General features: G+C 41.5%; 2 protein-coding genes across 2 annotated transcripts; both read right to left on the bottom strand.

The window, feature by feature from the left end:
* Positions 1-2,395: 2,395 nt before the first annotated feature.
* LOC307169360 (adhesion G-protein coupled receptor G7-like) lies at positions 2,396-19,697 on the bottom strand. The gene is made up of 17 exons (XM_079889963.1): positions 19,633-19,697; positions 17,732-18,034; positions 17,527-17,640; positions 17,344-17,447; positions 17,061-17,213; positions 14,997-15,088; positions 14,749-14,879; positions 9,653-9,757; positions 9,396-9,553; positions 9,005-9,169; positions 8,534-8,646; positions 8,106-8,437; positions 5,661-5,742; positions 3,771-3,929; positions 3,517-3,676; positions 3,232-3,421; positions 2,396-2,540 (listed from the first exon to the last, which is right to left on the bottom strand). The coding sequence occupies exons 1-16, from the start codon at positions 19,664-19,666 to the stop codon at positions 3,245-3,247; spliced, it is 2,382 nt and encodes a 793-aa protein (XP_079746089.1). The 5' UTR covers positions 19,667-19,697; the 3' UTR covers positions 2,396-2,540; positions 3,232-3,244.
* Positions 19,698-35,190: 15,493 nt separating this feature from the next.
* Positions 35,191-59,129, bottom strand: LOC307169588 (adhesion G-protein coupled receptor G7-like). The gene is made up of 16 exons (XM_079890322.1): positions 58,957-59,129; positions 58,749-58,862; positions 58,566-58,669; positions 58,294-58,443; positions 56,332-56,423; positions 56,106-56,214; positions 53,025-53,190; positions 48,912-49,016; positions 48,655-48,812; positions 48,250-48,414; positions 47,775-47,887; positions 47,355-47,683; positions 41,060-41,141; positions 35,816-35,974; positions 35,562-35,721; positions 35,191-35,466 (listed from the first exon to the last, which is right to left on the bottom strand). Exons 1-16 carry the CDS (start codon positions 59,051-59,053, stop codon positions 35,290-35,292), a joined length of 2,280 nt encoding a protein of 759 aa, XP_079746448.1. The 5' UTR covers positions 59,054-59,129; the 3' UTR covers positions 35,191-35,289.
* Between the last annotated feature and the right edge of the window lie 3,388 nt (positions 59,130-62,517).

The raw sequence follows: 62,517 nt of genomic DNA, 5'->3' as shown, positions 1-62,517 counted from the left end.
TTTTGTAATTGCCCCTCCATCTTTCTCCTGTATCTGTCCCAGAGTCCTGCAATGGGTCGGGTACCCGCATAAAAGTGGCTAAAACGGGTGGATTGTGACATTCCTACACTGTAAAAAATTTCTAACCCTCCCAAATCAAAAATTTCAAGTGACCGATAACATCTAAATTTTTCAATTGGCCCAAGTGAAATTCTGTAAATTTCAATTGGCCCAAGTGAAAATCTGTAAATTTAATTTTATAATTTACAGAATTTCACTTGGGCCAATTGAAAAATTTAGATGTTATCGGTCACTTGAAATTTTTGATTTGGGAGGGTTAGAAATTTTTTACAGTGTAAAATTCACGGGCGGGGACGCGGGTGGATAATGAACTCCTTGCGGGCGGGTAGCGGATGAAAAATATGTGCAATATTTGTATGTCTAAATTACCATTACACATACGCAAATATGTGTTTTAGTCAGGCCATCCTTAAAAATATTCTTGTTTGCCGTAACCCGACCGACCCTGTCAATTTAGGACCGACCCAATTATTTTTTTCCCCCTTTTTAGTCCGACCGACTTGCCGTGTAAACTTGTGTTAAGACCGACCGATTTTTTTTTTACTCTTCCGATTTTTACTCTTCAAACAACTAATACAAATGCAATAAAATGATATTAATTATATTTTAGTAAGTATTGTGTATATAAATTGCCCATATATAGGCCTACATACAAACATATATGGTCTTTCTTTTAAATAAAAACCGGTGGCATCATCTATGATTATAAGGGCTGTAGGCTATATGCGAAATGAAACCGAAATCGCGACAGTCAGGGCCACGAACCTACAATTAAAACTTTCACAGAGATCTCAAACAGGCATTAAAAACACCAAATATTAAGAATTGGCATATCAAGCAAAATAATATTCGATAAATGATCGAAAATCGTAGCCTATCTCCCCCTCCACATGCTCACCGGCAATGCTCCGACATTAAATTTCTCTGTGTAGGCTATGTGTTGTAGCCCTGTCATTAAAAACGATTTAGTTTCATATTCATGTTTAAATAAAATAATTTAATATTTTTTTTTAATAAATGGATTTAATAAATAAGAGGTAAATATAGCAGGCAATAATCACGACACGGAGGCACGGGCGCGTGAACTTGAGTCTCGTCTCGAATGAACCGAAACTCAGCGTATAAGCTACTTGCCTCACAGACCTGAAAAATAGAAAGCATGAAATGTCTACTTTTAAACAAAACAATTCAAAATAAAAGAAAACAGACTGCTCTCTGCTTATGCAATCCGTATGAAATGTGAATTTCTCTCTGGCGTGTTCACTACACGAGTCAGTCAGCATCATCAACTTCAACTTTGACACAGAAAACACTTGTTTATTAATAAACAATTGAAATGTCTCCTTGATGTATTTGACATAGCAATAATCATTACTTTTCCCAGTTCTTTGTGACAGCTTTTAGGTGCGTTATTGGCAGCGCACCCTATGAACGCGTCCCCACCGCTCAATAGATTTTAGCTTGTGTGGGATTTATCGCGGGCACGGGTCGGGTAACGGGCCAAATATTAACGGGTCTGGGCGGGTGCGGATTTAATTTTGATATTATCACGGGTGATGGGTCGGATCTGGTGCTGAACTTTGCGGGTACGGGCGGGGGCGGGTCTCCAAAAATGGACCCGTGCAGGACTCTGATCTGATCTCTGATCAAAAGTTCCTTTTGCACCCTCCTCAGCTCCTCTTTGTCTCCAGATCTAAAAACTATTTTCTTCTCATTAAGCAAGGCTTTCAGTTCAGGGGTCACCCAAGGTTTATTATTGTCACTGTCTTGGTGGGCACAGTGTTCTCCACACATATGTTTATGTAGTCCGTAATGCAGTGTCAGGTGCTTCACACAGTACCTTCCAGTCAGTAGTCTCAAAACAGTCTCTCAGCTCCTCACTGATCTCCTTAATTTCTTAATTCCAAATTTTTTTAAATATATAGCATTTAAAATGTTGAAGATGTTATTTTCTGATAAATTGCATGACAGCAACTTTCCATTTGTTTAGCTTGTCTTGTCTCAATGCAAAATATATCTGCGTCAGATATGATTGAATGAAAGAGGAGCAAAAACTGGAAATAAATAGCCACTGTATGTGCTTAAACAATGCAAACTAGGTCAACCACAGTTTACGTATCTCCTAGGCATCACAAAAGTATGTTCTTGTAAATGGCTCCCCCTGGTGGAAACGTTCTCCTGACTTGGCTTTAGGGTTCTGGGGCCGTATTACAGAAACTTCCTAACCGCTAATATGATCTCAGCTAAAATGACCATGGTAACTAAAGTAAAGAAATTCCTAAACTCATACATATAATCTCATTAAGATCGTGAAAAAATAAAATCAGACCCAACAGTCTATGTTGATGTCATTCCATCAATGTTTAATATATGTCAACAGTGATTAGTAAAAAAGAAGAAATGAGCAAAAAAACAGAACTGGCAGCTGACAATAAACTTGCAATTCCAAACCTTAGTCGTCAAGCTTTGTTCAGACACATCTAAAAAAAAAAAAAAAATTGTTTCTTTAGTCTGAACAGCAAATAAAGCCAATGAAATCAGGTGTTAACAAAGCTACTGTATATGTATTGTTGTTGTTTTCTTCCTCAGATCAGATTTCGAGCAGTTATCATCATCATTTGGAATGTGGCACATTTTCGTGTGAAAACATTGTAAATATATACATATATCACACATACACATTCAATTCAGAACATTTTTTGTGTATAAACACAATACACACAAAATTCACACATACATATAAAATTGCTAAAAAAAAAAAATTGCATTTTCCCACATCTTGTGTCCCCCCCCCCCCCACTTCTCAAACCAAAGTTACACCCTTGCTACTGTGTAATAGTAGCCTATGCTACGGCCATCATTTGTAGTAGCCTATTCACAAACTGTTTGCTCAAGCATAGCATTTTCTCTGAGTTCACTGTGTAGCCTGCTCCCTCAACCATGTAGTTAAATTTTCCATATTTATTGTATGTCATTATGTCAGTATCAGTATTTGCTTTCTACCATGCTCAAATAAAAAATGTCACTGAACTTTAGCAGTGTAATTGTAACAATGAGCACTCAAACACACCAAACCAACAATTACTAAAAACACACACAAAAACTGATTTTGCACAAGTTCATTGAAATGAATTAAAGGAAGTCTCAAAATAATCATCTTTTGGTTATTACCTTTGATGGCCCATCAGGCCAATTCAGACTCAGTGGATCTGTAGCTTTCGTTGCTTTCTGGTTTCTTATTTTTCCATAAAGAGAAACTCTTCCTGTGAAAGCCTATGTTTGATACACGCACACTGTCCAGAAATGCTGGGTTTGAGTTTAATAACGGCCTCAGAGTGAATAAAATTAATATCTGAACACCCTTTGGAAATGGAAAGAAAAACAGAAGCATTGCTGATCTCATTTATAATCCATTGTAAGATTTTGTGCATTTTTGTGCAATGTGCATTAACACACCTGTGTTGTGTTTAAGAGACAGAAAACCACACTCAGAATAAGTTTGAGATTTGTTTCATGGGTGATGATCAAAATGTAGCCGGTGACCCAGGACAGGCCGAGTATCACTGCCAGAGAGAAACTACTCAAAATCTTCTTCTTTAGAGGAGTTTTCCGTGATCTAAACAGCAACAGTGTTATTGGTTAAATATATTCCCATAAATGCCTTTTGGTTGATAACTGATAGTGCTTTTCTGGTCCCAAAGTAAACATACCTGTTTAAGTTAGGGTTGGTCCTGCAGATGTTGTGAGAGAAGTGCAGCAGTATTGCCATGTTTGAGAGCAGCATGAGCATTAATGGGAGCAAGAATCCCCAAAACATGGGTTTCCCCATACTGAACTTCTGTTTGTGGTCCAGTGAAGCCAGCCAGCAACTGCATCAAAGAAGAGTGACAACTGAACGACTAAAATCCAGAGAGAACAATGTAAAAGCACACAAATAAAGTAAAACAAATATTTTACATTTAACGGGTTGGTTCACCCAAAAATGAAAATTCTGTCATTTACTCAACCTCATATCGTTCCAAACCCATTAGACTTTAGTTCATCTTCGAAACACAAATGATGATATTTTACTGAAATCTGTGAGCTTTCTGTCCCTCCGTTGACAGTTACGCACTATCACTTTTACGCTTCAAAAAGTTCATAAAGAGATCATGAAACTAATCCACATGAATTGAGCAGTTCAGTCCAAATTTCCTGCAATGACTCGATCACTTTATAAGATTAACATATTGAATTTAAGCTTTTATCCACATATAAACATTCATCAAAGCCCGCATCAGTTATGGTATATGGAAGCCCAAGCATGCTTGCACGCAGCACGTTTGAGCTTCAGCAAGAACCAATGAGGTTCATTCTCGTGTTACACAGCACGTTTAAGCTTCAGCAAGAACCAATGAGGTTCATTCTCGTGTCACACAGCACGTTTAAGCTTCGGCAAGAACCAATGAGGTTCATTCTCGTATCACGCAGCGCGTTTAAGCTTCGGCAAGAACCAATGAGGTTCATTCTCGTGTCACGCAGCGCGTTTAAGCTTCGGCAAGAACCAATGAGGTTCATTCTCGTGTCACACAGCACGTTTAAGCTTCGGCAAGAACCAATGAGGTTCATTCTCGTGTCACGCAGCGCGTTTAAGCTTCGGCAAGAACCAATGAGGTTCATTCTCGTGTCACACAGCACGTTTAAGCTTCGGCAAGAACCAATGAGGTTCATTCTCATGTCGCACAGCACGTTTAAGCTTCGGCAAGAACCAATGAGGTTCATTCTCGTGTCACACAGCACGTTTAAGCTTCGGCAAGAACCAATGAGGTTCATTCTCGTGTTACACAGCACGTTTAAGCTTCGGCAAGAACCAATGAGGTTCATTCTCATGTCGCACAGCACGTTTAAGCTTCGGCAAGAACCAATGAGGTTCATTCTCGTGTTACACAGCACGTTTAAGCTTCGGCAAGAACCAATGAGGTTCATTCTCGTGTCACACAGCACGTTTAAGCTTCGGCAAGAACCAATGAGGTTCATTCTCGTGTTACACAGCACGTTTAAGCTTCGGCAAGAACCAATGAGGTTCATTCTCGTGTCACACAGCACGTTTAAGCTTCGGCAAGAACCATTGAGGTTCATTCTCGTGTTACACAGCACGTTTAAGCTTCAGCAAGCACCAATGAGGTTCATTCACGCACGTAGGGTGAGGTCTGTCGCTATGCGCAGCATTTTAAAGCCATAGCTGCATCGCAACGGCACGCTCCACTGGGGGGAGACCCACGTACCCCTTGGCCACCCAACCATCGAGGGTGTGGAGGAGGCTCCGGGGAAGAAAGGCACTGGAGTGGGAAGCTGCTGTTCAGCACCCACCCCAATATACCAATCATCCAGTCTTGAGCGTTTGAGACACAGTGGAGGATTTCACTCGAGCCTGCCGCTCTCAGCGACGCAAGCAAGGATGCTTGAGCTTGTTTATGTTCGCTGAACAATGTTCATATGTGAATAAAAGCCTAAATTCAATCAGTTCATCATATATAGTGATTCAATTAAGCCTTGTCTGTGAGTCTGGGCATAAAAGTAATAAAGTTGAGTTTTAAAACATGGAAATATTTGATACTTACAACTCTTCTTGTCGATAACCTAAAGGATCTTTCACACTGTAGGTGGAACCCAATGAGATACCAACAATAACAGCAGGTAGAGCTAAACAGAAAAAGATTTATTGACATTTAATGGCATTATATATTGGATATATTATTTCATATTTAGGGTTTAGTCATATGTTTGATTTTGCAGTTAATACCCAGGATGCAGGGGTGGGTGAAATAAGAAAAAAACGATTTAACAATATTCATAGAAATGTTGGTTGATAACAATATACACAAGTATACACCTACCTTTCTTTCTTTCTTTCATTTTTTGAAAAGGTGCTTTAAAAATGCTGAAAAACGTTGTAATTAAAATACAGTCATGTACACTGCAGTAAAGCTACTTGATCAATATAACTAAACAATCATTTGAAATATAGTTTTATAATATCTTCTCACAGAGTTAATAGTGTTTTATTTTTTTCCAATACAAGCAAGACTTCTTATTCGTATTTAGTTTAAGCAAGATGAGTGATTTCTGAAGCCTCTTGAACTTTGTAATCTTCAAAAACATACTGAAAACCTTTTGGCGATTTTATATAGGCCTATGTTTATACTCGACATGCTTGAAACGCATGGTTACTCTAGATAATGCTTAAAGAGTAGTTCACTTTAAAAGGAAAATTACCCCATGATTTACTCACCCTCAAGCCATCCTAGTTACAGTATATATTACTTTCTTCTTTCAGACAAATACATTTGGAGTTAATAAAAACCCTGACGCTTCCGAGCTTTATAATGCCAATGGATTGCAACCATGTGTTTGAAGCTCAAAAAAAGTGCATCCATCCATCATAACAGTGCTCTACACGACTCCGGGGGTTACATAAAGGCATTCTGAAGAAAAACTTTGTGTAAGAAAATATTCATATTTAACACATTACTGTACAAATTAAAATTCTAGCCTCCAGCCAAACGCAGTCTAATTGCGTCTAAAGCGCAACTTACGACGACAGAAGTAGCATGGCGTAGCGTAAATATCAGCAATATGTCGCACAACTCCCATAAGTTCACCCTTTAGACTCAAGTCGAATCCGTATGTTCATTTGGGTGGAAGCTTTTTTTGAGCTTCAAACTGATGGTTGCAATCCACTGCCATTATAAAGCTCGGAAGCGTCTGGGTGTTTATTAATATAACTCTGATTGTATTCTGAAAGAAGAAAATCATATACACCTAGGATGGCTTGAGGGTGAGTAAATCATGGGGTAACTTTCATTTTAGTATCATTCTCATTTAATAATAACTGAGGTACTTCCCACACCGTTATCGCTTCTTCATGCTGGTCAGAAAACGTCACTGTGAGAGGGTCAATTCCACACAATCATACAGTACTTTAGATGATTAACGTTCAACAAACCTTAAAGGGATAGTTCACCCTAAAATGACAAAAAAGTATTTATTTATTCATCCTGGTGTTGTGCTAATGCCACATGCCCTTCTTTCTTCTTCAGACCATAAGAAAAAAAAAGCCACTTGCACTCTTCCATATAATGGCAGTGAATAGCGAACAACATCTAGCTTTTACAAAATATCCAAAAGTATCACAAAATAATCCCATGCAACACGTTTCTTATATTCCATGTGTACTGGGGGTATATAAATGAACAAACCAAACAAAAGTTTTATGTATTTTTTTATGAAAACCCTGACCTTGGCAGTTAGTCTTCTCTGCACGGCTGCGCAATGTGTGCATTCTATTAGTGCCCCAGTTCAGTTTTAATCTTGCCCAGAAAAAGCACACAAGTTGTGAGAAATCAAGATTAACAAAAACGCAATATGAAAAGTATCTGTGTGCTATTTTAACTGAGTTAAATATCTCTGGGAAGTCTCAAACTCACACGTCGCCCAGTATTGCACAGAAGACCAACGGCTAAGGTCAGGATTTTTCTGCAAGTTTCTGGTTGTTGTTTTTTTTTTAAACCCTATAGTATACTCCCAGAACACTTGGAATATATGGCATAATATTGGAGTCACATGGGATCATTCTGTGATGCTTTGGCATATTTTTTAAAAAGCTTGATGCTGGTTGCTATTCACTGCCATTGTACAGATGAGCACGAGCAGGACATTTTGTTTTTAATTCTCCTTTTGTGGTCACAAAAAGAATGAAGGGCATATGGAATTGGAACAACATCAGTGTGAGTAAATGATGAGAAAGTATTCATTAAAGTTTGTGAGAAACTCAACAGAAAGCAAAGCTTTCTTGACATTTAAAAAAAAAAGGATTTATTTTGCAGTGGTGCTAATGATTCAGCAGCAGAAAAGTGGCACAGGTAACACTGGCATACACGCAATAAAAATTTTAATATTTATACCAGTTGATGCATTTACGCATATATTGTTTTAACCTGTACTGAAAACCAAGATGTTAGTCACAAACTACACAATACATTAGTGTTTTGTTCAATGTCCCCTACCCCATCCGATAGCCAAGGAGACCTTTGGAAACCATGGGGGTGTTCCAGACACTCCGTTTTTGAAGAGGAGGAACACATTAATGCCGTACAGAGTGTTCCAAGTGAACGTGGCCAACAAGAAGTACTGAAGCAGAGCTGTAAATGCTGTACAGGGACCCTCATCTGGGTACTTGTGATGGTCTGACTCAGGAACTATGTTCTGATCAGACAACTTTGCCACACTCAGATGTTGGACAGGGTTGTTTATGCCGAAGATGAAGAGAAGGTAGAAAACCGTCATACTCATGCAGATGTTCACCATTAGCAGAGTAGGACTGCCTCCTCTTGACTTCCTGTGGCAAAGTGCATGAATATAAGCTACAGTATAAAAAGTTTCACCACTCAAATAGCTGTGGCTATGCTTAACAGTGTAAACTATAAGCCTTTACCTGGTTTTGATTTGGTACCCAGCTGTGACAGACAGACCCAGTACAGACAGAGCGCAGCCGGTGAGGCTGATCCAATGCAAGGCTTCAGAATACTGATAGTTGATATCAAATGTCTGCAGAAAATTACACTAAAATTATAGTTCCAACAGACTTTAATTCACAGCATCATAGACTTTACACTCTTAAAAATAAAGGTTCTTTATTGGCATCTTTGGATCGTTTGCATTCCATGGAACATTTCCATTGCACAAAAGGTTTATAGTTGAGAACGGTTCTTCTGATTATTAAAAATGTTCTTTACACTAAGAAAAAAATGGTTCTTTAAAGAATTGTTCAGTCAAAGGTTATTTGGTGAAGCAAATATGTATCTTCTATGGCATTGCTCTGAAAACCACCTTTATTTTTTAGAGTGTACTGACCCATTTAAGTCAAATATCAATGATATTTACATTTTTTACAAATATATCTTACCATCAGAATGGCAAAGTTAGCATTTTTAATTTTTTTCGGTTGACAGCTGCATACTGCATGACCTGAGGGGTTCATTGCTTTGGTGCAGCCTTCTGGGCTCCAGTCATTTTTAGTGTAACTCCAAAACACACATGCAAAGTCGTTGAGGGATAGTGTGGAATCGACCTGAAAGTTCAACAATGTATTAATTCATGAACACTATACCTGTGCCGACCTCTGTCAATGTCACACTAAGAAAAAAAAATGGTTTAGAACTATATACTGAAAGGTTCTTTAAGGGAACTAAACCCCCCTTTTGTAACCTTTATTTTTAAGAGTTTCATTATTAATAAGCTACAGAAAAGCACAAACCACAAAAGCGGCCCAGAGCGAAGTGTGTTGTTGGACTCACCGATGGTGTGACTGCAAACTCAATGTCGACAAATCCAAGATTTTCTTGAAGGTTAGCAGATATTACTCTTCTCTTGGTATCCAGAGAAGGTTGAAAGCTTTTTGTCTGAAAGAACTGATCACTATCATAGAGGACAAACCCAACATCTTTATCAAAATCTACAGAAAGAGTGACAAAGTTATTATAGTTAAAATATCACTTTCAACCGATAATTTCATGTGGAATAATCACAAAATGAAACAAGGGGGAAAGTAGACCTTCACTGAAATTGACTTTCATTTGAAGGTCAATGTTATCTTTGGAAATCTCAGCCTGTGTTGTATCCAGTTTTATTCTGTCAGGTAAAAAAGTATCACTTTGCCCTGAAGAAATTAAGAGAAACATGACTGTTAGGAGCACTCTAACATTCTAAACCCTTACCAAAAAAAAAGTACATTTTATTCAGTATACATAAGTTCAAGTATATTTTTACTTTATGTATAAGTATACAGTAATAATATCAATATACATGTAGTATACCTGAGTGTACTATTTCAATACTACTTAGGACTAAATTGGCCCACTTTTTTAGTGCATAAGTGAACTTGTAGGTATACTGATATAGTTCCCTTTCTGACGTTGTGTTGAAATACAGATATTAGGGGTCACTCTTGGGAGCCCCAAACACCTCTGATGTATTCAGAAAAGGTCAATGAAATTGGCATGTGGAACCAGAGCAAACATCAGAAGTCTCTCTCAGCGTTTGCAGAGATAAGTGTAGGGAGTTCCCATCAGCGGCGTTCTGAAAGAGGCAATTTCCTTAATAAAAGAGTGAATTCCTATAAAAGAGCTGCACGGCAGATCGCCTCTTTTAAAAGATGCTGTTCCGTCCGTGTCCTCCTGGGTGTAGACGATTTCTCTCTCTCTTCGACGGCCACGAGTGATGTTTCCACTGTATGGACCACGCTCATGACGCAGGGTTCGTATGGGTGCTTGAAATCCTTGAAAATGCTTGAATTTTGATGTTGTATTTTCAAGGTTTGAAAAGTGCTTAAATTTTGGATAAAATTCTTGAAAATGCTTGAAATTGTAACTGTATTTCTTTCACAACAAATACCTATCTGACTGAAGTGTGTTTATTAAATGGAGAAATTAAATGTAGCTCTTCAGATATAGAGCGATTTGCGCTACGCTGGCCAGAGTTTTCATTTTGATTTCCACGCTTGTTTGGATGCCCCGTTTTTATTGGCCGCACGGGTAATCGTCACAGAGTGCAGTGGCAAAAGTTGAACTAATTTGAACTTTGATCATGGCGTGCGTGTGAACTCGCCAATTCTGCGCTCTGCTTTGGTCGACGCAGCAACAAAACGTCCTCGCACAGCGCAAGCCATTGAAATAAATGGATTTCATAAAAGGGCCATTGGTGACGGAGTACTTGGTGTGATAATGTTTGTAATACATGTCCGTTATGTCATGTTCATTTGTGGAATATGCAGTGAACATAGCCAAAGTTACAGCACAGTAACTGTAACGTTAACTACCAGCAACTTAAAACCTACAAACGTTAACCCAGTGCATAACAACAATCGTTGATTGCTGAACAGAAATCGTGTCAGATGGAGTGTCATAAAAGTAGCCTACTGTAAGGTTCAGGATGGCTTTATGCAATATTTACACTGCTCCATTCAGATAAATGTATATGTCTTGGCAATGAAAAACATTTTTTTTATTTTTTTTATTAATATAAGGTATTTATCAGGCAGGTGCCTGTGTGCACTGTCAGAGTCTTCTGGGTTCAAATGGAATTACAGGTTGTTGTCCGCACTGTCTCAGATTTTGTTCAAGCCTTGTCTATATCAAGAATGTGTCCCAAAACCAAGGCCTGTAAAATATTTCTGTTCAAATCCTATGTCTTCATATTTTCAGCCCTTGAAATTACTTCAGTTTTACAGCCTGAAAATAACATTATCTGGGAAGCAATATTTGGACATTAATATAATGAAAAGTATTATTCATAGGCATTATTTACTTAGACAGTGATACATTTTGAAAAATAAAATTTGTGATTTGCTTAAATATCTGATCTTTTTGCTATTACGAAACACAACTTTGGCTGTTTATAGCATTATCTCATTTAATGTGATAAAAACACTAAATAATAATTTTGACTATATGTATTGGTATGTAATTTATGTTGGTGTAAGGTGCTGGAAAAAAAAAAAAACTTAAACATGAACCGGTAACACTTTAGAATACTGTTCCTTCATTAATGAATAATTACACAGGAACAAATAAGTAATGCATTAGTAACACTCTAGTAACTACTATTAACTAACAAGAAACTCTGATTAACGAATTAGTAAGTAATCGCGCTCAGATGAATGAGGTAGTTCATTATTAGCTAATCAATAACTACTATTTTTTCATACCTCCCAGAGAACTACTATCTACAGGTTCATAATTAACATGAATAATGCATAATTTATAAAGGTAATGGTAACCCACTAGTAATGACTCAAGTATTACTACATAATTTTAAAGGAACTACTAATTATTTGGATCAGTATCTAAAGTGGAAAAACATGATAACAACCTAATATTGACTGAAGTCATTGTAAGCTTTTGAGATTTTTGTACGATTTTGAATAGTAATTCCTTCCGATGGATTTGGTAACACTTTAGTCATTACTAGTGTGTTCCCATGATCTTCACTTTAGAATACTGATCCAAATAATTAGTAGTTCCTTTAGAAAGATGTAGTAACATTTGATTCATTACTATCCAAAACCTTACAAAAGCCTTAAAAGCTTACAATGACTTCAGTCAAGATTAGGTTGTTATCATGTTTTTCACTTTAGAATACTGATCCAAATTATTAGTACTGTAGTTCCTTTAGAAGGATGTAGTAACACTTGATTCATTACTAATGGGCTACCATTACCTTACATTAAACATTGTGCATTATAAATATTTATTAACCTGTATATAGTAGTTCTTACAGTCTTCAGTGAGGTATGAAAAATAGTAGTTATTGATTAGCTAATAGTGAACTACCACATTTGTAAGGCTTTTGTAAGGTTTTGGATAGTAATGAATCAAGTGTTACTACATCTTTCTAAAGGAACTACTAATTATTTGGATCAGTATTCTAAAGTGAAGATCATGGGAACACACTAGTAATGACTAAAGTGTTACCAAATCCATCGGAAGGAATTGCTATTCAAAATCTTACAAAAATCTCAAAAGCTTACAATGACTTCAGTCAATATTAGGTAGTTATCATGTTTTTCACTTATAATACTGATCCAAATAATTAGTAGTTCCTTTAAAATGATGTAGTAATACTTGAGTCATTACTAGTGGGTTACCATTACCTTTATAAATTATGCATTATTCATGTTAATTATGAACCTGTAGATAGTAGTTCTCTGGGAGGTATGAAAAAAATAGTAGTTATTGATTAGCTAATAATGAACTACCACATTCATCTGAGCGCGATTACTTACTAATTCGTTAATCAGAGTTTCTTGTTAGTTAATAGTAGTTACTAGAGTGTTACTAATGCATTACTTATTTGTTCCTGTGTAATTATTCATTAATGAAGGAACAGTATTCTAAAGTGTTACCAATGGACCTTGAAAGTGCTTGAATTTGTCCTTGGAAAAGGGGTACGAACCCTGATGATGAAATGGCGTTCATGAATAGGTCATACACTCACTACGAGAGCATGCCCATGGGAACGTTGCGGTCGCAACTCTCGTACTTCTTCAAGACGCATAGAGTCTTCTCAGCTGCTTTCTCTCCTGGTTCTTCTACCTCTGGATACGAGGCTTTGGCGGCAGGTGCTCAGGACGATCTGGAGGTTACATTGGGAGAGCTTCTGCCGAGATAATGCGGGCCCCCTGTTCCTCAGCACACTCTTGTCCCCCAGTCGAGTTTCTGGATGAGTTAGGCTGCTCGTCCACGGGTGAGCTTAATTTCTTAATCTGGGCTCATGAGGAAGATGAGTTATCAATCACAGCACCGGAGGGCGGGCTTATGCCTTCTGACTCGTCTGAACTTCCATCTTTGGGTGTCATAGTTCAGTCTGTGGCTGACATCGAGTTGGCAGCCGTGACTTCCTGGGCCTCCGCAAGCATCAGACTTGGGGCTAGCCTCACTCCCATGGAAGGGGGAGGGACATTTACATGGTCAGAAAAATAGCAATTTTCTCTTTCCCTGGGTCACACACACACACACACACACACACACACACGGGGCCCTATCTTGCACCCAGCGCAATTGACTTTGTACACCGACGCATGTTTCATTCCTATTTTGCACCCGCGCAAAGCGCGCTTTTCCCTCCACAGAAGCACGTCGCTAAACTAGGGAATGAACTTGCGCTCCCTGGGCGGTTCAGCGCAAAAAAGGAGGCGTGTTCCGGCGCAAACAATCCCTGGTGCTATTTTACTGTTCCATAAAACAATCGCGCCACTGGCCAGAAAAAACCTAGTCTAAAGTCAGTGGCGCGTTGCGCGTTGTTCATTATGCTATTTTAAGGGCGCATGCTTGACCATAATGTAGCATGAGCACAACGCCCATACACTTTGATTCTCTAATCTACACAGAAGCAGCAGTTTTCATTTTTGCAAATCATATTATTACAAACGATAGATAGATAGATAGATAGATAGATAGATAGATAATTTATTATAAAAGCATACATCTAGCTTACACATTTACCCACATTATTATATACCTGTTTAACCGAAGCTAATTTGGGTGTGTTTCTCCATCCCCAATGTCACTTCTCTCTCTTTTACGGCCGTGACGAGAGCGTTGCTCTCCTCGGCTGTGAACCGCTCCTCGTGCGTCTGGCAAATCCGCCGTTACAATAGCAATACGCCAAGGAAAAAGCGCGTCTGCTCTTAAAGGGAATGTGAGATGATGCTCTGATTGGTTTATTTCACGTTACGCCCAAACCACACCTATGAATAATGAAGCGACTTCAGACCAACCCATTTTAGATTTGCGCCGGGCGCAAGAGTCATTTATCCCGCCAGGAAAATAGCAACAGCGCCGAGACCCGCCCACAAAGTTACTTGCGCTTTGCGCTTTGACACTTGCGTTTCAGATCGTTAAAATAGGGCCCACGGTGTTCATGGCCCTTGTTTTTTTTACGATGGCCAGACATCGAATACTCGCACCAGAACCTTGGTGGATACGTACCACGTATCCTGGTTCTCTCCTGGTGGAGAGAAATCACTTGGCCTCCCCGCAATTTGTTGCAAGAGAGAAAGGTAAGTGTGAGAGAATCAACTTGTCATTTTGGCATGCCGTGAATGCACTTTTTTCTTGAGAGTTCTGTTGTATATTAAAGCTTCAAACTTGCCTTTAAAAGAGGTTAATTGCACTTGTCGGATTGGAGTTTGCCCCATCAGTGACAGCACTGCCATGTTCGGTTGCACCAGCAATGGATTTGACTTCTCACGCAGAGAGAGTTTCTGTAGAGCCTGTGTTAGTCTAAACAAACACAATTAAAAAGTCAGACTAGCAGGTCAAAAAGAAAGTGCTTATGAATTTGGTTGAGATGGTTCTGTATGTCAGTGTCAGTGCAGTGAGTGTGAATTGTTTTCTTACTCATTTATTGCAGTTTGGTTGACGGAAAAGTACATCCCATGACCTGCGCTCAGAAGCTGACTGACTGTGGCGACTGCTGACACTGCAATATCCTGAACAATGAAGAAAAAGAGTTTCTCAAAACAACTCTAGTTTGTATAAGCACTGATAAGCCAAAACATTATGACCGGTCACAGGTGAAGCAAATATCGTTGATCATCTCCTATCAAGAGCACATATTAAGGTCTGGGTAGATTAGATGGTAAGCAAACTATAACAATTCTTGTAATCAACATGTTGGATGCATGAGAAATGGGCAGGAATAAAGATCTGATTGAATTTGATAAGGTCCAAATTGTTATGGCAAGGCAACTGGGTCCAAGTATCTCTGAAATGGCAAAGCGGGTTGTGGGTTGCTCACGGTCAGTAGTGGTGAGAATTTACCAACAGTGGTCCGAGAAGTGATAAACCACAAACCGACAACAGGGTGTTGGGCACTCAAGGCTGGCTACAACACACAGTGCATCACACTCGCTGCATAGCTCAGACCAGAGTGTCTATGTCAGAGTGTCAGAGTGCTCTGTCCACCGTCAAAAGAGTCTACAATGGGCACTTGAGTGTCGAAACTGGATCTTGGAGCAGTGGAAGAAGGACGGCTGGTCCAATGAGTCCTTTTTTTTTTACATAATAAAAAATGATAATGTAAAAAATTACAGGTAATGACACCAAGATGCACTGTAGGATGATGACAAGCCGGTGGAGGGAGTGTGATTCTCTAGGAAATGTTCTGCTGGGAAACCCTGGGTTTGGCCATTCATGTGGACGTCAATTTAATACGTGCCAACTACCAGAACACTGTTGCAGACCAAGTCCACCCCTTCATGACAGTGGAGTTCCCTGGTGGAAGTGGCCTCTTTCAGCAGGATAATACACTCTGCCACAATGCACACATTGTTCAGGAATGGTTTGAGGGACATGATGAAGAGTTCAAGGTGTTACCCTGGCCTCCAAAATCCTCAGATCTCAATCCAATTGAGCATGTGTGGGATGTGCTGGATCAACAAGTTCGATCCACGGCAGCTCCACCTCGCAACCTACAGGACTCAAATGATCTGCTGCTAATGACTTGGTGCCAGAGACCAAAGGACACCTTCAGGGGTCTTGTAGAGTTTATGCCTCGGTGGGTCGGTGTTGTTTTGGCAGCACGCGGAGGGACTAACGGCAGATTAGGCATGTGGTCAATGTTTTTGCTCATCTGTGTACAGTAGCATTATAAACATGTTGCAGACATACTTTTGGTTTTATGAGGGAGATGGGTGTGATTTATCACAATATGAGTGCTGAGTAGAAAAACCTTAGCAAAGGAGTGCAAAAAAAAGTGCTTGCATGGTTGCATATACATAATCTAAAACTGGACTTGCGCAGTCGATTATGTATAGTGTTTTGTGGTGTACCTGGAGTAGTCAAATTAGTATATCTGTCTATTTTATGTGAAGTTTGGAAAATTCGGCACTGATATGCAATGTTTACACTGCATATGGAAATACCAACATGCAAATTATGAAAAACAAGTTGTGCAGAGTAAAGAGAGAAAGAAAAAAGACATGAACAAGAGCAAGTACAAATTGTCTTGCTATATTGTTACCTTAAAAATTTAAAAATTTACTCTTATAATAATAATACAATGAATATATAATATATAATTATTTTGATAATAATTATTATTAATAATGATAATAATAAAACATTATAAACATTTATATATGAATAAGAAGTAACAAGAAATGTTTCTTGAGCATCAAATCAGCATATCAGAATGGATTCTGAAGGATCATGTGACACTGAAGACTAGAGTAGTGATGCTAAAAATTCAGCTTTGATCACAGGAATAAATAATCAATTTTGATTTCTAATAATATTTTGCAATATTTTACATGAAATAAATGCAGCCTTGGTGAGCATAAGAGACTTCTTACAAAAACATAAAAAAGGGTAATGTTTCCAAACAGGTACTGAACACACACACAGTTTAAATGGAGAAAATCTAAAAATGTCCCTCATGTCAGGAGACCGTTTAATAAGTACCGTGCTTTGTGCAGTTTCATCACGGGAGAGCAGGATGTTGGTTATTTTAACAGCATTTGTGATGTTGTGGGCTGTTAGCCGTTCCGGTATGGATGTGAGGATCTGGGTACTGGAGGCTAATAAGAGGACTTCGGCTTGAGTAGCTTCAGAAAGCTTCATTTAACAAAAAATAAAAAATAATATATATATATTATGCAGTCACACAAGCTTTTCTGTTTTCATCTGAGGAAAATTCATGTTGTATATGACTATATATTACAATCATTAGACATTGATTACTTACATCATTATTAATGGTGTCCAGGGTCAAACCACAATCTAGAGTGTTTGGAGGATCAAATAAGTGAGTAGATCTATTACAGAGGGCCGAAGCTTTGGGGAATCCAGCTGAAAAACATTCATGTTAAATGAAGAGATATTTAAAGTAGAGAGTATATTGTAAATACAGAAAGGTAGACTGAAATACCATTTGGTGTATGTGATGGACATCGCTCAACTGAGGAAGCAAACTGGCCTAAGACTGTTTTTGGAAAGGTGAATTCACTGGTTTGTGTGGAGCTTTGTTCAGGGCAGAAATTTGCTGGGGAAAAAAAAGAGAAGACTGTCAGTAACCTTGAGAACTTAAGCAAGATTATTCAGTCTACATATGCAATATTTTAAATGGGTTTTACAGATGTTGCAGGTAGTTCCAGTCCAATCGTCTGGGCAGAGGCAGATCCCGTTTAGTAAGGTACCCTTGTTTTCACACACCGGATTGGGTTTGGTCGTTGTTGTGTTTAGGGGTGCTGTAGTGGTGCATCTCTGGGTTGTTGTCTGGAGTGCAGAGGTGTCGAATGTTGAGGTGCTGGTGTTCAGGGGTGCTGTAGTGGTGGATCTCTGGGTTGTTGTCTGGAGTGTAAAGGTGCCGTAGCATTCTATGATGCTGATGGTAGAGTAGGTCAAATTGTTTTGACACCAAGTCTGTTCAAAAACAGCTGTTTACAGAGACAAACATTAGACAAAAGGTATCTGTCAGGTTGCAGGTTTTATCTGTCTCTTCTCCTTCAATTGTTTTTAGTGTTTCACGTGTCGGCCGCACGCAGCTGATCGGGCTTTGTAATAAATGCGAACGTGCACGTGCAAACAGCTGTTTCTCATTCTTTTCTTATGTGTTCCTATTTCTACCCCTCAGTTTTCTCTTTCATTGCCAGTGTGTTTTGTCTATTTGACTACACGTTTGTCTCATTTTTGTTTTTTGTTCTTTTGTTTATTCAGCCCGGCTTTTTTCTATGCCAGTGATTCTCGCTACCTCTGGCTAGTGACTTGCTCCGATGGATTATTCCTGTCTGCGTTTTAACATGTGTCAAGTGATCATCTGTCTGGGTCTGAACCTCTGCCTGTTCTTATGGACTGTATAAACTGGCTGCCAGTTCGGATTTGGATTTTCCCCTGAGTCTTACCTGAGGGACGTGCTCATCTTTTTGCCTCCTGACCTCTTCATCTGTTATCTAGCCACCCGTATGGGCTTTGATCTTTTGCTGGGACATTGATTGACTGTTATAAGTCAATAAATTTTGAGTTACATTTTAGTCCTTTTCCTTGAGATCCCTGACAGTATCAACCTGTGATCACTTGCCTTTACAGAACCAAAGTCCCTGTATAAATCTGGTCCAGCTTGCCAACTTATTCCAAGAACCAGCCATTAAGACAGGAAAAATCAGTCTAACTAACCTGAAAAGCAACAAATCTCAGTTTGTTTTGATTTCTAAGTGCCATTTAGGCACTTTAGGCAGGTTGAAAAACCTAATTTAAATAACATCAAATATTAGCAGAAGTGTGTAGTCTCTAACAAAACTTTAGTTAAAACATCAAAATTAAGTCAAAAACTATTAGATATGACTTGAATACATTGGACTATAGCAATAAATGTAATTGATATGGGTCAGACCAGAAATAGCTCAAGGTAACAACTGTGAATATTCACTTTTTGCACTGTATACACAAACACATCACACAAACCCCCTTAATGTGATTTGTAGCGATATATATAGTGCCTTAGTCAAATTAGTAGGCTACTTCTATCTCGCAAGTATTTGGAAAATTAGGATGTGATATGCAGTGGTTACACAGAACTGTGATGTGCAAAACACCTATGTGGAAATTAACCCAGAAAACAAACACACAATCAGGAATGCAAGTTGTGCAAAACGGGTAAAGAAATAAATAAAATATGAGAAGTAATATCTAGCTGCACAATCAGATAAAGCATCAAAATTAAATAATAATGCATTAATGTCTAAAATATACCCATTATTATTTAATTATAATGACAATAGTGGAGAAATATTGTTTTATTATTGCTATTAATTGTTAATAATAATAGCATGGTCAATACAATCTATGTATTACAATGTGTTGTGTTTATATATATATATATATATATATATATATATATATATATATATATATATATATATATATATATACATTTTTATTTTATTTTATTTTTTTAGCATTATTATGATAAATAAACCATTAACTATATATAATTAACTTGTATAACAATTCTAACAATTTCAAAAGTAAACCTTACCTGCAGTAAAGATTAAGAGCAGAAAGTGGTCCATTACACACGATAAATATAAAACTAACTACTATTATGAACTCTTGTTACTGTCTGGATTATAAAGGGCTGGATCTTTGCTGGAGTGGGAAGTCCTTCAGTCATGGAAAAAAACATCCATTTCCAATTGAACTTACATTACAGAGCTAAATGAGGCAGGAAAACAGCACTAAACTGTAACAGTATTTTACATATTATTCTGTGTTATTCACACAGGCACAGCACATATATTTCTTAACAATCTTTATCAGGGTATCCCCAAAACACGCATGCAAAATTATGGAGGGATATTGTGTCTTGAGACTGAAAGCTCAATAATAAATTAATTCATCCTATTTACACTTTGTCAACATGTTTAATGCTGAAACTCATGAATGATGTAGAGGAATTTAAAAATGAAACAGTTTCTACTTTCTACAAGTATGAATCAATTTTTAAGGTAATGATTAGCTTCCCTAACCTTACCTGTATCCCACCTCAATAACAGCAAGAAAAAACATGAACACAATGAGGAAATTGTACCAAAAAATGTTTAAGCTAATGATTATAGCTAACCTTACCTGTATCCTACCTCAATAACAAGATAAAACATGAACACGAGGACATTGTACCAAACATTTTCTTATGTAAGTAAAGACATGTAGACGTAATAAAAGTGGGACCATATTTGTAAAAAAAAAAATAAATAAATAAATATATATATATATATATATATATATATATATGAACAGCCACATTTCCAATCTAACTAACATCACTGACAGGTTCAATTTGTCCTAAAGCAAGTTTGATATAAATCAAAGACTAAAGTAAAGTTTTTGAAAAGACTGTTTGCATATTTTATTATATATATTATAATGTCTAAAGTTTACTATACACTGTAAAAAATCATGTGATCAATAAGTAATGACAACCTATGCTTTTACATTGCTTAACTCATCAAAATAAGTTATACAATTTTCTACTTTTTGTTTAAGTCATACAAGGTTCAACTAATTAATTGAATGTAATTTAGGTTGAAATGATTTTAGATTTTTAAGTACAATCAGCTTGTACAGTACCTAATGAAAGTATATGAGATAACTGAATAATGTATTAAATAATATTAAACTGAACTAAAATAAATGTCAGCAGACAAAGGGAATTGTCTACGATCTTGTCTTGTCCTTGGCTTTTTGTGTCCATTTTCCATGTTTTAAGGCTCTCCCCTTGATTCAGTCTTAGAATCCAGATTATGTCGAGCTCTCGTCTTTAGAAAAGACTTCAGTGTAAATAAAAAGAAAATCTGAACACCCTTTGAAAGACAGAAAATGAGGTCATCAGTCACCAAACAATGCAAGACAGCTTGAATAATCCAATAAAAATGTAGTGTCCTTCGTATTAATAATGTGTCAAAAATATTATTAACAGTGTAATAGCACCTGTGTTGTATTGCAGAGACAGAAGACCACACTGAGAATGATGTAGAGTGTTTGGTCATGGGTGATGAGCACAAAGTAACCAATGACCCAAGACAAACCGAGCACCACAGGCACACTGTAAAAAATTTCTAACCCTCCCAAATCAAAAATTTCAAGTGACCGATAACATCTAATTTTTTCACTTGGCCCAAGTGAAATTCTGTAAATTATAAAATTAAATTCACAGATTTTCACTTGGGTCAATTGAAATTTACAGAATTTCGCTTGGGCCAATTGAAAAATTTAGATGTTATCGGTCACTTGAAATTTTTGATTTGGGAGGGTTAGAAATTTTTTACAGTGCAGAGAGAAACTGCTCAAAATCTTCTTCTTTAAAGGAGTGGTTCGTGAGCTAAAGAACCAAAAAATAATATAGACAATATGTAAGGGTTAATGCCCGACGAGGTGTCCATTGTCAGGTATTAATGGACGACGGCGATGCGTGTACCGTCCGATGTGCAGTGGAGGTTGCCTCCACCGAAGTCCATTAATACCTGACAATGGACACCTCGTCGGGCATTAACCCGCTTATAACATGGTCACTTGCCAAATAACACATTTTTCAAACATTAGTTTAGATTTTAATTAGTTTTACAATCTAAATCTAAAGTTTTTACAAACAATAACTTGGTTTCGGAGATATTTATAGTCCGCTCAGCTCGTAGAACCCTTCAGTTTTGTTTTGATATGATAAATTGTAAACGGATACTTTGACTGCCTGTTGCAATGGTTACTCACAGCTGATATAGCCAGCGCATTTATTTATTAATTTCGAACGGTAAACAGTCAGTTTCACCAGAACTCCTTTACTAGGTGTCCTCTACCACTTTTTAATGGACACCCTGCAGCCAATCAGAATCGAGTATTTACCCAGACCATGGTATAATAGCTTTTATTGAACTGCAAATATTATGTTGCCATTAAACATCAAAGCTCTGAGAATTAGACAGCTCCTACTGTAGTTAGGCCTACATTATCTTCAATAAACTATGTCCAATCCGAATCAAATCTTAAAGGAATGTCTTTATTACCTTTGACTTGATTTAAACCCGGGACATTCGTTCACGGTTCAGTTACGTACTTCCTCAGGTTGGGCAAGGGCGTAGGTTTGATTTTGAGATTGGTGGGGACATCCCCAGAAGCGGAGGAATCAGGAAATTAATAGGATAATGTATTAAGGTTTTTAGTCTACTCTATATTGACCTTAACAATACGTTAATTCGTTAATTCTGTAATGTTACAGGTAACTAATAAGGAGGCAGTTTAACAGAGACTTAACTTTACTCCGTTCATAGTGCAATGCAATAGTACAGTACTGTCTTGTTCCTTGCTTTTTGAAGACGCAAAACATACCTGCATCTTTCATTAAAGGGATATAGTTAACCCATAAATTAAAATAATTTACTCACCTTCAAGTTTTTTCAATCCTGTATGAATTTCTTTCTTCTGCTGAACACAAGAGAGGATATATGTGGACATGGCACACAGCAATACTGTCAAGTGTCACTTGTGACCATTGCTCTGAGCCATGTTTTCAGTGTCCTAAGAGCACTGAAACTTCTTTCAGTCCAGCTGATGAGACTAGGATGACAAGGATTTCAACTTGATCAAACAGGCCTCTCATTTCAACAAGACCAAGCCTTCAACAGACCAAGCAATGTTATTTTTTGTTTTATGGGGACTTCCCATAGACATAATGCTTTTTATACTGTACAAACTGTGTATTCTACCCCCCTAGACTAATCTTACCTATCACAGAAAACTTTCTGCATTTTTACATTTTCAAAAAACATCACTTAGTCTGATTTATAAGCTGTAAGTTAACATTACTGTAAAAACGTCTGTCCCCAAATCAATATTTGACGCGATTTGCCCGTATTCTTGAGCACAGAACTGTAAGTTGATTTCTCCCTTGCTTACCGCATCTAGTAGGGGTGTAAAGAGTATTCGTTTTAACAACGATTCGATTCGTATCGCGATTCGTGGTTGTCGATACGAATCAAGGACGATATTGGTTCGTTTAGAACGATACGATCCGAAACGATTCAGTGACTTGAAATCGATTCAGTGACTTTTTAGCCAAAAATTCTTGTAAGAAAATCAGGTATCAATTAATTATGGATATAAACAAACAAGTAAACAACAATTAATGTCAAATGCATTCACATTTTATTTGAATAAAGTAGGACTGCACGATTATGACAAAATTATAACTGTCGATTATTCCCTTGAATTTGTAATTGTGATTATTAATTACGATTATCACAACATTGAATGATGTTTTGAATAGTTTGGCCATGGGACCCACATTTCCCCATGGTCATCAAGCCGTGACCCACCTTTTTAGGAATTATATAGGCCTATTATAATACATTTGTTTACACAAAAATTGTTGACACACAAGTTCTGTCCCCCTTTACTTAACATACAAAAAAAAATTGTAAGAATATGTCAAATACTGATAAACAGTAGGCACTGCGAGGTTAAGCTATTAAATAGCAGTCCCAAACTAGTTTTTGTTAATACAGTCTTGGTATGAGCCACCACAGTCATATAAAAATATACAAAATAACCAGTAAGTGGCATTTTGTTATGGAAACAAACAACAATTAGGCTACCATGATGATACACAATACTTAGAAGAACTGGTAAAGAAACATGGAAACTGCTCCTGATAAATAGCAACACACATGACGTACCAACAACGTAATTTATTGGTATTTTACTTTTATTTCGTAACTTACTAATTTACGACGTTGCATGCTCGTATTTCTCTTGCACTTTAGTGAAGTGATACAGTGTGCGCCGGCGCATTTGCACGTGTAATTAAAGAGTATAGCGGCTGAGAGGACAGGAAAGTCCTTTTTTCTGAGGTGAGAGACTTTGCGCTGCTTGTTGTCTTCGCGCTGCTGCTGGCGCGTCACGCATGGCGACGACGTCACAGATAGGCAGACTGAATCGAGTAACGTTTAACGCCTTTATCATTAAAAGTGCTAAGAAAATACATCCATATAAAGTCTAACGTGCTTAAATCCAATGCGTTATTTCCTAGTATCGATACAATCGATTCATTACCTTTTAAAACGATGTTAGATCGATATATGTCGTCCGGAAGGCCAACTTGCCGAGCACAGATCGATGTAGTTGGATCGTAGGAATATAAATCGATACATCAATCTAGTTGATGAATCGTTACACCCCTAGCATCTAGGTTTCCTTCGAAGGAGTTTTGCCGCTTCGCACAACCAAATATAGCTACAGCCTCTCACAAGTTAGAAAGAAAACACAAAGCCAATCAGTTTAGCGATGTGTGTTCAGGAGGCGGGACTCAGATCTACTAACCGTTTGTGTATTTTTCTCAGAAAGCTCTTGTAAGAGATTTTAATCTAAATGAGGTGTTTCCTGGTTAAATAAAATAAGTAATAGGCCTACATAAAAAACACAAGACCCAACCGGACAACAGTGGTTATATAAATTATATAAAACATTTTGATCGATATTATTGCTGGGGTAGTAGGGACAAATCAGTGTCACTGGATATTGGTAGGGACACATCCCTAGCATCCCTACTAAATTCTACGCCCCTGGGATTTGCACAGCAGATGGTTTGAGAGAAGTAGACAAGCAGAGCTGTGTTAAAACACAACATGACCGCTAGAGGGAGCAAGGAACCCCACAACATCGGCCGCTTCAGATCAAACGTTCCTGTCTTGTCCAGAGACGCCAAACAGCAGCTAAAACAGGACAAAGAGAGAACGAGAAATACTGGGATGTGTAAGTAATGGGTAAGTAAGAGGAACATGACCAGAAAGCTGTAAAGCTCCTTGATCACTTGTAATTTTCCACAGCTCTTGTTGTCTGGATTTTTTTTTTTTTTTTTTTTTTTTTTTTTTGTCTACTGAAATGTTTTGGAAAGACATTTTTTGCAGCATTTCGTCAGCAGAACATAACAAAACACATTAAATATCAATACAACCCACTGAAGAGACATATATCTATATCTCACAGCCTCGCTTTCATTCCTGTTAAAAATCAAATATGGCGCTTTTGTAACAATGTGCGAGGCTTCCGGTGTCTCCGCTTACACGTGTTATGCTGCTTGATGTCGCAAACTGTTCGTTATCATCTCATTTAAAATGTATTATTGTAATCATAAACACAATTTGTAGCAAAACTAGTTTTACCATTTTTCTTTTTTTCTGCACTTTTATTTTTTTAGTTAGGCTAAACTATAGCGATCAATGAATCAGAAGTCTCGCACAGTCACAGGAAATAGCTTGGATAAAGCGAAATGATTTTTCACTTACAACTCTTCTTGTCGATAACCTGAAGGGTCCTTAAAGCTGTAGGTGGTGGCCAGCGAAATGCCGACAATAACAGCTGGCAGACCTAAGACATTATAATGGATCAAAACGATTAAATGTTAGCCTATTATCCGCATGCTCATTTCTACATTTAGATTGGGTAACTCGCTTAAAGTGAATCTTAAATAAAAGTAAAAATTTAATAACAGTTCTTTAGTAAACCTCAAAATGAATATCCACTTTTCATCCTGTAAATTAAACTGATGTGATGCCTAAACTGTTATAGTAGTACACTACCAAAATAGAATATAGTTTTAATATGCCCATTTATTGGTTACCGGCAATAACATGAAATCATCAGCCAGAATTTTAAAAAAGGCTAAATATATAATATATTTAATACCATATCTATGTTTACAGTTATGCAGACAGAATCAAAGTTTCATGTCTTTTAATATCAGTGTGTTTTATTAAATGTACCCCAGCCGGCTGTCATGGCGATGGTGCGGAAACCTTGTGGTGGACCATTGAGAGCGTTTCTGATGAGGAAAAACATGTGAGCCGCATACATGATGTTCCAGGAAAACGTGGCCAGCAGGAAGTACTGCAGCAGAGCTGTGATTGCTGTACAAGGACCCTGATCGGCCTTCTGTTGCATATCTGAAGAAGGAATAAAGTTCTGCTCGGAAACAGAGGCCTTTGAGCTCTGGACGGGGTTGTTGATTCCAAAAATGAAAAGCAGGTAATAGGTGGTCATGCACAAACAGATGTTCACTAAGAGCATAGTGGAGTTGGCTCCTCTCAGTTTTCTGTAGAGTTGTAAAGAATTAAGTTTATCTGATATGGGACACTCTTTATATTTTGCCTGTTTCACAAACCAGAACCATGGAAATACCATTAGTTGGCTAGGGGGAATTCTGGGGGAAAAAAGAAGAAAAATCTGTCTTGTTTTAGAGTAAAAAATATTGACAATGCACTGATATTAAATTCTGGCTGATAGTTATGGTTACGATTAAGGTTGATAATTAATACATGCCTATTAAAAACTATACTATTTTGTACAGATAATTACAATCTAAAATGAATCGTTTTAAATACTACAGGTGAATTCACTGTGAGATATTACATTTAGCAGTGTTATCAACTAAAAAATTTACTTTAAAGGTGCAGTGTGTAATTTCGTGACATCTAGTGGTGAGGTTGCGAATTGCAACCAACAGAAGTTACGGTGGCCGACAGGAAAAGATGTCGTCGTCTGAGACTGCAGAGAGTAGCCAGATCAGCAATGAGGTTTCTTTACAAAGATAAATTAAGAAATGATGTAAACTTTATAATTCAGTAAAACAATATGTTATTGTAAGTATTATTGTTACTTGTTCATCATTGTGTCAGTGTTTTATCCAGTGTTTTATCCGCAACATGCAGATATGTCTTCGCTGAGGAGCCGAGACTGAATTCAGGCGTTCCAACGGTACAGCGGAAGTGGCAGGGAGACGTAACGTCTCCGTTCCCTACTCAGGGAACGAGTGTTACATACGTAACCGAGACGTTCCCTTTCGTAGTCACTCCGAGTTACGTCGGATGGCGACGAATGGGGTTCCCAGTCTAATCACGCCACCTCTCGACCGTCTTCCAGTGCCCTGCGCAAGTCTGAGCTCCCTGTCGTGAGGGAGGACGAAGGAGTCCTACTTAACACAGGAATACCAAGGTACACTGGGAAGCATATCTCAGTGGAAATATGCAATTATGCCCAACCCGAAGGGGGGGACTTGGAATACACATATGACCCCGGGGGGCTGCATATGGAGTATCACTGGGGTGTCCAGCCGCAGGTGGAATATTTCAACCCCAGGGGTGGCAAGGTGGCTTGCCAAGGGAAAGACACATGCTCAGAGAGGCTTACAGTGGAAATACACATGTGGCCCAGAGGGGGAACCATGCACATGGAGGCACCTAGCCAAGCGCGAAAGCTGCCGGTGACATAACTCTGGCGTTGACATCAACAGTGCTGGAGGAGACTCAGGGCTATTAGGCTCACCTGAGGAAAATATCGCACGTATCCCATCCGTGGAGAGGAATGGCGAGCAAGCGAAGACACCTGAGCAGAATCTAGTACCGGCTAGTTGAAGCGAGTACATGAGAAGAAACTGGCTCCACTCGGAGATTGAGGAATCTCGCGAATGTGTTAGGTGTCGCCCAGCCTGCAGCTCTGCAGATGTCTGTTAGCGAGGCGCCATGTGCTAGAGCCCAAGAGGAACCTTGGGCACATATCCAGGCCGTATGCCCGGTCTCAGGATCACGTGAGAGTTAGCCGGTCCGAATTGCAGGCATGCTTCATCAACCGAAAATGCCTGCAGGTCCCCTACCCTCTTGATGGAGGCCAATGCAACCAGGAGCGCTGTCTTCATAGACAGGAACTTAAGCTCCACTGATTGCAGAGGTTTAAAGGGAGCACTCTGCAGGGCAGTTAGAACCACTGAGAGGTCCCAAGAGGGTACGAGGGGAGGACGAGGAGGATTCAGTCTCCTCGCTCCCCTCAGGAACCTGATGATCAAGTCGTGCTTTCCCAGAGACTTACCATCAACTGCGTCGTGATGTGCGGCAATAGCGGCAACATACACTTTCAGGGTGGAGGGAGACAGCCTTCGCTCCAACCCTTCTTGCAGGAAGGAAAGCACGACACTGATCGGGCATTTCGTGGGTTCTTGAAGTTTAGAAGAACACCAGTTGACGAAGAGGTTCCACTTCAACGCGTAGACATGTCTCGTGGACGATGCTCTAGCGGAAGTGATGGTAGCCACCACCGCTGGTGGTAGGGTACTCAAATCTGCCTCGTCCCGTCCAGGAGCCACACGTGGAGGTTCCAAAGATCGGGATGAGGGTGCCCCGTCCCTGAGCAGGTCCTTCCTCAGAGGAATTGGCCAGGGAGGTGCTGTCGCGAGGAGTACTAGTTCTGGGAACCAGGTGCGGTTGTGCCAATACGGGGCAACCAAAATTACCTGCTCCTCGTCCTCCCTGATCTTGCGCAAAGTCTGTACTTGCGGAGGGCCCGCGGCCAGCTGTGCGCCAGTGCATCCGTGCCGAGCGTGCCCTCGGTCAGGGAATAAAACAGGTCGCAGTGGGACGAGTCGTGGGAGGCAAACAGATCTACCTGTGCGTCCCCGAACTGATCCCAAATCAGCTGAACCGACTGGGGATGGAGTCTCCATTCTCCAGGGAGAGGCCAAAGTCGAGACAGCTCGTCGGCCGCACGGTTCAGGTCTCCAGGGATAAAAATGGCTCGAAGAGACCTCAGATGCTTCTGACTCCATATGAGGAGGTGGCGGGTGAGTTGCGACATACGGCAGGAGTGCAGACCACCTTGTCGGTTGATGTACGCTACTGTCGCGGTATTGTCTGATCGGACTAGTACGTGTTGACCCCTGAGCAACGCACGGAAGCGGTGCAGGGCGAGACGTACAGCCAGCAACTCGAGGCAACTGACATGCCAAAGGCGCTGGGGTCCTGTCCAGGAGCCCGCGGCAGCATGCCCATTGCACATGGCGCCCCAGCCCGTGGTGGAGGCATCTGTCGATACAACAACATGCCTGGAAACTCGTTCTAAGGGAACTCCGGCCCGTAGAAAACTGAGGTTCGACCACGGGGTGAAGGTCTGACGGCAGGTCGGAGTCACTGGGACTCGGAGCGTGCCGTGTTGCCATGCCCACCTCGGGACTTGATCGCGAAGCCAAAGCTGAAGTGGTCTCATATGAAGCAATCCGAGCGGCGTTACTGCGGCTGCGGATGCCATATGCCCCAGGAGCCTCTGAAATAGTTTCAGTGGAACCGCACTCTTGCCCTCGAACTGACGAAGGCAAGTCAGCAGTGACTGCGCGCGCTCGCTCGTAAGCTGCGCGCACATGGCGACCGAGTCGATTTCCATACCAAGAAAAGAGATCCTCTGCATGGGGCAGAGTTTGCTCTTCTCCCAGTTGACCCGAAGGCCCAGACGAGCTAGGTGCCGGAGCACTAGGTCCCTGTGTTCGCAAACCTGGTCTCGAGAGTGAGCTAGGATCAGACAGTCGTCGAGATAATTCAGGATGCGAACCCCGTGTTCCCGTAGAGGAACAAGGGCTGCCTCGACGACCTTCGTGAAGACGCGAGGAGACAGGGCTAGCCCGAAAGGGAGAACCGCGTACTGGTATGCCTGCCCCTCGAAAGCAAACCAAAGAAACGGTCTGTGCCGAGGAAGAATGGAGACATGGAAGTAGGCGTCCTTCAGGTCGATCGCTGCAAACCAATCCTGTGGCCACACGCATTCGAAAATGCGTTTGGCCGTGAGCATCTTGAACGGCATCCTGTGAAGGGAGCGGTTCAGAACGCGCAGGTCCAGGATTGGTTGTAACCCACCGGATTTCTTCGGTACAATGAAGTAGGGGCTGTAGAAGTCGGACTTCATTTCGGCTGGAGGGACAGTCTCAATCGCACCCTTCGCCAGTAGGGTGGCGACCTCCGCTCTCATGACAGGGGCATTGCCACCGACCATAGTGAAGCGGACTCCCCTGAAGCAGGGAGGAGACCGCGCAAACTGAATCGCGTAGCCGAGCCTGATGGTCCTCGCAACCCAGCGGGACAGTCTGGGAAGCTCTAACCAGGCTCCCAAAAACTGTACCAGCGGGGTCATGCGGACCACAGACGTACCCTCGGTGGTGCAGCGAGGTTGAATGACCGGCCCAGGCGTGGGTGGCATAGCGGCCCGATGCGGGGGCACGGTCATTAGCCGCGTCCTGCCAGAGGAGGCCAAGGGAGGACGAGCGTCCCACGGGGGCGTGCTCTGGCAGGGGTCTGGCGACAGAGGGGGACGAGAGTGGCGAGGCTCGAGAGTGGCGAGGCTCATGAGCAGCGCGCACTGTCATCCGAGAACTCTGTGTGCTCAGAGATGGGTGTGTCAGTTCTTTCTTTAACCAAAATAGGGTGCTGCCCGTCGAGGGACGAGCAGTGGGAGTGGGAAAACCAAGGATTCAAAGACATCACCTGACCCAGGGAGCGTGCGGTCATCTTTGTCGCTCGGAGAGCAAGGTCGGTGACGGCACGCAGCTCATCAAAGAGCCCTGGGTCAGTCCTCCCCTCGTGCATGTCACGCAACAACTGGGCCTGGTAAACCTGCAGCGTTGCCATGGCATGCAGTGAGGAGGCTGCCAGCCCCGCAGCTCTATAGGCCTTCGCCACGAGGGTGGAGGAGAACCTACAGGCCTTGGAGGGGTGCTTTGGGTCACCGCGGGAAGAAGCACTCTGAGGACATAGTTGCATGGCAACAGAGCGTTCAACCTGGGGAACCCCAGTGTACCCTTTGGCAGCCGCCTGATCGAGAGGAGCCTTCCAGGACCTCGTGACCTCCGCATGCACATCCGGGAAGAATGGCATTGGGGTTGGACGCTGACGGGGATCAGCGGCCGCACCCAAAAACCAATCGTCCAGCAGCAAACGCACTGGACCGGGTGGTGGAGACCACTCGAGGCCAATGGCCGCGGCTGCCCGGGAAAACATGGCCGTCAGCTCTTGATCAGACTCGGGCAATGCTGGCACACCCGAAGGCGGCAGCACAGCCGAATCGTCACTTCCCAAGGACACACGCCCACCTTGTGATGCAGCGATTGACATCTCATCGTCATCTGGAGCGCTGAATGAGACCCGCGGCACGCCGTGAGACTGCACTGTTGAAGAGAGGGGTGTGGAGAGTGGAATAGTCGGTGCTTTATTCCACACCGTCACCCTCAGGTCACCCTGGCCGCCAGCCGAAGTACCAGCTCTCGTGGAGCTCGTAGATCGGGGTGCAGATGAGGGGACTCTCCCTCGAACGAGGTCATTGAGTCTCGACCGCAACAGCGCGATGGTCATGTTCCCGCAATGGGAACATGATTCATCCACAAACGCTGCCTTAGCGTGGTCAACACCCAGACACACAAGACAGCGATTGTGCCCATCAGAATCAGATATGACGCGACCGCAACCAGAAGTGCACGGGCGAGACATCTTTAAAAAGACGTGCCGCGTGCAATGCTCTTTTTGTGAAAGGAGATTTCTCCGCAGAGTGTTGAAGCGACCAGGGAGATGAACACACAAACACTGGCAAATCACTGCACAGATAAGCAGGGAATGTGCACTCGCTGGAACTCGCTGTCACACCAACACCTGGAGAGAGGCTCGTCTCGAAGAGAAGGAGAGATGAACTCAGGATTGGCTGTGGAGCGAAGTACATCAACTTGGCTCCGAAGCGAAAACATATCTGCATGTTGCGGCGTACTTCCTTATATACCCTCAGGGTAGGGCGGAGTTACGCTATGCAAATTCCTCAGACCCATGGCATTTCTTTGCCATTGGCTCGTTTTATATACTCGAAGATGATAGGCTTTCTAAGTGAAACCCCATTCGTCGTCATCCAACGTAACTCGGAGTGACTACGAAAGGGAACCACGTTATCCCTGGTTTCCGCTTGCTCTGCCATAGTAACCATGGTGACAGACGTGTAGACAACTGCGTTACATCTAACGGCACACTCACGCTGTTGTTGTGAATGTTGTGAACTTTGTGAATGTGAATTGTGAATGTAAATGTGCAAACTTTGACTTCACAGAGACGCCGCTCTTGCATGTACTTTATTAGACAGGTGGGCAAATGTACATAAAACTAATCAATGTTATATAGCTCAACGTGATGAAATGTTAGAATATGATCTGTATGTTATTCTAATGTTGATCTAGCTTACTGCTAGTCTCATACAGCCAACAAACTCGGACGGGACTAGTTTAACATGGAGAGGTGGGGTAAAGTAATAATTACCAGAGCTTCTCAGTGATTTTAGTCCCGTCCAAATGTGCCATGTCAGTAAAGATTACTACGACTTTTATCTTCTGTAAAAAGGTTCGGAAAAATTACCTTAGGTAATATTAATCCCGTGTGAATAGAACTGCTGTAAATATGTATGTAAATATTTGGTACCATTCCGGGCATTATTAGTGGGGTAATTTACGAGATACAGCCTATATAACCTTTGTATATATAAAACAGTTAGGTCCAGTTGGATGTATTAAATAAATCCAGATTGTATATGTTGGTAATAGGCACTTATCTAGTGTTAAAAGAAGTTTTGTGCCTCTAAAAAGTGCGTTCGATCTGAATGGTGTGTGGAAAACACTTGAGTTTTGCTACATATTTGTCCCACCGTCTAGAACGCAACTGAATGCTTTTTCAAGCATCTCCACACTTGAAAAAACACGGAAAACTACTTTTAAACAGGAAATTACAGAACGAGGCATTGGAAAGTTTGTAAGTACATCAGGAGTTTATTTAAATATAACTTGCCTGATGGCTAATGCTACCGCTAACCCGCACGTTGAGGTCACTTCAGTGATTAAGGAAAAGCATTGCCAGAGGAAAGGTGTTCAAAAGCATTGGATCCACTACAAATATTTCTATTGAAAAAAATGTACTTCTCAGTAACGATTTCATGTAATTTAAGTGTTTAACTCCATTAATGAGAATGGCATATTTAATCTGAATGTTTATATCAGGAGTAAAACACAGTTTAAATCATTAGTTTATTTATTTAAACTTTTATGGTGAACATGCATTGTATTTATGATTAGGACTCATAATGAAGATTTACGGGCCAGTTTCAGTTTCACTAAACGGCCAACGCGCTCGCTGGCGCGGACATTTAAGACAAAACTCCAGCTCACCATCGTGTCGCTAAACTGCTCCGTCTCCAAAATGTTCGTACGCATGGGTCAGAGTTTGCGTGCAGGTGCACAAATTTTCCCGTCAAGTTTGTTTTTATAAATCACAACTTATTTGTCGGAAGTGGCATACGCCTCTTTCAGGGCCTGTTTTGTGCGGTTATAAATGAGGCCCCAGGTCATTCTCATCCGATACCCGTCCAACAATGTGTCATCTGACAACTTCTGGATAGGACAACTGCTAGTGTTATAAATTAAGTCTGATGTGTACAGGGTAAACAGGAAAGGAGAGAGCACTGTCCCCTGTGGAGCCCCTATGCTGCAGAACAGCTTTTCAGACACAATCATGAACTTTAGGCATCCTTTACATTTGCATAATGTAAATCCAGGGTCTTATTATCCCTAGTGTGGCATGTAACATACTGTGTAAATGTGAGAAGAGTTGAGGACAATGAGACATGATTAAAAATCACCTGAGATGAGAAGAAGGGAATGGGGGTGTGATGTTTGTAGCTGTGACACTGTAGTGTGAAGGAGCTCACACTGCAGCATCAGCTGTCTGTCTGTCTGTCTGTCTGTCTGTCTCTGTGTGTGTGTGTGCGTGTGTGTGTGTGTCATAATCAGTTAAAAAATTTAAATATATAGCATTTAAAATGTTGAAGATGTTATTTTCTGATTAATTGCATGACAGCAACTTTCCATTTGTTTAGCTTGTCTTGTCAATGCAAAATTGATCTGCGTCAGATATGATTGAATGAAAGAGGAACAAAAACTGGAAATAAATAGCCACTGTATGTGCTTAAACAATGCAAACTAGGTCAACCACAGTTTATGTATCTTCTAGGCATCACAAAAGTATGTTCTTGTAAATGGCTCCCCCTGGTGGAAACGTTCTCCTGACTTGGCTTTAGGGTTCTGGGGCCGTATTACAATAACTTCTTAACCGCTAATATGATCTCATCTAAAATGACCATGGTAACTAAAGTAAAGAAATTCATAAACTCATACATATAATCTCATTAAGATCATGAAAACTTTATTTCAGACCCAACAGTCTATGTGTCATTTCATCAATGTTTAATATATGTCAACAGTGATTAGTAAAAAAGAAGAAATGAGCCAAACTTGATGTGAAGATTGGTGTGTTCACAGTACATTTATATTATTTTACATTAGAGCAAATCAAACATTGCAAAAAAACAGAACTGGCAGCTGACAATAAACTTGCAATTCCAAACCTTAGTCGTCAAGCTTTGTTCAGACACATCTAAAAAAAAAAATGTTTCTTTAGTCTGAACCGCAAATAAAGCCAATGAAATCAGGTGTTAACAAAGCTATATCTATTGTTGTTGTTGTTTTCAATTGTTTTCTCCCTCAGATCAGATTTCGAGCAGTTTTTATCATCATTTGGAATGTGGCACATTTTCGTGTGAATTATATGACATTCATTAGTGGTGAATAGAAGCCTATACTACTTTTGTAATTAGCAGGGCAGATTTCATAACCTGAAAAATGTTTCAACAGTAAGTCCTAAAGATTGAAATTTAAAACCAAATCAGTTTTGTGTACAGTGTGAACAAAGCCCAAAAAGCTCCTAATGGCACACACAATAAAACATTGTAAATATATACATTAAATATATCACACATACACATTAAATTCAGAACATTTTTTTGTGCATAAACACACAAATACACACAAAATTCACACATACACATAAAATTGCTAGTACGGGCAGTACTAGCTTTTTTTAAAGTGCGAAATCATTTTCCCCCATTTTGTGCCCCACCCCACCCCACCCCACCAACTAAACATATCCTATTCAATGTGTTCACAGTCTCTTTCACGGCCATCATTTGTAGTAGCCTATTCACAAACTGTTTGCTCAAGCATAGCGTTGAGTTCACTGTGTAGCCTGCTCACTGAATCGTGTAGTTCAATTTTCCATATTTATTTAATGTCATTATGTCAGTATCAGTATTTGCTTTCTACCATGCACAAATAAAAATGTCACTGAACTTTTGCTGTGTAATTGTATTACACAATTACTAAAAACACACACAAAAACTGATTTTGCACAAGTTCATTGAAATTAATTAAAGGAAGTCTCAAAATAATATTTTTTTGGTTATTACCTTTGATGGCCCATCAGGACAATTCATAATCAGTGGATTTGTAGCTTTCGTTGCTTTCTGGTTTCTTATTTTTCCATAAAAAGAAAGTCTTCCTGTGAAAGCCTATGTTTAATGCACGCAGACTGTCCAGAAATGCTGGGTTTGAGTTTAATAACGGCCTCAGAGTGAATAAAATTAATATCTGAACACCCTTTGGAAATGGAAAGAAAAACAGAAGCATTGCTGATTTCATTTATAATCCATTATAATATGTTGTGCATTGTTGTGCAATGTGCTTTAACATACTTGTGTTGTGTTTAAGAGACAGAAAACCACACTCAGAATAAGTTTGAGATTTGTTTCATGGGTGATGATCAAAATGTAGCCGGTGACCCAGGACAGGCCGAGCATCACTGCCAGAGAGAAACTACTCAAAATCTTCTTCTTTAGAGGAGTTTTCCATGATCTAAACAGCAACAGTGTTATTGGTTAAATATATTCCCATAAATGCCTTTTGGTTGATAACTGATAGTGCTTTTCTGGTCCCAAAGTAAACATACCTGTTTAAGTTAGGGTTGGTCCTGCAGATGTTGTGAGAGAAGTGCACCAGTATTGCCATGTTTGAGAGCAGCATGAGCATTAATGGGAGCAAGAATCCCCAAAACATGGGTTTCCCCATACTGAACTTCTGTTTGTGGTCCAGTGAAGCCAGCCAGCAACTGCATCAAAGAAGAGTGACAACTGAACAACTAAAATCCAGAGAGAACAATGTAAAAACACACAAATAAAGTAAAACAAATATTTTACATTTAACGGGTTAGTTCACCCAAAAATGAAAATTCTGTCATTTACTCAACCTCATATCGTTCCAAACCCATTAGACTTTAGTTCATCTTCGAAACACAAATGATGATATTTTACTGAAATCTGTGAGCTTTCTGTCCCTCCATTACCACTTTTATGCTTCAAAAAGTTCATAAAGAGATCACAGAGATGTATAGTAACGAAGTAGAACTACTTCACTACTGTACTTAAGTACTAACAGGCTGTATCTGTACTTTACTAGAGTATTATTTTTTTCTACTTCCACTTTTACTTCAGTACATATTTTCGACGAGTGTAATACTTTTACTCCGATACATTTTGTATGTGCTGCATCGTTACTCGTTACAATTATAAAAATGTTACGAATAATTCTAAACCCACGTTATCACTGCCAGAGCGGTAGATGGCTCTGTCACCAGGTTTGATGAAGCTAGCCCAGCGAATCAAACGATCAAGAAGACGGCGCGTGCTCCCGTTCTGCCTTTAGCCTCTGTTAAGCCTCTGTTATACTTTCCGCGACCGCGACGGCGCGAGGGTCCGCAAGGGTCCGCGTGACGTAAAAATCGTCATCGGGGGTGCGCGCGGAGGCTCGTTGCGGACTGGCGCGTGCCTCCCATTTTTTGTGACCGCGCGGACCAAGGGCGCGCGTTCATTAGGTTAAAACCGCGAAAGAGATGGAAATAACATGGACGCAGAATTTGAAAAAACGGAAAACGCGTGCATTCTAGAAATAGAACAAATGCCTATTTTTCACGCAAGCCTGTTGGAAGTGTTTCCAGGCAAAATAGAATAGGAAAAGATGTTTATATGTCATTTTGACACGAATACATATTAATAAATGTCATTTTTATGTTTGAAAGCAGGGGCGGACTGGCCATCGGGAGCACCGGGACATTTCCCGGTGGCCTGACGGTCGTTCTGGCCTGCCGGCTGCCGCTGTGCAGACGATCAGCCTGGCAGACTGGTGTGCAACTACGAATTAATTGACGGATCTCTCAATCGACGAATCAGGCAATGGCGGAGTGAAAATGACATTCCCACCCAACGTCAGCGACGCACTGCCTACAGGGTATATCGGGGTATATCTGACTAAATCGTTCAAAAAATGGAGCGTAAACGCAAAGGAGGAGCAGAGGGAGCGTATAAAAAGGAAAAAAGCCCTGGCCACAGACGCAGCAAGCTGCTGCAAAATCCCAGCCATGTTCGCCAGTAAGGGAGGGAACAGGTCGGTCAAGATTACATTTACATTATATTTATAATAATTTGGCAGACGAACGCTTTCATCCAAATCACTTTAGATAATCACAATAGATAAAATTAAACCAACAAACGAGCAACAATATGTAAGTGCTGCTGTGCTGTGTCAAGTCTCGTTTCGTCTACATGTAGCATATTTTTTATATAATAAATAAAAATGAATAAAAAGTAGACAGAATAGTGTTAGTGCAGGGCTCAACATTAAGGCTTGTCTGCTTGTCCGGGACAAGTGGATTTTTTTGTGGAATAGAAAATTAGTTGTCCCACTGGACAAGTTAAATTTCAAACAAAATAAAATGCCATGTTACTTCACGTTATGTGCCACTCAGTACGTCTATAATTTTACATATTTAATTTTACCGATTTGAGACGTCGCATAACTGCCAGATTCAAACTGTGCTTTCGCGCGTTGGCTGGCGCTGAGCCAGAGTCGGACACATACAGCGCTGTCATATATCACAACTAAGCAGTGTTTTCAACCTCATAATGTTTATTTTAGGTTTCAGATATTTAAATACACATAAGCACGAGTAAAACAATACATTTGGAGTTTGTAAAATACACACTGATGTCTGTGGAAGCAGCCATAACAATCTTTTCAAATATAATATCGCGTGACGCGTCGCCATGGAAACATTAAAGGGAACGTTCGCCTTGAAAAAACTCACTCTGGGGGTGGGGGTGTCAGTTAGAATATTTTAAACTTACGCGTGAAAGGGTTAAAGTCAAGAAAAGATCAAAAATAAATATTTGTGTGTGCTGTAAAGTGGTTAGAAAAAAAAAAATCGGAATCAGCCTAGAAAATTGTAATCGGTGCATCTCTATGTCTACAAAATTATTTTTAGATATCGTTAGCCTCATAGCATAATTGCCTAAGTCATATTTCAATGTCTGGAAAACAAGAAGAAACAAAAAATGACTTAGGCAATTATGCTATAACCTATTACATTAATAGGGTTAGCCTACAAGTTTATCAGTCCAGTAGATTACATGAATAGGGTGGTGGTGACTGCACCAGCAGAGGTGGCCTGGCAGTGGAGTCAAATTCCCGGCCTGAATTATTGTCCCAGTCCGCCACTGTTTGAAAGTGTCTAGGTTTTGACATAAATGCAAATATAAACTATAAATATTTAAAATATCGATTATACTGGCCAGACCGATCTACTGCGCATGCGTTTAACGCGTTTACCGAGCGGACCTCAGCAGAAAGTATAAATACAAGTAGTCCGCGTCCGAGCTGTGCGCAGCTGTCGTGTACGCGTCCAAACTGGAGTATAACAGAGGCTTTTCGCTCTGCTGCCTGCCTTCATTGAGAACACTTGAGCTTTGTTCATTTGTTTCGAGATGGAAGAACCAGAACTTCGAGTGATCGTGGCGGTGAGGGTGAGGGTGAGGAAGGAGACCACCCCTGGCCCTACTTAGAGTCCATGTTTTAATTTGTCGGAGTGAAAGACAATTCGTATAGATTGAAGTGCGTAGCTGTTAGCCGTCATGAGGACGCCGATGCACTGAATCGTTCGTTCTTTGTTTAAATAGTTTAAGTTAGGCTACTATTAGATGTAATGTTATTACCTTGACAAACTATACATCATTAAAATGATATAAGACTCAAGTGTCAGTATTTGAGCACTATTTTATTCTGAGAAACTTATAGGGACAGTTATGTCTTAATTTGTGTCAGTTATATATCAGGAATAAATAGTCGATACCTTTAATATGAATTATGAGCATCAGGTGCACCCATTCAGAAAAAAAAAAAAAAAAACTCATGTGCGGTCGTCATGAAAGCACTTGACCAAACAACGTCCCTCAGGGCTTTTAGCTCAAAAATGTGCAGATTTTGACAGATTGATAGATTTCATAGGTTTACGCTAGATTTCTATAGAGAGGAATAATATTTATTTAAATTATTATAACCAAAATGGGCCGATGTAATCATTATGAGCGCTGGATCTCTGATGTACTGTTTTCAGTCCATACTGGCAGCCTGAGGGCGCCCTATGCACATTAGACCATATATGGAACACAGAAGAAGAGCCATTCCAGGAACTCCCTGACATAAACAAAGCTTCCAGAGATCGCTGTTACATGCTGATAAATACCCAATAAGCTGTAGAGAAAAAAGGCACAAGCAGGGAAGAGAAGAGAGGGATGCTGTAAAGGGGGAAGGGACATATTTGATCTGTTTTTGTTTACAAAGAGTTAAGCTCAGTGTGTTAAGGTGTTCTTGAACATTCCTGTCCTTGTACTGCTGCTTCAGCCAAATTAATTGTGAGTGTCCTAAACATTTGAAATAATATAAACAATATGATGTTCAAACTTTTGACTGTTTTCTTTAATAACTTCATAACACAATACTTGTACTTTTACTTTCAGTACTTGAGTAGTAAATTTTAAAATAAACTACTTGCAATACTTAAGTACAAAAAATGTTGAATACTTTAGTACTTCTACTTAAGTGTTTTGCTTAAAGAGCACTTCAACTTCTACTCAAGTCACTTTTTTGATAGAGCACTTGTACTTTTACTCAAGTCTGGGTCTCTAGTACTTTATACATCTCTGAGAGATCATGAAACTAATCCACATGAATTGAGCAGTTCAGTCCAAATTTCCTGCAATGATTCGATCACTTTATAAGATTAGCATATTGAATTTAAGCTTTTATCCACATATAAACATTCATCAAAGCTCACATCAGTTATGGAAGCTCAAGCATGCTTGCACACAGCATTGTTTGAGCTACTGCAAGAACCAATGAGGTTCGTTTTTATGTGTTACACATCACGTTTAAGCTTCGGCATGAACCATTGAGGTTCATTCTCGTGTTACACAGCACGTTTGAGCTTCAGCAAGCACCAATGAGGTTCATTCATGCACGTAGGGTGAGGTCCGTCGCTGTGCGCAGTTCCTGCATCAACCTGGGTCAGAACTACCCTCGTGCAACTCTTTGAGTGCCTTGGCCTGATACACTAGCAGGAGGGCCATGGCGTGCAGGGCAGAGGCAGAGACGCCTGTCCAGCATTGCTGTAAGCCTAATCATGGACGAAAACTTACAGGCCTTGAGCGAACATAAACAAGCTCAAGCATCCTTGTTTGCGTCGCTGAGAGCGTCAGGCTCGAGTGAAATCATCCAGTCTTGAGCGTTTGAGACACAGTGGAGGATTTCACTCGAGCCTGACGCTCTCAGCGACGCAAACAAGGATGCTTGAGCTTGTTTATGTTCGCTGAACAATGTTCATATGTGAATAAAAGCCTAAATTCAATCTGTTCATCATATATAGTGATTCAATTTGGACTAAACTGCTCAAAGTGTCAAAGTGGTGGTTGCGTAGACTGTCAATGGAGGGACATAAATATCTTAGATTTCATTAAAATTATCTTTGTGTTTTGAAGATGAACGAAAGTCTTATGGGTTCGGTACGATGTGAGGCTGAGTAAATGATGACAGAATTTTCCTTTTTGGGTGAACTATCCTAAGGGCTGGTTTCGCAGGCAGGGCTTAGATTTAGCCAGGGTTAGGTCTTAAATTAGGGCATTGAAGTAGCTTTTTTAATGGTGCCTTAAAAAAACATTAGTGTGCATCTTTAGACAAAACAATGGCACTGACATAAAACAGCTCAAACATCCATTTTAGTCTGGGACTAGGCGTAACCCTTGTTTGTGAGTCTGGGCATAAAAGTAATAAAGTTTAGTTTTAAAAAATGGAAATATTTGATACTTACAACTCTTCTTGTCGATAACCTAAAGGATCTTTCACACTGTAGGTGGAACCCAATGAGATACCAACAATAACAGCAGGTAGAACTAAACATAAAAAGATTTATTGACATTTAATGACATTAAATATTGGATATATTATTTCATATTCAGGGTTTAGTCTTATGTTTGATTTTGCAGTTAAAGGCAGGGTAGGCAGGTTTTTTCTAAAAAACTTTTCCCAAATTTGTTTAAACTGTCTTTATATACCAATACATAATTAAAATGTAAGTACTCTGAAAAAGAGAGTATAAAAATCGAGTGTCTGTAGTCCTCTCAGGGCGCAATAAACACAGCTATTTATTTCCAATCACTCCCACCCCCTCCCTTCTGGGCTCCTTCCAAAGCCACGCCCCCAAAACACATGAACACGTGATGCCGACCGCTCAGCTGGAGGACACATTTGCCAGCGCCGAGCGGAGAGGAGCGCAGTGCATGTAGTGACAAATATTCAGTCAAAGTCAAAGCCAAATATGACATGTCACAAGTAGTTTTATTGAAACCGCCTATTTCAGTGAACAGTTGCAAAATCAAATTAATAAATAATAAACAGGTTTCTTCACCTAAGTTAGGGCTGAACGTTTATGACACAAATCATAATTGCCGATTTTTCCCTTCAAATTGTAATTGCGATTTATTAATTATGATTATCAAAGTTTACATTGAATATATATGAACAAATTATGTGTAAACGTTATAATTTGCCTATATATATATATATATATATATATATATATATATAGGCAAATTATAACACGTTTACACAAAATTTGTTAACACACACAAGTACTTTTCCCCTTTACTTAACATAAATTGTAAGAATATGACTAATAGTAAAGACTAGTACTAATAAATAAACATTAGGCCTATGCTAAAGCTATTAAATAGCAGTCCCAAACTAGTTTTTGTTAATACAATGTTGGTATGAGCCACTACAGACATTTAAAAATATAAAAAAATAACACAAAGAAAAATAGTGGTATTTTGTGGTTAATATGGAAATGACAGTTACCATGGTGAATACACAATATTAACAAGAACTGTTAATGAAACATGGAAACTGCTCCTGGTGAATAGAATGAAAATCCCTGCATTACTTTTATTTGGTGTAATTTACAAAGTAACGGCGTTGCATGCTCGTAGTTTCTTTGCACTTGATCAGTGAGGTGATAACAGCGCGCCCCGCCGCATTTGCGCGCGCAATTGAAGAGTGCGCTAGCCGACAAGTACAGGATAACGGCTGACAGGACAAGAAAGTCGTTTTTTCTGAGGTGAAAAACTTTATTTCAGCGTACACTTACGTCACTGCCTGGTAGTTCCTATTGTGCTGGGTTTTCTGAAGTAGTCATGATTCGCCTCTCTTAACATAACATGCTCTAAACACGCACGCAGAGTGGGTAAGGAGGTGCGGGGAGCAAGATGAGCGCAAATTTGAACTATATCGATATATGCGATATGGTCTAATTCCATATCGCATTTCAAAAATATATCGATATATTTTTTATATCGATATATCGCCCAGCCCTACTATCAAGCTAGCATTTCGATACTGGTAAAGTTTAAAATATATTGAGATTGATTCGGTAACAAGCTAGTAACATAAGGAAAAGCTAAAAACAGGTTGCATTGATACACGTTTTCCCATTACCATCAGTTACACTGTGATGAAGGTGAATTTCGTTAAGATTTATAACATATACTGTGTTTTGCATGTAAGAGCTTCCACGATGAAAGCATTGTTGGCCGATATTGACTCTCGTCTGACTTCTTGCTTTATCCAAAGACTTTTTGGTCATAGCCTTTTCGAATACTATCTTCCTTTTTTTTGCCTTGTTTGCCTTCGCTGACTGTATATGCAGGTACTGGGAATTTTGACTGCTCTTTCTCTGCCATAATTGTGATTCTTCCTAGCTTCCGTGCATCTTCCCCTCCTCAACTAAAATGGGTGCGCGCATGTGGGCAGCTCCTGTAGCAGCAGGGGTGGTAGCCATGGTAGCGAGGGAGATTGACAGTCACCCAGCCAATCATTTCATTCGTTCCGAATGGAAATAAATTGCTGTGTTTATTGCAGCCCTGGAGGACTACAGACACTCGATTTTTATACTCTCCTTTTCAGAGTACTTACATTTTAATTATGTATTGGTATATAAAGACAGTTTAAACAAATTTGGGAAAAAGTTTTTTTTAGAAAAAACCTACCTACCCTGCCTTTAATACCCAGGATGCAGGGGTGGGTGAAATAAGAAAAAACGATTTACCAATATTCATAAAAATGTTGGTTGATAACAATATACACAAGTATACACCTACCTTTCTTTCTTTCGTTTTTGGAAAAGTGATTAAAAATGCTAAAAAAACGTTTTAATTAAAATACAGTCATGTACACTGCAGTAAAGCTACTTGATCAATATAACTAAACAATCATTTGAAATACAGTTTTATAATATCTTCTCACCGAGTCAATAGTGTGTTTTTTTCCCAATACAAGCAAGACTTCTTATTCGTATTTAGTTTAAGCAAGATGAGTGATTTCTGAAGCCTCATCAACTTTGTAATCTTCAAAAACATACTTAAAACCCTTTGCCGATTATATATAGGCCTATTTTACCATATTTTCCGCACTATAAGGCGCACCGGATTATAAGGCGCACCTTCAATGAATGGCCTATTTTAGAACTGTTTTCATATATAGGGCGCACCGGATTATAAGGCGCATAGAATAGAAGATACTGCAGTCAAACGTTTGACTGGGTTTGCGTTATGCATCCACTAGATGGAGCTGTGCTAAAGGGAATGTCAACAAAACAGTCAGATAAAGTCAAACTTTATTAAGCGTTCTGACAACTCCGTTCACTCCCATGGTAACGTTGTTCAACCGTTGATGTGCATATTAACAATATCTCCCAGCCTTGCTCACTCTTCTCCCAAACGTGGAGGGGAACTTTTCCCTAATTCAGTAAACACGTAGTAAAAGAAACAGTCTGATACCACTAAATCAAACGTTAGTGCATAACTCAACATTGTTCAGTTACGTATAACACGTAAAGCTCACTTTTTCAGTTCATTCCCCGTCCACGAATCCCTCAAATTCTTCTTCTTCAGTGTCCGAATTGAACAGCTGGGCGACTACGGCATCCAACCTGCCCGGCTCCCTCTCGTCATTATCCAAGTCAGTGTCGCTGCTGTTGCCTGGCAGTTCAGAGATTATTCCTGCCTTCGTGAAAGCTCGGATCACAGTTGAGACTGATATATCAGCCCAGGCATCCACGATCCATTGGCAGATAGTGGCGTAAGTCGCCCGGCGCTGTCTCCCCGTCTTGGTGAACGTGTGTTCACCTTCTGTCATCCACTGCTCCCACGCAGCTCGCAGTCTAGCTTTGAACGCCCTGTTGACACCAATATCTAGCGGCTGGAGTTCTTTAGTTAATCCACCCGGAATGACGGCAAGCTCCGAATTAGTTTGCTTCACTTGTTTTTTGACAGCATCGGTGATATGGGCGCGCATGGAGTCGTAGATCAATAGGGACGGAGCTGTGTGGAAAAAGCCACCCAGTCTCTTGACGTAAATTTCTCTCAGCCACTCACTCATCTTTTCCTCATCCATCCATCCCTTCGGGTTAGCTTTGATGACGACGCCGGCTGGAAAGTTTTCTTTTGGCAAGGTCTTCCTCTTGAAAATAACCATGGGTGGAAGTTTCTGGCCATTAGCCTGGCAGGCGAGAACTGCAGTGAAGGATGACTTCTCATTCCCTGTGGTGCGTACAGACACCGTACTGGTCCCCGTTTTCTCCACAGTGCGGTTCACGGGAATATCAAAGGTGAGTGGAACCTCGTCCATGTTGGTGATGTGCTCTGGCCGGATCTTCTTTTCAGTGATCTTCTTTTTGCAGTATGCACGGAAATTGCTGCGAGACGGTAGTTCGTGTGCGGATGAAGAGATTACGTCTTTTCATAAAACGAAAGCACCAAGAAGGACCGCCTCGAAATTCATCGATGTTCATGTCCCGTGCTAGCGCTGTTGCCTTCATTCGAATAGTGACTGTAGAGACGCTTCTACTTGCTGCTCTCTGTTCAACAACCCACTGTTCGAGTTTGTCCTCTAACTGTGGCCATCTCGCTTTGTTCCCTCGGAAACTCTGTTTAGTCTTTTTTACTTGGCGCAGGTCATCTTCTTGCTTCCTCCACTTCCGCACCATTGATTCATTAATGTTGTATTCTCTCGCTGCTGCTCTATTCCCATATTCTACTGCGTGACCGACAGCCTTGAGCTTGAACTCTGCGTTGTAAGCGTGTCTCTTGAAAGGTGCCATTTTGACAGAGCGCCTTGAGCGCCGTGTACAACCAGTATGGATCAACCAATTGATCCATATATAAGGCGCTCCGGATTATAAGGCGCACTGTCGTTTTTTGAGAAAATTAAAGGCTTTTAAGTGCGCCTTACAGGGCGGAAAATACGGTAATACTTGACATGCTCGAAACGCATGGTTACTCTAGATAATGCTTAAAGAAGTAGTTCACTTTAACAGGAAAATTACCCCATGATTTACTCACCCTCAAGCCATCCTAGGTGTATCTTACTTTCTTCTTTCAGACGAATACATTTGGAGTCCTGACGCTTCCAAGCTTTATAATGGCAGTGGATTGCAACCATGTGTTTGAAGCTCAAAAAAAGTGCCATCCATCATAAAAGTGCTCCACATGGCTCTGGGGGGTTCATAAAGGCCTTCTGAAGAAAAATGATGACTTTGTGTAAGAAAAATATTCATATTTAACATGTTACAAATTAAAATTCTAGCCTCCAGCCAAAAGCATTCTAATTGCGTCTAAAGCGCAACTTACGATGACAGAAGTAGCATGGTCGTAGCAGAGTCGAATCCGTATGTTCGTTTGCCTGGAAGCTTTTTTTGAGCTTCAAACTGATGGTTGCAATCCACTGCCATTTTAAAGCTCGGAAGCGTCAGGGTGTTTATTAATATAACTCCGATTGTATTCTGAAAGAAGAAAATCATATACACCTAGGATGAGTTGAGGGTGAGTAAATCATGGGGTAACTTTCATTTTAAAGTGAACTACTCCTTTATTAATAACTGAGGTAATTCCCTCACCGTTATCGCTTCTTCATGCTGGTAAGAAAACATCACAGTGAGAGGGTCAATTCCACACAATCATACAGTACTTTAGATGATTAACGTTCAACAAACCTTAAAGGGATAGTTCACCCTAAAATGACAAAAAAAAAAACCTCTTCATTTACTCACCCTGGTGTTGTTCTAAAGCCACATGCCCTTCTTTCTTCTTCGGACCATAAGGGGAGAATAAAAAATAACTAAAAAAAATCTGCTTGCACTCTTCCATATAATGGCAGTGAATAACGACCAGCATCTAGCTTTTAAAAAATATCCAGAAGTATCACAGAATGATCCCATGCAACACTTGTCTTATATTCCATGTGTACTGGGGGTATATAAATAAACAAACCAAACAAAAGTTTTATGTATTTTTTTATGAAAATCCTGACCTTGGCAGTTAGTCTTCTCTGCACGGCTGCGCAATGTGTGCATTCTATTAGTGCCCCAGTTCACTCCGTCTTTCCCAGAAAAAGCACACAAGTTGTGAGAAATCAAGATTAACAAAAACGCAACATGAAATGCCTAGAAATTCCCCTAAAAAAGTGTCTGTGTGCTATTTTAACCGAGTTAAATATCTCTGGGAAGTCTCAAACTCGCACGTCGCCCAGTAGTGCACAGAAGACCAACGGCTAAGGTCAGGATTTTTCTGCAAGTTTCTGGTTGTTTTGTTTTTTTCCAAACCCTATAGTATACTCCCAGAACACTTGGAATATATGGCATGAGTCGCATGAGATCATTCTGTGATGCTTTGGCATATTTTGTAAAAAGCTTGATGCTGGTTGCTATTCACTGCCATTGTATGGACGAGCACGAGCAGGACATTTTGTTTTTAATTCTCCTTTTGTGGTCACAAAAAGAATGAAGGGCATACGGCATTGGAACAACAACAGTGTGAGTAAATGAGGAGAAATTTTTCATTAAAGTTCGTGAGGAAAACTCAACAGAAAGCAAAGCTTTCTTGACATTTAAAAAAAAAAGGATTTATTTTGCTGTGGCGCTAATGATTGCAGTAAATGTTTAATATTTATACCAGTTGATGCATTTACACATATATCGTTTTAACCTATACTGAAAACCAAGATGTTAGTCACAAACTACACAATACATTAGTGTTTTGTTCAATGTCCCCTACCCCATCCAGTAGCCAAGGAGACCTTTGGAAACCATGGGGGTGTTCCAGACACGTTTTTGAAGAGGAGGAACACATTAATGCCGTACAGAGTGTTCCAAGTGAACGTGGCCAACAGGAAGTACTGAAGCAGAGCTGTAAATGCTGTACAGGGACCCTCATCTGGGTACTTGTGATGGTCTGACTCAGGAACTATGTTCTGATCAGACAACTTTGCCACACTCAGATGTTGGACAGGGTTGTTTATGCCGAAGATGAAGAGAAGGTAGAAAACCGTCATACTCATGCAGATGTTCACCATTAGCAGAGTAGGACTGCCTCCTCTTGACTTCCTGTGGCAAAGTGAATGAATATAAGCTATAAAAAGTTTCACCACTCAAATAGCTGTGGCTATACTTAACAGTGTAATCTATAAGCCTTTACCTGGTTTTGATTTGGTACCCAGCTGTGACAGACAGACCCAGTACAGACAGAGCGCAGCCGGTGATGCTGATCCAATGCAAGGCTTCAGAATACTGATAGTTGATATCAAATGTCTGCAGAAAATTACACTAAAATTCTAATTGCAATGGACTTTAATTCACAGCATCATAGACTTTACACTCTTAAAAATAAAGGTTCTTTATTGGCATCTTTGGTTCATTTGCATTCCATGGAACATTTCCATTGCACAAAAGGTTTATAGTGGAGAACGGTTCTTCTGATTATTAAAAATGTTCTTTACACTAAGAAAAAAATTGTTCTTTTAAGAATTGTTCATTTAAGGTTATTTGGTGAAGCAAATATGTATCTTCTATGGCATTGTTCTGAAAACCACCTTTATTTTTTTTTTAGAGTGTACTGACCCATTAAAGTCAAATATCAATGATGTTTACATCCTTTTACAAATATATCTTACCATCAGAATGGCAAAGTTTGCACTTTCAAATTTTTTCGGTTGACAGCTGCATACTGCATGACCTGAGGGGTTCATTGTTTTGGTGCAGCCTTCTGGGCTCCAGTCATTTTTAGTGTAACTCCAAAACACACATGCAAAGTCGTTGAGGGATAGTGTGGAATCGACCTGAAAGATCAACAATGTATTAATTCATGAACAATATACCTGTGCCGCCCTCTGTCAATATCACACTAAGAAAAAAAATGGTTTAGAACTATATACTGAAAGGTTCTTTAGGGGGGAACCAAAACTCCCTTTTGGAACCTTCATTTTTAAGAGTGAAAAGCCTGAGAGAATGTGTTTTTTCTCATTTCATTATTAATAAGTGTGCCCAGAAGGAAGTGTGATGTTGGACTAGCTGCTCACCGATGGTGTGACTGCAAACTCAATGTGGTCAAATCCAAGATTTTCTTGAAGGTTAGCAGATATTACTCTTCTCTTGGTATCCAGAGAAGGTTGAAAGCTTTTTGTCTGAAAGAACTGATCGCTATCATAGAGGACAAACCCAACATCTTTATCAAAATCTACAGAAAGAGTGACAAAGTTATTATAGTTAAAATATCACTTTCAACCAATAATTTCAAGTGGAATAATTACAAAATACAACAAGAGGGAAAGTAGACCTTCACTGAAATTGACTTTCATTTGAAGGTCAATGCTATCTTTGGAAATCTCAGCCTGTGTTGTATCCAGTTTTATTCTGTCAGGTAAAAAAGTATCACTTTGCCCTGAAGAAATGAAGATAAACATGACTGTTAGGAGCATTCTAACATTCCAAACCCTTACAAAAAAAAGTATAATTCAGTTTTATTCAGTATACATAAGTAAAGTTCAAGTATATTTTTACTTTATGTATAAGTATAATAACATCAATATACTAGGACTATACTTGTAAGTGTACAATTTTAATACTACTTGGGACTAAATTGACCCACTTTTTTAGTGCATAAAAGTATGCTTTTAATTGTAACAGTACTTAACTTTGCGTATACAACTAGTTTACAACTACATTTTTCGCTTGTGCTGCAATTGAACTTGTAGGTACTGATAGTTCCCTCTCTGACGTTGTGTCGAAATACAGATACTAGGGGTCACTCTTGGGAGCCCCAAACACCTCTGATGTATTCAGAAAAGGTCAATGAAATTGTCATGTGGTACTAGAGCAAACATCAGCGGTCTCTCTCTGCGTTTGCAGAGATAAGTGCAGGGAGTTCACATCAGTGACGTTCTGAAAGAGGCAATTTCCTTAAATGGAATGTTGACGGAAGTCACAGGATTTCATGTGTTGCGTGACATCTCTGCGCCCAAGTAGCAGTGCTTCGCCTGTGCTTCCCCCTAATATAGTCCCAAGTCAATATCTGCCTAGGAAATCGGCTAGTGTTAATCTGCATCGCTATTTGTACTCGTTGTGAATACGCAGGCCGCAAGAAATAATTAGGTGGGGGTTTTTTTTTATCACTTTTACTCAGGACATGCTAGCTAAGCTAAGCTAGCGCCGACCCTGTCAAACTAAAACAATGCATGCACTGAGACAAAAATGCATTTGCCCACCTATCTAAATGCAGGAAAGAAGGTGAATAAGCCCTATTTCAAAAAACGGTGGAGTGTTCCTTTAATAAAAGAGTGAATTCCTCTAAAAGAGCTGCACGAATTAATCAAGCCATTGAAATAAATGGGTTTCATCACGCAGCGCATTCCGAGTCCTGTCTGAAAGGGCCATTAGTGACGGAGTACTTGGTGTGATAATGTAATGTTTGTAGTACATGTCCGTTATGTCACGTTCGTTTGTGGAATATGCAGTGAAGAACAAAGTTACAGCACAGTAACTGTAATGTTAACTACCCGCATCTTAAAACCTGCAAACGTTAACCCAGTGCATAACAACAATCTTTGATTGCTGAACAGAAATCGTGTCAGATGGAGTGTCATACAAGTAGCCTACTGTAAGGTTGAGGATGGCCTTATGCAATATTTACACTGCGCTATTCCAGTAGATAAATGTCTTGGCAATGAAATATTTTTTTTTCTTTTTTCAATTAATATAGGCTTGTAACGCGGTTCGTTGTTATGGGAAGGAGGAGGACATGCAAGCACATTTTAATTATACAAATAAGACAAATACAAAACCAAAGTAAGAGACAGCAGCCCCTCACGGACGACTGCTGTCACAATAAAACAAAACACAACACAACACAAGTTCAGGCCTGTCCTCTCTCGCTCTTCATTGTCGTCGCTCCTCCTTTATGCTTCCGCTCCTCCGTGAGAAATACGAGACCGGTGCGTCGTGCAGGTGTCGCTCATCAGTAATCACGCCACCGGCCTCGTGCCTCTCTCATGGCCCTTGGCCTCGTCCTGCTCGCCACAAGGCTATTTATCAGGCACGTGCTGTCACGAACACACACAGGAATCAGGAAGATCCAAGAGCAGTATGAAAGTGGTGTTTATTAAAGGGTAATCCAACTCATAGTCGTCCAGGCAAGGTCAAAATCCAAGTTAGCAATCCAATACAAATAAACAAGAAACAAGCAAGAAAGACAGACCTCAGAAGTGTGGTGACCATATACAACGACTCCGTGACAAACACTAAAACAGACAGGGTATATATACACAAGTGCTGACAAGGTGACGAGAAACAGCTGAAAGACAATGAACAATCAGTGACAGACAGGAATTGTGGGAAATGCAGTTCAGAATAGTGACAGACACCGTGGGGAAGGAGGACATCTAGTGGTGACCCAGGGAACATAAACCAGACACTGTGACATAACCCCCCCTCTACGGAGCGGCTACCAGACGCTCCAAGACCCACAAAAAACAAACAAAACAAGAGCTCAGGAGGGAGGTGGAACGGTGGAGGATCAGGGGGAGGGATGGGGGGCCAGGTCCATGAAGGGGAACAGGAACAGAGGGTGACGGTTTAGCCAGCAGCCAGGGCGAAACAGACAGTCCATCGGACGGCCAGGATGAAGCAGGCGGCCCATCGGGCGGCCAGGGCGGAGACTTTCCTTCAGGCGGCCAAGGCAGAGCAGACCATTCATCGGGCGGCCAGGGTGGAGCAGATAGTCCATCGGGCGGCCAGGGCGGAGCAGATAGTCCATTGGGCGGCCAGGGAGGAGACAATCCCTCGGGCGGCCACGGCGGAGACGACACAGGCTCAGGAACTGGAACAGACTCCACCGGCTCAGGAACTGGAACAGACTCCACCGGCTCAGGAACTGGAACAGACTCCACCGGCTCAGGAACTGGAACAGACTCCAGAGGCTCAGGAACTGGAACAGACTCCAGAGGCTCAGGAACTGGAATAGACTCCACCGGCTCAGGAACTGGAACAGACTCCACTGGCTCAGGAACTGGAACAGACTCCACCGGCTCAGGCACTGGAACTGGCACCAACGGCTCAGGCACTGGAACTGGCACTGGAACTGGCACCACCGGCTCAGGCACTGGAACTGGCACCACCGGCTCAGGCACTGGAACTGGCATCTCCGACTCAGGCACTGGAACTGGCACCACCGACTCAGGCACTGGAACTGGCACTGGAACTGGCACCACCGGCTCAGGCACTGGAACCAACGGCTCAGGCACTGGAACTGGCACTGGAACTGGCACCACTGAATCAGGCACTGGAGTTGGCACCACCGGCTCAGGCACTGGAGCTGGCACCACCGGCTCAGGCACTGGAGCTGGCACTGGAACTGGCACCACCGGCTCCGGCTCAGGAACAGACACTGGCTCCGGCTCAGGAACAGACACTGGCTCCGGCTCAGGAACAGACACTGGCTCCGGCTCAGGAACAGACACTGGCTCCGGCTCAGGAACAGACACTGGCTCCGGCTCAGGAACAGACACTGGCTCCGGCTCAGGAACAGACACTGGCTCCGGCTCAGGAACAGACACTGGCATCACCGGCTCAGGAACAGACACTGGCATCACCGGCTCAGGAACAGGAACAGACATCACCGGCTCAGGAACAGACACCACCGACTCAGGAACAGGAACAGACATCACCGGCTCAGGAACAGACACCACCGGCCCAGGAACAGACACCACCGGCTCAGGAACAGACACCATCGGCTCAAGTGTGTGCGTAGCCCACACACACCACATGGCTGTGGCCATAATGGCCAGTGTCACGGTCACTGAGGGCTCAGGCTCAGGAACAGACACCACCGGCTCAGACACAGGCTCGACGGTGGCCATCTTGTCCGGGGACACAGGCTCGGCAGGCGTGACGTGAACAGGCTCGGCGGCGGCCATCTTGTCCGAAGACACAGGCTCGGCAGGCGTGACGTGAACAGGCTCGGCTGCAGCCATCCTGTCGGAAGACACAGGCTCGGCAGACGTGACGTGAACATTCCTGGGAATTTCTAGGATCTTGAATAGCGTCGAAAAATAATCCAACAACGTTTCAGCAGGCATCTTGTCAGGGGACACAGGCTCTGTGGCGGCCATCTTGCCCGGTGACACAGGCTCGGCAGACGTGACGTGAACAGTCTCTGGATCGGCAGACGTGACGTGAATAGTCTCGGAGGGAGCCTTTCTCCTCCTCCTGCGTTTTGGAGCCACTGGACTCTGGACCACCGGCACTGGGACCACCGGTACTGGGACCACCGGCACTGGGACCACCGGCACTGGGACCACCGGCACTGGCATGGAGGAAGTCTTCCTCTTTCTCCTTCGTGTCCGCGAGTGACTGGGTGCTGTTCTCTCCCCGGAATTAACCGGGATCGCAGCACTCTCCTCCCTGATACGAGCAACCAACGCAAAACATTCATATAAAGTCATGCGCGGCTCCTCCTCTTCAGCTCGAGAATTCCCATTCAGCTGCCTCCTCTCCCTCTTAGTGTTTGTGGAACAGTCATGAAAACTCATACCGCTGGATCTAAGTGTGACGGAGTCGTTCTGTCACGAACACACACAGGAATCAGGAAGATCTAAGAGCAGTATGAAAGTGGTGTTTATTAAAGGGTAATCCAACTCATAGTCGTCCAGGCAAGGTCAAAATCCAAGTTAGCAATCCAATACAAATAAACAAGAAACAAGCAAGAAAGACAGACCTCAGAAGTGTGGTGACCATATACAACGACTCCGTGACAAACACTAAAACAGACAGGGTATATATACACAAGTGCTGACAAGGTGACGAGAAACAGCTGAAAGACAATGAACAATCAGTGACAGACAGGACTTGTGGGAAATGCAGTTCAGAATAGTGACAGACACCTTGGGGAAGGAGGACATCTAGTGGTGACCCAGGGAACATAAACCAGACACTGTGACACGTGCCTGTGCATTGTCATAGTCTTCTGGGTCAAAATGGAATTACAGGTTGTTGCCGCACTGTCTCAGATTTTGTTCAAACCTTGTCTATATCAAGAATGTGTCCCAAAACCAAGGCCTGTAAAATATTTCTGTTCAAATCCTATGTCTTCATATTTTCAGCCCTTGAAATTGCTTCAGTTTTACAGCCTGAAAATCACATTATCTGTGAAGCAATATTTGGACATCAATATAATGAAAAGTATTATTCATATGCATCATTTACTTAGACAGTGATACATTTTGAAAAATAAAATTTGTGATTTGCTTAAATATCTGATCTTTCTGCTATTACGAAACACAATTTTGGCTGTTTATAGCATTATCTCTTTTAATGTGATAAAAACACAAAATAATAATTTTAACTATGTATTGGTATGTAATTTACGGTGGTGTAAGGTTCTCGAAAAAAAACTTAAAAATGGACCTTGAAAGTGCTTGAAAAGTGCTTGAATTTGACCTTGGAAAAGGGGTACGAACCCTGATGATGAAATGGCATTCATGGATAGGTCATACACGAGAGCATGCCCATGGGAACATTGCAGTCGCAACTCTCGTACTTCTTTAAGAGGCATAGAGTCTCCTCAGCTGCTTTCTCTCCTGGTTCTTCTACCTCTGGGTACGAGGCTTTGGCGGCAGGTGCTCAGGACGATCTGGAGGTTACAAAGGGTGAGCTTCTGCCGAGATAATGCGGGCCCCCTGTTCCTCAGCACACTCTTGTCCACCAGTCGAGTTTCTGGATGAGTTAGGCTGCTCGTCCATGGGTGAGCTTAATTTCTTAATCTGGGCTCATGAGGAAGATGAGTTATCAATCACAGCATCAGAGGGGGGGCTTATGCCTTGAATGACTTGTGCCCAAGTTGATGAGTTGAATGACTCGTCTGAACTTCCATCTTCGGGTGTCATAGTTCAGTCTGTGGCTGACATCGAGTTGGCAGCCATGACTTCCTTGGCCTCCGCAAGCATCAGACTTGGAGCGAGCCTCACTCCCATGGAAGGGGGAGGGACATTTACATGGTCAGAAAAATAGCAATTTTCTCTTTCCCTGGGTCACACACACACACACACACACACACACACAGTGTTCATGGCCCTTGTTTTTTTTTACGATGGCCAGACATCAAATACTTGCACCAGAACCTTGGTGGATACGAACAGAACACTTGGCCTCCCCGCAATTTGTTGCAAGAGAGTAAGGTAAGTGTGAGAGAATCAACGAGGTGCAGCCCCCTCGAAAGCGGATTCTGTGAGCAAAGTAGGTGTTTTTACACACCATTCACCACGAGTGCCAAGCGATGCAAAACCTCCCGACGTGGCAACCACTGCTCCCCCTCGCAACCCGCCTCACATGAAATGCGGTTCCATTGGTATCGCTAGTCCAGAGTCTGGATGCACTGGCTAGCGCTTTCCAGCCCGTCATGCTGGCTCATCAGAACAGTCCGGTTCGGCTGTTCTTTTCTTCAGGCGCCCACACAGATTCAGCGGCGTTCTTTCTACCTCTGTACGAGGCGAGAACGCTGCTGTCATTCGTGTGGAGATCGCTGTCCTCTTAGCGAAGGACATGATAGAGTTTGTCCCACCAGCCGAGAAGAAGGGTTTTACAGTCCTTACTTCATCGAACCCAAGAAAGGGGGTGGGTTGAGACCAATCTTAGATCTGCGAGTTCTGAATCGGACCATTTCTACAGTTCGCCTTAGACAGAGGGGCATACCAGTACAAAGTCTTCCCTTTCGGGTTGTCCCTGTCTCCTCGCGTCTTCACGAAAGTCGCAGAGGCTGCCCCTGTACCGTTAAGGTAAGTGAGTATTCGTAAACTCAACTCCCTCCATGGTACAGTATCTAATCCTAGCCCACTCGTGAGAGTTGTTGTTTGCGCACAGGGACTAGATCCTCGAGCACCTACCCGACTGGGACTTCGGGTCAACTGGGAAAAGAGCAAGCTCTCCCCGGTGCAGAACATCTCTTTTCTCTGTGTGAAGTTGGACTCAATCCCCATGACAGGACGTCTTTCACAAAACCTGTTTAAGCACAAAACAGCGGTACCACTGAAATATTTCCAGAGGCTCCTGGGGCAAATGGCATCCTTGGCAGCAGTCATAAGAGACTTCTTATGAAAACATAAACATTTCTAAAATATTCAACATTTTTGACCAGCAGTGTACATAAATAAAAACACTGCATCATGACTCTTCCTCTTTTGCTGCATTCACACCAGGTCAAGTCGACAACATGTGACGTTCTACTCAGAGCTGTTCATGTCCTTAGATTTGTAATTATGCATCTCTATGGTAACACTATTAATGGCAAAATTAATCTGCAGTGGCCTGGTGGTACAAGTTGGAGCCTTGTAGAACTGCAATTGCAAGTTCTACAAGGTCATGAACAGTTTTTACAAGTCAGAATCTTGTCATTTTGACATGCCATGAATGCACCTTTTTTCTTGAGAGTTCTGTTGTATATTAAAGCTTCAAACTTGCCTTTAAAATAGGTTAATTGCACTTGTCGGATTGGAGTTTGCCCCATAAGTGACAGCACTGCCATGTTCGGTTGCACCAGCAATGGATTTGACTCCTCACGCAGAGAGAGTTTCTGTAGAGTCTGTGTTAGTCTAAACAAACACAATTAAAAAGTCAGACTAGCAGGTCAAAAAGAAAGTGCTTATGAATTTGGTTGAGATGGTTCTGTATGTCAGTGTCAGTGCAGTGAGTGTGAATTGTTTTGTTACTCATTTATTGCAGTTTGGTTGACGGAAAAGTACATCCCATGACCTGCGCTCAGAAGCTGACTGACTGTGGCGACTGCTGACACTGCAATATCCTGAACAATGAAGAAAAAGAGTTTCTCAAAACAACTCTAGTTTGTATAAGCACTGATAAGCCAAAACATTATGACCGGTCACAGGTGAAGCAAATATCGTTGATCATCTCCTATCAAGAGCACATATTAAGGTCTGGGTAGATTAGATGGTAAGCAAACAATAACAATTCTTGTAATCAACATGTTGGATGCATGAGAAATGGGCAGGAATAAAGATCTGATTGAATTTGATAAGGTCCAAATTGTTATGGCAAGGCAACTGGGTCCAAGTATTTCTGAAATGGCAAAGTTTGTGGGTTGCTCACGGTCGGCAGTGGTGAGAATTTACCAACAGTGGTCCGAGATGTGATAAACCACAAACCGACAACAGGGTGTTGGGTACTCAAGGCTGGCTACAAAACACTGTGCATCACTGCGTAGATCAGACCAGAGTGTCTATGTCAGAGTGTCAGAGTGCCCTGTCCACCATCGAAAGAGTCTACAATGGGCACTTGAGTGTCGAAACTGGATCTTGGAGCAGTGGAAGAAGGTCAGCTGGTCCAATGAGTCCCATAATAAAATGATAATGTAAAAAATTACAGGTAATGACACCAGGATGCACTGTGAGACAATGACAAGCTGGTGGAGGGAGTGTGATTCTCTGGAAAATGTTCTGCTGGGAAACCCTGGGTTTGGCCATTCATGTTTAATACGTGCCACCTACCAAAACACTGTTGCAGACCAGGTCCACCCCTTCATGACAGTGGAGTTCCCTGGTGGTAGTGGCCTCTTTCAGCAGCATAATACACTCTGCCACACTGCACACATTGTTCAGGAATGGTTTGAGGAACATGATGAAGAGTTCAAGGTGTTACCCTGGCCTCCAAAATCCTCAGATCTCAATCCAATTGAGCATGTGTGGGATATGCTGGACCAACAAGTTCGATCCACGGCAGCGCCACCTCGCAACCTACAGGATTCGAATGATCTGCTGCTAATGTCTTGGTGCCAGATACCAAAGGACACCTTCAGGGGTCTTGTTGAGTCCATGCCTCGGTGGGTCTTCGCTGTTTTGGCAGCACGCAGAGGGACCAACGGCAGATTAGGCAGGTGGTATTAATGTTTTTTTTTTCAGTATTATAAACATGTTGCAGACATACTTTTGGTTCTATGAGTGAGATGGGTGTGATTTATCTCAATATGAGTGCTGAGTAGAAAAACCTTATCAAAGGAGTGCAAAAAAAAAAGTGCTTGCATGGTTCCATATACATAATCTAAAACTGGACCTGCGCAGTCGATTATGTATAGTGTTTTGTGGTGTACCTGGAGTAGTCAAATTAGTATATCTGTCTATTTCATGGCAAATTTTCCAAACTTCACATGAAATAGACAGATATACTAATTTGACTACTCCAGGTACACCACAAAACACTATACATAATCGACTACAATAATAATAATAATAATACAATGAATATATAATATATAATTATTTTGATAATAATTATTATTAATAATGATAATAATAAAACATTATAAACATTTATATATGAATAAGATGTAACAAGAAATGTTTCTTGAGCATCAAATCAGCATATCAGAATGATTTCTGAAGGATCATGTGACACTGAAGACTAGAGTAATGATGCTGAAAATTCAGCTTTGATCACAGGAATAAATAATCAGTTCTTTTAATTTCTAATAATATTTTGCAATAATTTACATGAAATAAATGCAGCCTTGGTGAGCATAAGAGACTTCTTACAAAAACATAAAAAAGGGTAATGTTTCCAAACTGCACACACACACAGTTTAAATGGAGAAAATCTGGAAATGTCCCTCATGACAGGAGACATTAAATTTTAAAATCTGTTTAAGGCTTAATAAGTACCGTGCTTTGTGCAGTTTCATTACGGGAGAGCAGGATGTTGGTTATTTTTACAGCATTTGTGATGTTGTGGGCTGTTAGCCGTTCCGGTATGGATGTGAGGATCTGGGTACTGGAGGCTAATTTGAGGACATTGGCTTGACCTCCAGAAAGCTTCATAAAAAAATAAAAAAATAAATCAATTATGCAATCATGCAACCTTTTCTGTTTTCATCTGAGAAAAATTCAAGTTTTATATGACTATACATTACAATCATTAGACATTGATTACTTACATCATTATTAATGGTGTCCAGGGTCAAACCACACTCTAGAGTGTTTGGAGGATCAAATAAGTGAGTAGATCTATTACAGAGGGCCGAAGCTTTGGCGATTCCAGCTGAAAAACATTCATGTTAAATTAAGAGATATTTAAATTAGAGAGTATATTGTAAATACAGAAAGGTAGACTGAAATACCATTTGGTGTATTTGATGGACATCGCTCAACTGAGGAAGCAAACTGGCCTAAGACTGTTTTTGGAAAGGTGAATTCACTGGTTTGTGTGGGGTTTTGTTCAGGGCAGAAATTTGCTGTAAAAAAAAAAGAGAAGACTGTCAGTAACCTTGAGAACTTAAGCAAGATTATTCAGTCTACATATCACGCAATATTTTAAATGGGTTTTACAGATGTTGCAGGTAGTTCCAGTCCAATCATCTGGGCAGAGGCAGATCCCGTTTAGTAAGGTACCCTTGTTTTCACACACCAGATTGGGTTTGGTCATTGTTGTGTTCAGGGGTGCTGTAGTGGTGGATCTCTGGGTTGTTGTCTGGAGTGTAAAGTTGTCGAATGTTGAGGTGCTGGTGTTCAGGGGTGCTGTAGTGGGGGATCTCTGGGTTGTTGTCTGGAGTGTAAAGGTGCCGAATGTTGAGGCGCTGGTGTCCAGGGGTGCTGTAGTGGTGGATCTCTGGGTTGTTGTCTGGAGTGTAGAGGTGTTGAATGTTGAGGCGCTGGTGTCCAGGGGTGCTGTAGTGGTGGATCTCTGGGTTGTTGTCTGGAGTGTAGAGGTGTCGAATGTTGAGGTGCTGGTGTCCAGGGGTGCTGTAGTGGTGGATCTCTGGGTTGTTGTCTGGAGTGTAGAGGTGTCGAATGTTGAGGCGCTGGTGTCCAGGGGTGCTGTAGTGGTGGATCTCTGGGTTGTTGTCTGGAGTGTAAAGGTGTCGAATGTTGAGGCGCTGGTGTCCAGGGGTGCTGTAGTGGTGGATCTCTTGGTTGTTGTCTGGAGTGTAGAGGTGTCGAATGTTGAGGCGCTGGTGTCCAGGGGTGCTGTAGTGGTGGATCTCTGGGTTGTTGTCTGGAGTGTAAAGGTGTCGAATGTTGAGGCGCTGGTGTCCAGGGGTGCTGTAGTGGTGGATCTCTTGGTTGTTGTCTGGAGTGTAGAGGTGTCGAATGTTGAGGCGCTGGTGTCCAGGGGTGCTGTAGTGGTGGATCTCTGGGTTGTTGTCTGGAGTGTAGAGGTGTCGAATGTTGAGGCGCTGGTGTCCAGGGGTGCTGTAGTGGTGGATCTCTGGGTTGTTGTCTGGAGTGTAGAGGTGTCGAATGTTGAGGCGCTGGTGTCCAGGGGTGCTGTAGTGGTGGATCTCTGGGTTGTTGTCTGGAGTGTAGAGGTGTCGAATGTTGAGGCGCTGGTGTCCAGGGGTGCTGTAGTGGTGGATCTCTGGGTTGTTGTCTGGAGTGTAAAGGTGTCAAATGTTGAGGCGCTGGTGTCCAGGGGTGCTGTAGTGGTGGATCTCTGGGTTGTTGTCTGGAGTGTAGAGGTGTCGAATGTTGAGGCGCTGGTGTCCAGGGGTGCTGTAGTGGTGGATCTCTTGGTTGTTGTCTGGAGTGTAAAGGTGTCGAATGTTGAGGCGCTGGTGTCCAGGGGTGCTGTAGTGGTGGATCTCTTGGTTGTTGTCTGGAGTGTAGAGGTGTCGAATGTTGAGGTGCTGGTGTCCAGGGGTGCTGTAGTGGTGGATCTCTGGGTTGTTGTCTGGAGTGTAGAGGTGTCGAATGTTGAGGTGCTGGTGTCCAGGGGTGCTGTAGTGGGGGATCTCTGGGTTGTTGTCTGGAGTGTAAAGGTGCCGAATGTTGAGGCGCTGGTGTCCAGGGGTGCTGTAGTGGTGGATCTCTGGGTTGTTGTCTGGAGTGTAGAGGTGTCGAATGTTGAGGCGCTGGTGTCCAGGGGTGCTGTAGTGGGGGATCTCTGGGTTGTTGTCTGGAGTGTAAAGGTGCCGAATGTTGAGGCGCTGGTGTCCAGGGGTGCTGTAGTGGTGGATCTCTGGGTTGTTGTCTGGAGTGTAGAGGTGTCGAATGTTGAGGCGCTGGTGTCCAGGGGTGCTGTAGTGGTGGATCTCTTGGTTGTTGTCTGGAGTGTAAAGGTGTCGAATGTTGAGGCGCTGGTGTCCAGGGGTGCTGTAGTGGTGGATCTCTTGGTTGTTGTCTGGAGTGTAGAGGTGTCGAATGTTGAGGCGCTGGTGTCCAGGGGTGCTGTAGAGGGGGATCTCTGGGTTGTTGTCTGGAGTGTAAAGGTGCCGAATGTTGAGGCGCTGGTGTCCAGTGGTGCTGTATTGGTGGATCTCTGGGTTGTTGTCTGGAGTGTAGAGGTGTCGAATGTTGAGGCGCTGGTGTCCAGGGGTGCTGTAGTGGTGGATCTCTTGGTTGTTGTCTGGAGTGTAAAGGTGTCGAATGTTGAGGCGCTGGTGTCCTGGGGTGCTGTAGTGGTGGATCTCTTGGTTGTTGTCTGGAGTGTAGAGGTGTCGAATGTTGAGGTGCTGGTGTCCAGGGGTGCTGTAGTGGGGGATCTCTGGGTTGTTGTCTGGAGTGTAAAGGTGCCGAATGTTGAGGTGCTGGTGTCCAGGGGTGCTGTAGTGGTGGATCTCTGGGTTGTTGTCTGGAGTGTAAAGGTGCCGAATGTTGAGGTGCTGATGTTTATAGAGTCGGTCGAATTGTTTTGACACCAAGTCTGTTCAAAAACAGCTGTTTACAAAGACAAACATTAGACAAAAGTTATCTGTCAGGTTGCAGGTTTTATCTGTCTCTTTTCCTTCAATTGTTTTTAGTTTTTCACGTGTCGGCCGCACGCAGCTGATCGGGCTTCGTAATAAATGCCGACATGCATGCGCAAACAGCTGTTTCTCATTCTTTTCTTATGTGTTCCTATTTCTACCCCTCAGTTTTCTCTTTCATTGCCAGTGTGTTTTGTCTATTTGACTACACGTTTGTCTCATTTTTGTTTTTTGTTCATTTGTTTATTCAGCCCGGCTTTTTTCTATGCCAGTGATTCTCGCTACCTCTGGCTAGTGACTTGCTCCGATGGATTATTCCTGTCTGCGCTTTAATATGTCAAGTGATCGTCTGCCTGGGTCTGAATCTCTGCCTGTTCTTATGGACTGTATAAACTGGCTGCCAGTTCGGATTTGGATTTTCTCCTGTCCCTGCTGAGTCTTACCTGAGGGACGTGCTCATCTTTTTGCCTCCTGACCTCTTCATCTGTTATCTAGCCACCCATATGGACTTTGATATTATGCTGGGACATTGATTGACTGTTATAACTCAATAAATTTTTAGTCACATTTTAGTCCTTTTGAGATCCCTGACAGTATCAACCTGTGATCACTTGCCTTTACAGAGCCAAAGTCCCTGTATAAATCTGGTCCAGCTTGCCAACTTATTCCAAGAACCAGCCATTGAGACAGGAAAAATCAGTCTAACTAACCTGAAAAGCAACCAGTCTCAGTTTGTTTTTATTTCTAAGTGCCATTTAGGCACTTTAGGCAGGTTGAAAAACATAATTTAAATAACATCAAATATTAGAAGAACTGTGTAGTTTCAAACAAAACTTTAGTTAAAACATAAAAATTAACTCAAAAACTATTTGATATGACTTGGATAAATTGGACTATAGCCATAAAAGTAATTTATATGGGTCAGATCAGAAATAGCTCAAGATAACAACTGTGAATATTCACTTTTTGCACCATATACACAAACCCCCTTCATGTGATTTGTAGCGATATGTATCATGCCTTCGTCAAATTAGTAGGCTACTTCTATCTCACAAGTATTTGGAAAATTAGGATGTGACATGCAGTGGTTACACAGAACTGTGATGTGCAAAACACCTATGTGGAAATTAACCCAGTAAACAAGCACACAATCAGGAATGCAAGTTGTGCAAAAAGGGTAAAGAAAGAATCAAAATATGAGAAG

This window comes from Squalius cephalus (genome assembly GCF_949319135.1).
Source record: "Squalius cephalus genome assembly, chromosome: 13".
Taxonomy (NCBI): Eukaryota; Metazoa; Chordata; class Actinopteri; order Cypriniformes; family Leuciscidae; genus Squalius; species Squalius cephalus.
Note: the sequence above shows the minus strand (reverse complement) of the source record. Positions and strands in the feature narration are given on the sequence as shown.

Coding starts and splice junctions, on each gene's coding strand:
- LOC307169360 (XM_079889963.1), bottom strand. CDS start 19,666: ATGGACCACTTTCTGCTCTTAATCTTTACTGCAG. Junction 17,448..17,526: donor TCCATCACATACACCAAATG/GTATTTCAGTCT, acceptor AATGTTTTTCAG/CTGGATTCCCCAAAGCTTCG. Junction 15,089..17,060: donor ATGAAACTGCACAAAGCACG/GTACTTATTAAA, acceptor TTCATTGTTCAG/GATATTGCAGTGTCAGCAGT.
- LOC307169588 (XM_079890322.1), bottom strand. CDS start 59,053: ATGACCAAACCCAATCTGGTGTGTGAAAACAAGGGTACCTTACTAAAC. Junction 47,684..47,774: donor GGGTACCAAATCAAAACCAG/GTAAAGGCTTAT, acceptor ACTTTGCCACAG/GAAGTCAAGAGGAGGCAGTC. Junction 35,467..35,561: donor GTCTCTTAAACACAACACAA/GTATGTTAAAGC, acceptor CCATTTCCAAAG/GGTGTTCAGATATTAATTTT.